Source organism: Oryza glaberrima, chromosome 7, assembly GCF_000147395.1.
Source record: "Oryza glaberrima chromosome 7, OglaRS2, whole genome shotgun sequence".
NCBI classification, from domain to species: Eukaryota; Viridiplantae; Streptophyta; class Magnoliopsida; order Poales; family Poaceae; genus Oryza; species Oryza glaberrima.
The window spans coordinates 11,906,192-11,977,318 of NC_068332.1; the positions used below are offsets into that span (position 1 = coordinate 11,906,192).

The 71,127-nt window shown below is 44.4% G+C and overlaps 4 protein-coding genes and 1 pseudogene across 5 annotated transcripts in view; 3 read left to right on the forward strand and 2 right to left on the reverse strand.

Moving 5' to 3' along the window:
- Positions 1-19,997: 19,997 nt before the first annotated feature.
- On the reverse strand, positions 19,998-21,713 carry LOC127780024 (type III polyketide synthase B-like). The gene is made up of 2 exons (XM_052306983.1): positions 21,503-21,713; positions 19,998-21,374 (listed from the first exon to the last, which is right to left on the reverse strand). The coding sequence occupies exons 1-2, from the start codon at positions 21,696-21,698 to the stop codon at positions 20,353-20,355; spliced, it is 1,218 nt and encodes a 405-aa protein (XP_052162943.1). The 5' UTR covers positions 21,699-21,713; the 3' UTR covers positions 19,998-20,352.
- A 2,301-nt stretch (positions 21,714-24,014) lies between these two features.
- LOC127780182 (putative FBD-associated F-box protein At5g56410) lies at positions 24,015-30,700 on the forward strand (annotated as a pseudogene).
- Positions 30,701-38,889: 8,189 nt separating this feature from the next.
- On the reverse strand, positions 38,890-46,590 carry LOC127779190 (granule-bound starch synthase 1b, chloroplastic/amyloplastic). The gene is made up of 14 exons (XM_052305914.1): positions 46,426-46,590; positions 42,837-43,179; positions 42,439-42,519; positions 42,243-42,341; positions 42,055-42,144; positions 41,565-41,628; positions 41,379-41,479; positions 41,138-41,247; positions 40,802-41,048; positions 40,558-40,734; positions 40,285-40,476; positions 39,950-40,036; positions 39,735-39,863; positions 38,890-39,342 (listed from the first exon to the last, which is right to left on the reverse strand). The coding sequence occupies exons 2-14, from the start codon at positions 43,167-43,169 to the stop codon at positions 39,226-39,228; spliced, it is 1,827 nt and encodes a 608-aa protein (XP_052161874.1). The 5' UTR covers positions 43,170-43,179; positions 46,426-46,590; the 3' UTR covers positions 38,890-39,225.
- Positions 46,591-50,217: 3,627 nt separating this feature from the next.
- LOC127778292 (adenylate kinase isoenzyme 6 homolog) lies at positions 50,218-55,078 on the forward strand. 2 transcript variants are annotated; one of them, XM_052304872.1, is made up of 3 exons: positions 50,218-50,598; positions 54,339-54,484; positions 54,623-55,078. In XM_052304872.1, exons 1-3 carry the CDS (start codon positions 50,218-50,220, stop codon positions 54,663-54,665), a joined length of 570 nt encoding a protein of 189 aa, XP_052160832.1. In that variant the 3' UTR covers positions 54,666-55,078. The 2 variants fall into 2 exon arrangements, with proteins under 2 accessions (XP_052160832.1, XP_052160833.1); XM_052304873.1 differs by having other exon boundaries at positions 50,327-50,598; positions 54,571-55,078.
- Positions 55,079-66,031: 10,953 nt separating this feature from the next.
- Positions 66,032-71,127, forward strand: part of LOC127779090 (poly [ADP-ribose] polymerase 1) — a 10,625-nt gene continuing 5,529 nt past the window's right edge. The window contains exons 1-7 of the mRNA XM_052305782.1: positions 66,032-66,285; positions 67,679-67,728; positions 67,854-68,040; positions 69,042-69,207; positions 69,286-69,589; positions 70,315-70,510; positions 70,626-70,784. Coding sequence (XP_052161742.1) covers positions 66,142-66,285; positions 67,679-67,728; positions 67,854-68,040; positions 69,042-69,207; positions 69,286-69,589; positions 70,315-70,510; positions 70,626-70,784 — 1,206 coding nt within the window. The 5' untranslated portion in view covers positions 66,032-66,141. The remainder of the gene's footprint in view (positions 66,286-67,678; positions 67,729-67,853; positions 68,041-69,041; positions 69,208-69,285; positions 69,590-70,314; positions 70,511-70,625; positions 70,785-71,127) is intronic.

Here is a 71,127-nt window from a genome sequence, read left to right on the forward strand (position 1 = left end):
AGATGGAGGCTCTTCGGCAGGAGGTTCGCAAGGCCGAAGCAAGCGCTGCAGAGGAGTCGCGGCGGTTTTCGCGGGAGATGGTGAAAACCACCGAGTCCGCGCGGACAGCGTGCCAAATGCTTCGTCTCGCCCTTACTTACATGGGCGCGAAAGTGCGGGGTGTCCCCTCCGAAGATGCATCAGCCTTCGACTTCTCCGAATGGACCCAACAGGCTGGTGGTTCGGTTTCCGACTGCGCCACCGCATACGACGACTGTTGTGCGCGCGTGTCAGCAGCCTTTACCATGGGCCTCCTGTAGCAGTTCGGCTGCGAGCACACCGCCGAGTTCCCCAAGTACGCGAAGGGGGATTGGGAAATCAGTGCACAAGACATTTCGCCTGCACTTCGTGCGTGGCGAAAACAATTCTGGCAGAAGGACGGCCGCTCCGCCGCTAAGGCGCGCCTTTTGGAGCAGCTAGCGAAAGCAGAGGTGGCAGACCTTTGTGAAGATGAAGGCGCGGTGGCTGGAGGGGGTGGAGGCGATGCCCGGGACCACCCAAAGGTGTGAGGCCCTCCGCCCTTCTCTTAGGTTTTCATAGTTTTCTTTTGGTGTTCGCTAGATGTGTTGAACCGTTGTATATTGGGCAAGCTGCCGCTAAACCTTAGAAGAGGCCCTTTTGCGTACTTGGACTGTACGACGCAAGTTTAACCACTTTTTAATGATCAAAGCCTTTGGCATATTATTATTTCGCTCATTTCACATTATGTCATATCTTCCCCTTCTTCGGCCTATTCTTACCATGTAAGTTGTGTTTTGCGTTTCTGCACTGTCTACCAGGGGGTTCGCTGAAAATCATGCATTCGGCCCCTTTCTGGGAGCTGGCGAAGTCAGAACGAGAAATTTGTGGCATTGAAGGGTCTGCCGAAGGTGCAATGTCCATTTCGGCCTGTTTATCGCGAAATGGAGATAAATGGTTGCAACTATAAGGTTTTCAAGGTTGCCAACTGGCTGCGGGCGCACCCCGGGCGAACCTTAGAAGATTACGATCTTGTCATTCGAGACGTTTGGAGGATATGGCCCGCTTTTGGCGAAACCATCAGAAGACTAAACGCTAGGAAACGATCTTTCAGCGTCGTTACAGTTTAGTCTGTGTTTCGCCCCCTACTCCTCTTAGGGTTGTGTATGACATTAGTAGTGATGACGAACCTAGTTCGTCTGAACATTCCTTAGGGAGAGATAGTGATTACGGGGGCGAAGATGTAATTTACTTGTGAGGTGAATTGTATCGGGTTGTGAACCTTGTATTCTTCGATTATTTTTTCGAAGTTAATAAAGAACGTGCTTTACTTCCTTTTCGCTATTTTTCGCATCGTCACATTTTGTGCTTTTGTTAGGTCGGAATATTAGCGAAATAGGTGTACTGACTTTTCATCTTTTCGTCATTCGTTTTCGACCTGTAGCATTCTGTGTCGAAAGAGACACTTTTGCTTTTATGTTGATCGAATTGTAACGTCGTTCGGCTAGTTATTTTCCGAGACAAGCTGTTGCGGTTTCAACGGTCGGCGAGCAATGCTTCGACCGATTCGTTTCGCCCCCCTGGCCATTTTCGCTGATCAGGCGTTTGCCTTGGGGTTTTTCCACAAATTATCAATCACACGAAAAATAAAAAGAAGGTGGAGGACACAGAGATTTTATACTGGTTCGGGCCTCCAGGGTGGATAATAGCCCTACATCCAGTTTTTTTTTCTTTTTTCTCTCTTTCTTCTTCTTCTTTTTTTTTTGGCGAAAGGCTTTCATAGTGCCGAAAGGCTTACATAGTGCCGAAGGGCTTACATGACTGTATGTACATTTTTAAAAGTTGGCGATTTGGGTGCCACCCATTCTAGACATAGAAGCGCTTGAGAGAGGCGGCGTTCCAGGAATGATCGAACTCCTCGCCTTCGAGTGTCGCTAGGCGAAAAGATCCCGTCCTGGACTTGTGTTTGATGAGGTATGGTCCTTCCCACTTTGATTCAAGCTTGCCAACCGCTACTAGGTTCGCCTTCTTCCTTAGGACGAGATGACCAGGCATGAGCTCCGTGGGTCGAACTTTTTTGTTGTAAGTTGCCGAAGTGCTTGTGGCGTACTTGTGCATGTGCTCGAGCGCTTCGACTCTTACTCCTTCCAAGAGTTCGAGCGATACTTCGCGTCCTTCTTCGCCCCCGGAAAACATCACCCTTGGTGAGTTAGCCCCTAGCTCTGCTGGGGTCATTGCCTCATCGCCATAAAGAAGCATAAACGGGCTAAACTTGGTTGGTCTTGTGGGTGTCGTCCGAAGGGCCCAGAGAACCGATAGCAATTCCTCTGGCCATTTGCCTTTCGCTGCCCCCTCAAGTCTGTTTTTTAGTGCTTCTAGGATCTTGCCATTTGTATGTTCGGCCGCCCCATTTGACTGCGGGTGTGCGACCGACGCGAACCTGATTTCCAGGTTAAGCCCTTCGCACATTTCTCTGAACTTATCAGAGTCAAACTGCTTGCTGTTGTCAGTAATGAACTCTTTTGGCACCCCGAAACAGCAAACAATGTTTTTCCATACAAACTTCTGTACTGCTGCCGAAGTGATTGCCCCAAGGGGTTCGGCTTCGATCCATCGAGAGAAATATTCCACAGCTACAATTGCGAATTTATACCCGTTTCGCGCCACCGGGAATGGCCCAATGATGTCCAGTCCCCATCTGGCGAAGGGCCATATTGGTGCAATGGGCTGCAGATCATACTGGAGCGCGGCTTGGCTTCGGCCATGACGCTGGCAACTTTCGCACTTCTTGATTTGGTCAATACAGACTTTCAACACAGTGGGCCAATAAACTCCTTGTCTAAATACTTTGGAGGCCACTGTTCTTGCAGCCTGGTGTGCGCCACATAGCCCCTAGTGTATTTCCTTTGTTATTTCTTCGCCTTCGGCGAAAGAGATGCAACGAAGTAAGGGTTGAAGTACCCCGGAGTGGTAAAGCTGACCCGAGACCATCTTATACTTCGTGGCTCTGAGCTGCAAACGCTTTGCTTCTGCTTCGTCTACCGGAAGCCAGCCAGTTTGAAGGTGTTTCACGAATGGGGTTCGCTAGTCACATGGGTCTTCGCCCAGTTTCTCCTGGTCGATTGCCATGACTTCCGAACTGTCCATGGGCACACTTGGAGCATGTAGGACTTTGAAAAAGATGCCAGGCGAATGCGGGCCACCACAAGCAGCGGATTTCGCCAAGGTGTCTGCCTCCCCGTTCTGGTCTCTAGGCAAGTGTTCGACCGTTATGCCGGTGAAGCATTTTTCCATGGACCGAACAGCCTCCAGATACTTCTTCATTCCCTCTTCTTTCGCCTCGAAGGACTTGTCAACATGGCCTGCTACCAACTTGGAGTCAGTTCGAATTAGCAGGCGCTGGACTCCCAGTGCTTTCACCTTTCTTAGGCCCAGGAGAACGGCTTCGTATTCTGCTGCATTGTTGGTTGTGTCGAACTGCAGTCTTGCTGCGTACCGAATCGGCACACCATTCGGCGAAAAGAGAACTGCTGCAACGCCTGCCCCCTGTGCGACCACGACCCGTCAAAGCACATCACCCAGAATTGTTCGGCGGGCTCGGGGTTGGGGACAAGTACTGGCATCCATTCAACTACGAAGTCAGCTAGCACTTGAGACTTGATAGCGGAGCGTGCGACAAAATGCAAGTCAAACGGGGATAGCTCTGTCGCACACTTGCTGAGCCGGCCAGTGACTTCCTTGCCTCGGAGTATTTCGCCTAAGGGGTACTGTGATGGCACTATGACTTTGTGGGCCTGGAAGTAGTGCTTAAGCTTGCGCGAAGCCATCACTAGAGCGTAAGCGAGCTTTTCCATTTCCATGTACCTTGTCTTCGCTCCTTGCAGTGCTTCAGAGACGAAGTAGACCGGTTTCTGTCCGGACTCTATTTCTTGGACGAGTGCAGCACTGACTGCCACCGGCGAAGCTGCTAAGTATAATAGCAGTTCGCTTCCTGGGGGTGGGCTTATCAGAGCTGGCGGGCTTTGCAAGTATTGCTTTAGCTCGACGAATGCTGCTTGGCACTCTGGTGTCCAATTAAACTTTCCCGCGCTCTGGAGGGTCTTGAAGAAGGGCAAACCTCTTTCGGCTGCCTTTGAGAGGAATCGACTAAGTGCCGCAATTCGGCCTGCGAGCTTTTGTACTTCATGTACGCTTGACGGAGGCTTCATTTGCTGGATGGCATCGATTTTCTCGGGATTCGCCTCGATGCCTCTTTCGGAAACAAGGAAACCCAACAACTTGCCTGCGCGGACGCTGAAAACGCACTTCTCCGGATTCAGCTTTATGCCTGCCGCGCGCAAGCTGTCGAACGTCTCCTGCAGGTCGATTGCATGGTCGAAAGCCTTGCGGCTTTTTACGACGATGTCGTCGACGTAAGCTTCCAAATTCCGCCCCAACTGCTTGCCAAGGACCTAGTACACCAGCCAGCCTGGCGAAAGTTGCTCCTGCGTTCCTTAAGCCGAAAGGCATCCTGAGGTGACAAAATGTGCCGAATGGAGTGATGAAGGATGTTTTGGGGGTGTCGGGCGGGTTCATGTGGATCTTGTGGTAACTGGAATATGCATTTAGGAAACTCATGAGCTCGCATCCAGCTATTCGATTCGCGGCAAGGGGAAATCGTCTTTCGGACACGCTTTGTTTAGGTCTGTGAAATCGACACACATGCGTCATTTGCCGTTTGACTTCTGCACCAGCACTGGATTCGCCAGCCACTCCGGATGGTCAATCTCTTGGATAACCCCCGCCCGGAGTAATTTTTGTACTTCGGCCTTCGCCGCTTCTTGGCGATCGGCAGACATCTTGCGCAACTTCTGTTTTCTTGGCTTAATATCTGGCTTGACCGCCAGGTGATGCATGATGAGATCTGCCGGAACACCCCCCACCTCGTCAGGGCTCCAGGCGAAGATGTCGATGTTCTTCTTGAGCACCTGTAGGATACTGTCAACTTCTTCTTCGCCCATGTCGCTGCCCAGTGATACGAGCTTTGTGGGGTCGGCATCATCAATCTGCATTTTTGTTATCTTGCCGTGAGGGGTGGGCTTTGGCGTGTGCTTCGGCCGTTCATGCAGTTCGGTCTCAACACTGTGCACTGCTCTGTTAATTATGGCTAGATCGCCTTTCGGAGCGGCCGAAGGCTGAAGCCCCTTGAGTACAATCACCCCTGTCGGGCCGAGCATCTTGAGCTTGAGATAATTATGGTGGGAAATGGCTTCGAACTTGTTCAGGGTTGCGCGGCCGAAAATGGCGTTATAGTTGTACGGGATGTCAACTACGTCGAACAGTATTTGCTCTTCGCGTCTGTTGTCCCCCGAGCCAAAGGCTATCAGCAAGAGTGCTTGGCCAAGAACTTGAACTGGTTCCCCGCCGAAACCGCGGAGCGATGCTGGTGCTGAGGTAAGTGCTTGGGTTGGCAACCCCATCTTAGCATATGCTTCGGCAAAGATAATGTCGGCCGAACTCCCTCCATCGACCAAGATTCGCCGTACTTCAAAACCGGCTATCTCAGCTGAGATTACCAGTGGATCTTGATGCGGGAACAGGACTCCTTCGGCGTCTTCTGTCCCGAAAGAGATCAGCTGGTTCACGTACTGTGGCGCCCCTTCGCCCGCCGAAGTGATGCTGTGGACCATACGGATCTGCATCTTCTTCTGCTGTTTGGACAACTGGCTTGGCGGGTCGGCCCTTGTAATCACTTGGATTATCCTTCGCTGCGCATCTTGGCATTGTTCGGTTGGGGGTGTTTGCTCCTGAACTGCTTCGCGGGGTGCTTCGACAGTTGCTCCTTGCTGCGGCCTTGGGTCTTGCACGTTGACACGTTGCCTAATGTTTCGGCATTGCTCCGTGGTGTGTGAAGAGCGTCCCTGAAAGGCGCAGTAGAGGTCTTTTCGGACTTTCTTGCGAGCTGGCTGCTGATGGTTGCTTGCTTGCTGGGCGTCGAACTCCTTGTGGAGGGCTTGCACTTCTTCGACAGCCATCACAGCCTTGCCCGCCCGATCTGTCCTGAACTTTCTCCAAGTCATGGGGGCTTGGCCTTGCCTTGGCGGCTGTCCTTGGATGCCGGCTGAGACTGGCGAACAGAGAGGGGAGGTGGTTCGGCAACTTGAACTTGTGCTTGAGCTTGAGCAGCGGCGACGGAGGCTTTGTCGTACTCAGCTTGTATAGCTTGTCGTTGCTTGGAATCCTCCTCACCCCTTGCAAACCCGTCAATGATGCGAAGTAGGTGCTCGAGCGTCTGTGGCTCCTTGTTGGCGATTTTTCTTGTGAGTTCGCCCTCGAGCAGTCCGGCCGAAGCGGCGTTTATAACCGACGCCTCGGTTATGTCTTGAACTTGGCACCGGGCTTGCGAGAAGCGACGCATGTACTCCCTTATCGACTCCCCCGGCCTTTGGCGAATGCCGAGAAGGTGTTGCTACGTCTTCGGCTCCTCATAGGTGCCTCGAAAGTTAAGGACAAAAACATCGCGCAATTGCACCCATGAGTAAATGCTATTGGCTGGTAAATTGAAATAGCAAGAACGGGCGATGCCGTCTAGAGCGAGGTGTATTACCTTCGCCTTGGTATTTTCGTCACCATGAGCCGCTTCGATCGCTGACTCGTAGATGGAGAGGAACTCCTTCGGGTCGGTTTCACCCGAATAGCGTGGGACGGGTGGGAACTTGAACTGAGGTGGGATTGGACGAGTCTTGATTCCCCCACTCAGCAGTAGACCCTTTTCGCCTCCCGCCCTGTTTACCGCACCTTGCTGCGGTACGGTGTGGCGAAGGGCGAAATCGCAGCTTGTGCGTGATGTTGGGCCATGGCGTTCGGCTGCCCGGCTCCAACTGGTGGTACTTGCTGAGCCGCCATGGACGGGTCAAAAATTGGCTGTGAGCACGTCATGGCAACTGGAATTGGTGCTTGGTTTGCTCCGAAGCCTGGAGTCGGAGCCTGCTTCCGAACGGTTGGCGCCTGAGCGGCGTTGACAAAGTCGAACTGCGGTCCTTGATTCCACGGCGAAACTTCCAGGCCCGGCTGAATCGGTGGCAACCAATTAAGCGTACCTTGACTTGTATTCCCCTCCGGACGGGCCGATGGGGTTATACTTGAAATGCAGTGGGGTTGGTTGAGTTGCTGGAGGAAAGCTTGGAGTTGCGCCTGCAGAGCCAAAGCCCCTTCTGCCACTGATTGTGGCGCTTGGCCAGGTGGTTGATGCTGCCCGGTGAAATACACCGGCGCTTGTGCGGCTTGTGGCGGAAAGGGCTGGGCCGTTACTTGCGGATGGACTTGAGGTGGGACATAGCCTGCCGAATACTGAAGGATTGGAGCTGACGTGGCCTTGGTCCACCTTGCCGCCTCGTATGCTTGTTGTTGTTCTTGCATTTGGCGAAGCATGTGTTGGAGCCGTGTCATGTTCCGCCGCATGGCTTCCATGTCGGCTTCGGCTTGTGCTTCGGGGTCAAGGCTGATTTGGGCCTGTTCAATGGCGAGCGCAGTTGGGGCCGCTGCCGACTGCGATGGAGCGGCTTGGAGCACCACCAGTTGACTTGTCTGGAGTGCCCTTGCCGCCGCAGCCGCCTTCGCCACGTCGGTCGCGTTCGGCACTTGCACAGAGGTTGCAGGGGCCGAAGGCGGTTGTGATGGCGCTTGTGCTCCTCCATCTTCGACCACGGGCGCCGAAGGCTCTGCTCCTTCCTCGGCAGCCATGTCCGGTGCGGCATCGCTCTCCCTTCGCCTGGCAACCTTCTCCTTCACGACCCTCTTCGGTGGCATTCGCTCTCAGTGGTTTCGCTCGGAGGTCCCCACGGTCGGCACCAGCTGTTGTCGAAACGACAACCGCATAAGTCGAAAGACGTGGTTACTCAACAGTGGTTGGGAAAACGAAGTGTATTAAATTTTGAATTTCACTCTTTATCCCCCCGTTACCTGGCCTTAGGGGGCTATTTATAGCCCTATTACAGGCTCTTACTACTAGGGTTTAGGTTATACAGGGGAATTTACATGATTACCCTTACGAAAGGGACATTTACAGGGGTACATGATGATATAGGGGCTCACGGGCCCCTGATGGGCCGTCTGGCGATCGCCGGCCCTATTGCCCCTAGGCTTGATGGGCCGGAAAGGCTTCCTCGGCCCTCGCGGGGACGAACTTGTCAAGGCGAAGTCGTCCTCCTTCGGCAGATAGTCTTCGCCTTGCACCCTTCGCCTGAGACGCCTCTGGCCTGGCGCTAGTACGACTCTTCGCCTTGCGCCGTCCTTGCTCCATTGCCTTCGCCATGGGTTTCGGCAGGTTTGGTCGAAGGGCCCGTAGGGCCTCATGCCATCCGCCAACATCCTCGTATCTTTATTTTTATTTCTTCTTCTTTTATTCCTTTCTTTGATGGAGCAACCCACAATTCAAAATCTCTCTGCTCCTCGAGCTGATCTATGTGAGCCATCGTGTTATTCAAAACCAATCCTTTCGGATGGCTACAAAATCAGTCCTGGCTTTATAGCCATGATTCGAGAGCAAACCTTCTCTGGTGGTATTAGTGAAAACCCATACCTCCATCTTCGGGACTTTGAGCTAGTGTGTTCATGCCTATCAACTCTAAAGTGGAAGTTGTTTCCTTTTTCTCTTAGAGATGAAGCGAAGCAATGGTACACTATGTCTGTCAAGAAATTCCACGGTGAATGGGAGGAGCTTAAGAGCAATTTATGTCTTACTTTCTTTCCATTAACCCGTGTAATCAATCTTCGATTAGACATTCTTTCTTTCCGATAGAACGAGAAGGAATCTCTCAGTGCAGCTTTGTCACGACCGGAAATAACCCAACGGGCGTTCCTTACGTGCGTGTGTTATTCCTTGTCCCAGGAGGCAAGGTACACCAAAAGTTGATACAATTCAGAGTTTAACAAGCGGAAGCGTAAATAGTTAATTGTTACATGGGCAGCGACGGCCCAGCACACTCAAAGACAACGAAAAACAGCGGAAGACTAAGGCGACGACCACAGGCGCTTGACGGCAGGCACGAGCTAGACACCAAAGCCTTCATCATCTAGGGGCTCCTCTTCTGGGTTTGGGAAAAATTGAGCAAGACTGAGTACAACCACCGTACTCAACAAGACACACCCACAAGTGCAGCATAAATGCAAAGGAGTACAATGGAGTTATAATATAGGGGTTAGGTTTTGCAATAAACAGCATTTAAAAGACCCTTAGTTGCTCAAAGCTATTTTGTAAACACGATTCTAGAGCTGTACAATATTATTAACCAAGGCCGTGAACCCACACGAACCTGCCTTAACCCAAGGCCTACGATGATTCAGACCGAACTGGCAACCCGACCCTGGGTCCCAGCTCGTCCCAAGCCAACCCAGGCCAACCATTCCACATTTTAGTTGTTAAGCAGGTTTTAAGAATTAAAACACTAACTTGGGTACATTGCTCGGCTTGCCCATAACCGAGGGCGCGGCTATTCGAATAGATTATACTCTGATCAGAGGTGTACATCTTTACCCACAAGACACATCTTCCTCACGCGTAACCACGTGCCACATACCACCACGGTATACGGACGGAAGACGTGACATAGTTTCCAACCCATCCTAGCCATAGACAAGAGTACCGACCCAACCCCACCTACGGCCGGAACCCCCGGGACAGGTAGGCAGGACTGAGCCCCTAGCAGCAGGACACCGGTCCTGCGCCATGACATCTCGACTACCGGGCCGCAGCTCGTGTAGCCTTCATTTGCCCTAGAGATGTCCATCGACCCCCGACTTCGTCCATCTCCATCCGTGTACTTTTGTTTATAGCCAGACTGAGCCACAAACTAAGCCTTACCCATTAGACATGTGGAAGTACGGTAGTGCTTTGCAACAGAGGCCCGAAGACCGGTCCTTGTATGGCCGAGGTGCTACCATCAAAACCATGCACCCCGAGCCCAGCCTAAAACCATTTTGAGGGTTTTGAATAGAGGGAGAGGTGTGAATCCAATTCCACAATAATCCAACCATTCCATGGTGTCCAAGTGATATGAATATTCCCAAAGTCTAGAGTTATAAAACCACCTAATGTTGCCTAATTAATCAGCGAAGCATCTACCTAAATTCATACTAGTGGAGCCATGAATAGAGTGCCCACTAGCTGGGGTTTTGTTTATTCTAGGGTGAACAAGGTAATAATAACAATAACCACAATAATAAGGTCATAACAAAGGTAAATAGGCATGGCTAAATAAAACGGTGATAACGCGGGAATTTAAATAAAGCGATAATGCAATAATTTAAATCAAAATAATTTTATAAACTAGGATCCAATATGTTCAAAGAATGATGTGACTTGCCTTGCTCGCTTTCCCAAACGTCGGCTTCAACCTCCACGAAGAGCGGATCTTCCGAAGCTGCAGCGTCTACACGACCAACGGAAAATAAAAGGGCTTTTACTCTAATAAACTCCATATAACAAGCAGGAACAAAGCACAAAAATGGGTTCTTGACTTCTTAAGGAAAAATTAGAGACTTGAACGGTCCAATTCCGAGTTCAAATGGCCAAGTTATGGCCATTTGAAGTTTATATGCTCTTTAAATGAATATTTACGAATTTCTTCGTTTAAATTTTAATTTAAAAATATATTTATTGCGTCAGCCGGGGGAGAGGGCGCGCGGACCGGGTCCACGGGAGTGGGACCCACGCGGCAGCCTCACGGTCCTCGGTGGACCGGGTGCACCCGGCTCACACCGGCCGGCGCCGTGGGCCCCACGCGTCAGCCGCACCCGAGGGCGCGGGCGGCTGACGGCCGGGCCCCACGCGGCAGCCGCTAGGCGCGCCCGGAGGCGGCCACGTCGGCGCGGCCGGCGGGAGGCAGCGCCCGCGCCCCGATGGTCGCCGCCGGCGACCACCGGCACGGCGGAGCAGCGGCCGAGAGAGGGGAGGGAAGGGGGAAAGGAGGCGGCGGTCCACGGCTCACCCCGGGTCGACGGCGACGACGGAAACGGCAACCGGAGCGGAGGAAGGCGGCGGCGCGGCTCGGGTCGACGGGGTCGGCGGCGCTCCGGCGGTCGGCGACCGAAACGGAGAGGTGGACGAGGTCGGCGAGGTTGCGGCGAAGCCGAAGGAGGCGGCCCCGAGGTGGGAGGTGGTCCGGGGCGACGACGGCGGCGGACCGGAGCTCGGCGGCGACGGCGGAGAGAGAGAGCGACGGCGCGAGCTCGATTCCGGCGAGGAGAGAGGACGGTGAGTGGCGGAAACGGTGGTGGGGAGCTCGGGGAGGGTTTATATAGGGTTGGGAGTGAGAGAGGGCGGCCGGAGGGGAAGGAAACCGGCGCGGGAGGTCCGGCCGCCATCAACGGCGCCGGCGAGATTTGCGGGGGCAAATCCGCCCGTTTGAACGCGAGAGAGAGAGGGAAAAATGGGGGGAAAGGGAGAGGGGATCACGGGGAGTGATTCCCCCCACTTTATTGCTTGCGGGGACGGCGGGAGGCGGCGGGATTCGCGGCGGCGGCGGCGCTAGGGCGCGGGGAGGCGGCGGGAGCGGCGGGAGGAAGGGGATGACGGGTGGGCCCCACCCGTCAGCGAGGGTGGCGGGCGGGCCCGCCCGTCAGCGGCGCGCGCGCAGGGAGGCGGCGAGTGGGCCGCGCGGAGGAGGAGAGAGGGGGAGGGAGATGGGCCGAATCCGGCCCATTAGAGAGAAGGAGGGATTTTAGGGTTTTTCTTTTTATAAAATCATTTTAACTTTGTTTATTTCTTAATAATTATTATTTGTGCTCTGAAAATTCCACTAAAATTTATTTACACATTTTAGGCTTTTAGGAAATATACAAAAATCCTCCAAGCCCTATTTGACTTTTAACTTTGCACATTTTAATTTTTGAAGGCTTTCACAAGCATTTTAATTATTCTAGGCATAATTTAGAGGATGTATTTTAGGGTCGATTTGGGACGCGACAAGCTTGGGCTAGGTTCTCATAGTTAACTTAGTCTGGTACAGACTTGTCTTTACCCGACCATGTGTTGTTACAACATTTTCGGTATGGATTAGACAAGGAGTCTGCCGCAAATCTCGATATTTCCGCCGGAGGATCATTCGCACACAAGACAACTGCCGAAGGAAGAGAACTCTTAGATTTGATCTTAGAGAATGATTCCTTCGGCCGAAGCGAAGTTATCCCGGATGTCGAGATTATCCATGAGGAACCTTTGCATGTGGAGTCGAAACCCGACTCAACTGCCGAATCCTCATTCCAGTCGCTGGAGCCGGAGGAAGAAGAAATTCATCCTCCGGAAATTCCATTCCAATTCAGGGATGATCTTTATGAAGATTATGAGAACACCCTGAATTATTCCAGCAAAATCAAGGCTCATCCCAAGCATGAGCCGTTCGAGGAGGTGATGTTTGTATCTTCGTTCATTTCTTCTAAACCTATTGACCATCTTCATGAAACTGAACGACCCTCATCACCCTCGATCAAGCCTAAGCCTTGTCCCTCTGGCCCTCATAACGTTGTTCTCGTTTATCATCATGAAACAACCCGATTCTTACATGATGTATCTCTTGAGAAGGAAAGCCTTCAGGCCACGCACAAGCTTGAGACATCGACTCTGGAGGACGAGAGAAAACATTCCACATTTGAGCATGAATGTTTTTCTTTCAAAATCCCCCAGGATTCATGCTCACATAAGGAATCCCCAGAGTCCTGTTCGATTAGTACCACTTCCTTGTGCGAGGACCACAACCACCTTCCGATTCTCATTTCTAACTTGTTTAGAAGGATGGTTGTAGATGCGTATATTTATCATAAATACTGCAAATCTCGTACTTGTTTGTGGCACTAATCTTGCAGAGCGATGTCCTCAAGGTCGAGCTTGTGACCATAAACAAAGCACTGCCAGGAGATACCCCAGATTATCATGGTAAGTTTTCTTTCCAACAAAAGCAAGAACCAGTTTTTAGGATAGTATGCACCTTTGGGTATTTGTGGTCGCTAACCATTTCAGGTTGAGATCAAGAACGCTGGTCACGCAATGCCTAAGAACACGGTAGCTACATCAACTGTACACTTTGGTGATCCTTGGTATTGGAACACACTCTATAAGAGCATCCGACATCACACACTTGGTTTTTAATGTCTTGCGACACAAAAGTCCAAGTGTGGGGGGAAGGTCGATGAGTTTTTCATGACGAGTTCCATCAACCAAGGCCATCTTGGTTTGAAGTTGGTGTTAGTCCTAGCTTGCTAAAAAAAGGAAACAAAAGAAGATAAAAAAAGAGGAGAAAAGAGAGACAGAAGAAAAGAAGAAAAAAAAGGGAGAAGAAGAAAAGAGCAAGAGAGCTTACGAGCTACATTTGGATCAAAGACCGCATTATGTGCGTGTCTTTGAAATATGGCTATACACCTCGCTAGTAGCAATCATGCTGCCTGGCTACACCTAGTCCCTCTCTCGAGCTCATGCGCTGCCTTGGCTTAGCCTTGATCCACTCCTAGCTGTGCACAACTTCTCGCTCCCGCAGCACCTACGCGCATATAAGCAAGAGGAGTTGCCCTCTTCTTTTCTAGGCATTTGCTACTCCACTCCAGTTAGCACTTGCACATTTGCCCAAAAAGAGATGTATCCTACGTCTCTATAGTATTGTGCCAACGGATCACGCCTTCAAGGCACATGGTTCTTGCACCCAAGGTGTGTGCATGACCAAACTTCTTGCCTGAGTTGGCATGGTCAAAGCACCTTCCTCCGATACAATCTGCATGGAGATGGAGGAGAAATCAACAATCATATGTGACCACGCCACTGCCCCAGAGATTTCAAAATATACATTATGCTGGAGGTAAGTACACTCAGGTATGCGAAAGATAAAACAAGGTTCACCATTCCTTTTACTCATACTTATCTCATTTGAATGAGACTTAATCCTACATGGTTATGTTTCTTGTGTCTATTTGCATATGCTCTGTTTTGGGTGTTCGCGCAAGACATCTATAGGCTTTTTAAATTAAGCATGGTGCTTAGGTTAAAATAGTCCACTTTAATCAAATTGGACATGGAGTTTAGTTTGACTAATGAATTTTAGAGTTAATATGTTAACAGACATTGGATATATATCTTCTGTGGACTAACCCCTGCAGGAAAATTTTCAAATTGACGGGTGAGTCCTTAAGTTCAATTCACAATGGAGGTAGGTCAGTGCCGGGAACAAATCAATTGCTAACATGCAAAGGAGACACATATCACCTATCAAGGTACACGGTGAGTATATTACTAATTGCTCCTTTAGCATGTTCATGCAAATTTACCTTAACCCTGTATGAGTTGTGCTTAAACGAAAACTTGGTGAATAATAAAAAATTGAAAATAAAAATGTTTTTAGAATAAAAGGACTGTCTCTCAAAAAATAAAATAAAATGTTGGCAAACTTGTGGGGATCCACGCTTCTTATGTTTTGAATCTAATTCCTTTTTAGCGTGGATGTGAAGAATTAATCTTGAGGCTACGATAAAATCTTTCAAATATTTATAGTCCCTCGGGTATTTGTTGTCCACTAACCTTTTGCAGGGAATAAAATGACAATCAAGGAGCAGTGTACAAAAAAAAACGTAAAACACTTATACTACGCTCCTTGGTCCATGGGAAAGAGATGCACAAGGAACCAAGCAGAACAAATGCAACACTTGTTGCATTCTTAGATTCGGTTCAAATCTTGGTAAGACCTATCTAGTAAGAATCTCGTACACCATGTGCATCCTCATCTCGTGTCTCCATCCTGCCAGGATACCCACCATATCCATTGTTGCCATAAAATAAAAAGAAAAAAAGATAGAATAAAAATAAATAAAGTTGGCTTCTTGGTCTTCCAACCAAGTGAGACCTTTTTGCTTCACTTGTGTCTTTGTTTTTCTTTTTGTGTCCAATAAAGAGTCCCAGGTACAAAAACAAGTGTGGGGGTGATCTTGCACACCAACGCCGTAACCAAAGCAAGATCACCCCAGAAGTGATGAGCCATGATAAACCACACAAGGGGAATTGATGCAGTCAGACCCAATGAGGGGTCCATCGAACCTCCAGTTCGGCTGAACCACCTCTGCCATGAATCGTCCTCTGTTTTATACAGAGCGCTGGTTTGCACAATTTTTTTCCTTTGGACATCCATTCTATCTTGAGTTTAATTTGATTATCAATTCTAAAATATCAAATATAATTAAAATTCAAGCTAGGGATGGTACAATTAGAGTTCATGGTCTCCCTGAAAATAACATGCATGCCTATTATTCTTTGCTCATTACTTGTTGCTTGTGGTGACATATCCAAAAGGGACCCCATGCTATATACGTAATTGATGAATGAGATATAGTCTGATGATAGAAATCCTACTCTTCATGTTGCACACTTGGGAATTTTATAAAAAGAAAAAAAATATAACGATGCTAAACTCCTCATTAATATTTTTATTCCCACTAGAGCCATAGGTTGATCATTCATGATTAGCTTGCTACATACGGTGCTTATCATTATATTGAGCGTTGTCAAGTTTTGTGACCCTAGTGAAATGATTTTCATACTTTCATGGTCAAGATCACATACACTCCACATACACCCACCAATGCTTGACTTCTACACTGGAAGTTAGCATTCATCATTTGTCATTCATTTTGTCCATCTTCCACAAAAATAAATACTCCATGTCATTTATGCCTCTTCCTCCAAAGTTCTTTAAAAAAAACAGAGAGAGAAGCATGGCTATAAAAAAGAAAGAAAAAAGTGCTCATACAAGTACAGAGCATGATGATGAGAAAAAAAAGAGGAAAATAAAAAAAATAGATAGCCATGCACTCTCCCAAATTTCAAAAGAGAATAAATGGAGGAGGTATACAAAAGGAGTTACTTTTATTTTCTATTTTCCACCCACAAATTCACCATACACATACACATGCACATTCTTGACCAGAAAGTATGTCTTGTATTTTCGTGGATCTATTATTTGACTTTACGATATATGTGATGCAAGTAATGCTCTACTCTTTTCCATACCCTGAGCTCCACATAAGCCTTACTAGATGGTAGGAAAAGAAAAGGCACAATCATATGCCTTTGTGAGGAATCATACACCTTGAGTGATCGAGAGAATCAATGGTGGAGTAAAGCAAAGTTATAATTTTGTGTTACATGAAAAACCCCAAGTTGTTCTTCATGAAAAGTTAGGGTGACTTGAGTCAAGATTGTTCCATTTCTCAATTGCTCAGGATTGCATGGTAGACACTACAAATATCCACAAGTACAGGTATGGCTTTGAATAATTTGTTTGCATGATTATTAGTAAGGAAGTCATAACTCTATTGTAGAGTCCATAGCCTTCACTCGGGACGAGCAAAGGTTTAGTGTGGGGGTGTTGTTGACGGTCCTTAAATCATAATATCTGACCGTCAATACTTGCATATAATGAAATAAAACATGGTATCCAACTTAGTTGTAGGTATTATTACTAATCATTTCCACTAGTGTTGGTGAAATATGTGTATGCACGTAATTTGAGGAGAAAACACATCCGTCATGCGACAAAATGCACCTCCGCGCATTCAGGACATGTTTACACGGATTGGAGGCCCCATAAGTCAAGTAAACACCTCGAAATGGGCCCATCTACCATGCCAATGGGCTGAGGGCCTCAAAATTAGTATCCACGACAAAAAACGGGCCGAACGAAGTCCTCCCGGGATCGGCCGAACCATTTCTGAGGCCGTTGATCTCGAGATTCGACGTGGACGGCCCTGATTACTTCCTGATGGCGGTTGCGGGGTAGTTGGGTCATTTCCCATAGCAGCAACCATCATTTGGAGCCTATATAAGGAGTAGTTCACTCTCATTTCCAACACACAACTTTGAGCTGAATTACAAGAGGCTCTATTGTATCTTTTGTACATTAGAATAAGGAAGAGAGTGAGGGAAGCTCTGAAGGAGTGCCCGGAAGTTTGGCGCTCATCCGACTTCTACCTCGATGAGTGTAGCTTCCTAAGAGGAATTCGGGAGGAGTACCTGGTTTCTTGGCCAACGGTGGCGATGGTCGGTCGCCTTGTCTTCTTTGTTGGTTTCTTGCCGAACAGAGGCGACGGTCGCCTCGTCGTCTTCCTCGGGTTTCTTGGCTAATGGCTGCGAGGGAGATCGTTGTTTGCTCTTGTCAATGGTTGGATGCAGGCGGGCAGGGAGGAGATCATGGAGGCGGCGGTGGGGCAGGTGAAGCCGTGAAGGTGCTGGAGGACATGGTGGCCGTGCTGGAGGCGTAGTGGCGTACCTGGAGGTGCAGCCATGCAGGTTGGTGGCACCGCCGCCGCGGCCGCTGAGGTGTCCGTGTCGTACCGGGAGACGAGGAGAGAGGAGGAAGAGAGGAGGGGTGAGAATGACATGCAGTACCCACGTGGGTCCCACCATCTTTAGTTTCTTTTAACTAACACATGGACTCCTAGTTTTTATTATTTTTCCGGATCGAATTGACACGTAAGCGCCATGTCAGATGAAGACCGAGTCAAATTAGTCACGTAGACACCACGTCAGCCAAAACCGCTATTAAAACCGTCGAGGGACCTCGTTTGCCCGGTTTTCGTATGTTGGGGGATGGGTAGTACCCAGTTTTGCTGTTCAGGGACTAAATAGAGAGACCTAAAGTGAACTTATTCCATCTAGTGCCAGCCGCCGACTAAATACAGGCCCAACAACACCCATCTACTGACCTAAGGACTACAGACGGCCGACGCGGCGATGCCACCTGCAGCATAGCAGTGCAGCGCCGCGCCGCGCCGCACCGCCGACGGTGGCTCGGCCTTGAGGCCCCTGCGTCCGGGACACCCGACGAGCGTACTCCTGCGGTCTGCGTCTCTTCCCTGCCTCGGGCCTCCGCTTCCACCTGGCGGATCGTACTCGCAGCGCATCCACGGCGCCGTCGGCGGCAAGCAGGTGAAGGTGACTCGGCTGGCTCGGCCTAGCGTTCTCTGACCTCGTCATCGACGAGCGCGGCCCTTGTTCACGGCGCCAACTGCCCAGCCCTCTCCACGGCGTCCGGTAAGCATTCCGAGATGAATCCCCTTGTCAATAGGAAAAATCCAGTGCCCATTTTCGTTTGACTTGAAACTGATGTCACTGTCTCAATTTTAGACCTTGAAATTTCAAATCTGGAGAAGAATAAAATGTAGACAGTAGATTTGAAGTCTTTCTGGGAATGATAAGGGATGTCACCGAAGGTAGCTTCCACCTTAAAAAAAAAAGAAGGAAAAACACCCAATCGAGAGTAAAACTCTAATTTTCTTCAATCTTTTTTTGCAATTCAATGAAACTACTTGAGATAGTATATCAGGATGAAATAATTGTACCTTATTTTCGGTACTATTTGTACTTTAAATCTTGTTACTGTCAATTTTTGCTTTTCATACGAAATTTATTTATTTTTAACTCTCTATATCTGGCTGCAAAATCCTGCGTCTGACATATTCATGTTCACATGCTCATGATTATTTAAATACTCAGATACACTTTGATTGAAACAATATGTCATTAGTTAGCACACTAGCACGAGATGTCAATCAGTCTCACAAGTTTTCACCATGTAAACATTAGCTGTACTGGTAAATTTCTGAATTGTGACAATAGTATGCATGGCATCTATAAAGACTATGATTAGGCACTCTGAATCTTGATATGGAGCTAGGAAGACAACATATCTCCAGAGGAGTTGCATGAGTATAAAGACCTTGTTTCACGAACGGCATCTGTTGTTGTGTTCTTGTGTACCAGGTACCAAGATGAAGGTCAAGATTCTTCAGTGGCATGGGGTGGCTTCTTGGACATGGAACGCCCAGGATGAAACATGCGGCATATGCAGGATGGCATTTGACGGCTGCTGCCCTGATTGTAAGTTCCCTGGCGACGATTGTCCGCTCATCTGGGGTTCCTGCAACCACGCCTTCCATCTTCACTGCATACTCAAGTGGGTCAATTCTCAGACATCTACGCCACTTTGCCCAATGTGCCGTAGGGAGTGGCAATTCAAGGGCTAATGGCGTCTGAAATTATATCACCACCAGCTGGTTTCCATGTCTCCCCTTGTAGAGAACTAGATCTCAAAACTTTTCAAGATCTTGGTAGTTGTCTTCAAGTACTCTGTAATATTTCTCTATTACCATAAAATCGGAGTTGTCCTCCTTTCATACCCTCCTACCACTGTGTGCAACGTGTTCGTGGCTGAACGTAACCACCAAATCCGATGCTTTATCCTCAATCACTCTCCTAGCCTATTTTCTCTACTATCTTAAAAGCATCCTACCACCACGCTCCTCCTACCTGCATGCAGCGCTTCCGTAGCCATGTAACCACCGAATCCAATACTTTATCCTCAATCACTCCTAACATGTTTCTCCTTATATAGGCTTGACCCGTTATTATTGAATCTAATATTTTATCCTCAATCACACACCTATCCTATTACTTATTATATTGGTATGACCTGTTACAACGTATTGGTGTGTTACTAGTTCTATAGCAAATCATGGTTTCAAACTCTTAAGTGAAAATTGTAAACCATAGGCCCACAGCCTTTAATTTGTGTTGTTTCTATTAAATTGATATATTTGAAAGGGCTTAACAGCGTGAGTTTATCACAAATTTTGCTCTCGTGGTTTAATTACCTTCAGAATGACTATTGACGTAATCGTGCAAAACCTATCAGGTTGTACTATATATTCCCTCCATTTCATATTATCAGTCGTTTAATATTTTTCTTAGTTAAAATTCTTTAGGTATGATTAAATTTATAGAAAAAATTAGCAACAGCTATAACACCAGATTAGTTTCATTAAATTTTATAGAAATATATTTTGATACTACCTCAGTCCTAGAATACTTGTCGCTTTGAGTTTTTGTTTGTAACTTTTGATCTTTCTTCTTATTTAAAAAATTATGAAATTATTATTTATTTTGTTTGTGATTTGATTTATTATCAAAAGTACTTTAAGTATGACTTCTCCATTTTTATATTTGCATTAATTTTTCAAATAAGACGAACGGTTAAACGTTACATGAAAAAAGTCAAAGCGACTACTAATTTGGGACAGAGATAGTAATATGTTTGTTTTGTATTGAAACTTATAGATGTTGAACTTTGTTTGTGGAGTGATATATTTTATATTAATCTATCTTTTTAATTTTTTTAATTTTTTTAAACTATTTAGATAACATTGCACGCAACGAGAGGATATCTTTTCTAGGGAAGAAAACACTTTCGCCTTTTATTAGTCTGGACAGCGAAAATGTTTCTTGCATTGCGCTGAGGCCCGATACATCGTGATCAATCAGAGTCCGATCCCTGTCTCCCTCCCTCCTCAGTCGCGCGCGCGCGCGCGCGCCTGCAGATTTCTGGCCAGGATCCCCTCGAACGTGATCCCCGGCCCGAACGCCAGTATGAGCCCCCACTCGCAATCCTCCTCTTCCGCCGCCTCCTCCCTCCTCTGCCGGGTCTCCTCCACCATGTTCTCCAGCACGTACACGATGGTGTTGCTGCTCGCGTTCCCGAAGTCCCGGAGCGCGCTCCGGCTGGCGCGGAGCTTCCCGCCGTCCAGCCCCAGCCTGCCCTCCATCTTGGTCAGGATCGCCGGCCCGCCGGGGTGCACCGCCCAGAACATGTCGCCGTAGGTGAGCTTGTCCGCCGCCTGAGGGTGCTCCTGCATCAGCTTCTGGCAGAAGGCCTCCACGTTGGCCTCGATGATGTGGGGGAGTTCGCGGCCGAGCTGGAACTTGATGCCCTCCTCCGTCAGCCGCCCGTCGATGGTCTTGTCGGTGTCGGGGAGGAACCGCTGCAGCGCCGAGTGGAGCTCGAACAGCGGGCGCTCCACCGGTGTCGGGTCGGCGCCGACCACGGCCGCGCCGGCGCCGTCGCCGAAGAGGGCGACGCCGACGAGGTCGTAGGGGCGGTCGGGGCTGGGCGGGCGGAACCCGACGATGGTGGTCTCGGAGGTGGCGAGGAGGACGCGCGCACCCGGGCAGCTCTCGGCGAGGCCCTTGGCGACGCGGAGGCCCGCGACGCCGCCCGAGCAGCCGGTGAACGCCAGCATGACGCGGCGGACGTCCGGGCTGAGGCCCAGCGCGCGCGCCAGGTGGAGGTCTCCGCCGGGGAACCGCGCCTCGCTGGAGGAGACGTAGACAAGGTGGGTGATCTCCGAGAGCGCGCCGCCCCAGGAGCGGACGCAGGCGAGCGACGCCTCCGTCGCCATCTGCGTCACCGCCTTGTTGGAGATGTCCAGCCGCTGCTTCATCGTCGGCTGGCCCTCCTGCGCCAGCTCCGGGTAGCTCTTGAGGATCTCCTCCGACATCACCACGTACCTCGTCTTCACCGTCGTCGTCTTGCCTTTCGTCAGCAACGACATGCAAATTAATTGCAAATACGCATGCAGGTGAGCTCACACGCAAGTTCGATAATAGTGGAGTATATATATTTGTAACTGCAAATGATCAGATTTGGATCAGGTACGGTACAGAGTCTGGTGAGCTTCTCCTTGAGCTCCGGGTCGTCGCAGTTGGTGTTCCTCATGAAGCCGTCGACGACGTAGTCCTGCATGACCAGCTGCTGCGGGAAGGCGTGGCCGAGGGCGAGGATCGTGGCCTTGCCCGGGTTGGGGGCCATGGACGACGCCTGCTTGCTCGCAGTACCGCCGGCATTGGTGCTCACCATCGTTGTTTGTGAGGAAGATTGATTTGTTTGCAAAGGAAAACACAATTAATGCAGTGGTAGTAACAGGACCAGGAGGTTTTGAGGCTATATAAATACACTGTTTCATAGCTTTCTCTCTCCTTTACGATGACTGAATTAGCGGGTGCAGTTGAGAGGCAACGAATGCATGGAAAGAATGGTTGGTGGAGAGCAGGTAAATTGTATTTTTTTATTATAAGGTTGTGTTTAGTTCTTTGGGTGTAAAGTTTTTGAAATATACGGACACACATTTGAAATATTAAACGTAGACTAATAACAAAACAAATTATAGATTCTGCCTGTAAACTGCAAGACGAATTTATTAAGTCTAATTAATCTACCATTAGCAAATATTTACTGTAGCATCACATTGTCAAATCATGGCGTAATTAGGCTCAAAAGATTTGTCTCGCAGTTTATATGCAAACTATGTAATTGGTTTTTTTTCCTACATTTAATGCTCTGTGTATGTGTCAAACATTGATGTGATGTTTTTGGCTAAAATTTTTTGAGATCTAAACAAGTCCTAAAAGAAATTGAAGTAAATTTCATAATACTGTAATTATTTTGTCAAAGTTATCGCTTTGCTATAATTTAAATTAGGTGCTTCAGTAACTTCACCCGTGTCACATTGTAACACGTTTCGGTTTTTGTAGTAAGTTAAACTTCTTCAAATAGAAAAGAAAAATATAGCAACATTCACAACAGTAGATTAGTTTCAATTAACCAATAAACTTCCTCTGTTTGGAAATTTTTGTTTGGAACTCACTGCTATTAAAAATGAAGATTAACGGAATAAATTCCTTTTTTTTTGTGGAAATTTTTGTTTGGACACCGATGTTGGAAATAAACTCATTAGAGAAATGGATGTCATGTGTTCATAAGTGTAATTACCAGGTTCAACAAAGGAATAAAACTTCCTTAAATTATGTTTGGAAATATTTTTCTTGAATTCTCCGTGACTTAAAATACTTTTAAGAATCTCTTCAAATTTTTGGAGGTAAAAAATCTATATCTATACTAATATAAAAAGCACCAGTTTCATCTTCAATCCTATAATCCTTGCTCCGTGTGGAACCCACCCCTCACTCTACACCCAAAAAACGCGCACAAAAAGGAAAACAAAAACGAAAAACCATCCGCTCCCGCATCTTTGCGTCGTTGCTAACCTCCGCCCAGCACCGCACGCCTGCGCCGCCGATTCCCTCTGCCCGCACTTCCACCCAACCCACCGAAGCTTTATCTATACTAATATAAAAAGCACCATTTTCATCTTCAATCCTGTAATCCCTCACTCTACACCCGAAAAACGTGCACAAAAAGGAAAAAAACAAGAAACATCTGCTCCCGCACCTTTGTGTCGTCGCTAACCTCCGCCCGGTCCTGCACGCCTGTGCCGCCGATTCCCTCCGCCCGCACTTCCACCCAACCCACCTTAAGCTTTAGGAATATGTGGGGAACAACCTAGAGGAGGCCCAGATGATCAGGGAAATGTTTGGTTCAGTCAGTGTGTGAAAGAAAGTGCCTGCCAGGTTGTTTTAATTCACAGCCGAGTAACTGGTACCGCAATTTCCGAGCATAAAGTCAGAGAACTACTAGTGTAGTAGTAGAAAACTCTGTGAAATAGTAGTACCAAATTGCAATGGCACAACACAAAAGCAAACATAAGAAAGAAATTACGGACGGTAAGCAGACGGATATTGAACTATATGCCTAACCGTAAGCAGAAGCAGGAATCTGACAAACTCAGTAACTTGAAGCAAAACATCAGTCGAAAGAAAGAAAAAAGCTAGCACAATTGAGAGGCAACCGTAACTACTGCAAACAGTATATACTAGTATAATAGTACTACTACTCTACTAATGTTCTGGCGTGAGACGTCAACATGACTCCTCTTTGGTTCTGGTTGGCCGGTTGGCCCCTCTCGCCCACACCTCTTTGGTTCTGTCTCGCCCTTCCCTCGGGCAGGGAGGAAGATCCTCTGACGTAGATGATTATGCGTCAGAAGGACTTTGGACACAGGATTACCGTCCCTTCCTCATCGGACGATAGCGATAGTTACAACCTAGTTTGGCTCCTAGCCTGCTTGGTTTGGCCTAGTTGGAGGTCGAGCTACCAGAGGGAAAAAAGAGGCAGCACTGAGAGAACAAAGTTGATGCTCGTTGGCCGGCCACCGGCCGCTCGTTGCCGCTCCTCGCCTCTCCCGACGCAGACGCAGGTGGAGTAGGTGCCCAAGAAAGTCCCCTCTGCCGCCGCCCTCTTCCCCATCCCTCGCCCCGACGTCCTCAATAATCCCCCATGGTAGCTCTCCTGCTGCCGGCCGCCGGCATGGAGGTTGAGGTATGTGCATTTACGACATACGTTTCGATAGTTCCTGATTTGAGGCCATCGCCTCGGTCGCATTTGTGTGTCAACCATGGTTCAATTTCATGCTCCAAGACCCAGAAGCTTCACATCTCCGTTGAAGCATCGGCGGGGGCTCCAAGACCCATGGAAGGTAAGCGGTGGCATCTCCATTGAACACTGGGAGTATTTGCGAAGATCGTATTTGCTCTCATGGCATCCTTCTCGCGGCGCGCCGTTGGCTTGAGCCACGATACGCGCATGTTCTGGTTGTTCGGGTTGACGGTCCTGCCAACATGTACGCACATCGCTGGTCCATCGGTGGTGGTGGCGGCATGAGCACATGGGGAGGCAAGGAGCGGCTACTTCGCTGTGCCATGGCCGACGAGCAGGTACTTCACTCTCCCACTTTTCTGCTTGATCTCCCACTGAGCCAAATGCTAGAGCTTGCTCCTGGGCCGAGTGACAGAGAACAAAGGCTGGAACTGCTGCTGTCATCGGATGACGAAGGGGGCGGTGATCCTGCGTGCAACGTCCCTCTGACGTAGAATTATTTAGGGTTAATTGGATCCATGCCATTGTAAATTTACTCATTTTAAAAAATACCATTACTATTCGTCAAATCTGTTAGATGCCACTCTACTTTTCTAAAATTAGAACCATACCACTCCAACATTCTTTTTGTCAACCCTTCCGTCAACGAGAAATTGGATATTGTGCCACTTCCAAAAGAGGGTTTCTCTATAATGCCATTCCGCCGATTGAATTCGTTAAAATGCCACCTCCAAGCGATGCCAAGCATTTGTTTTGCCATATTCGCCATTTCACTCCATTTTCACCAATTTTTGTACCCGGGCTGACCAAAATACCCCTTTGGGCTGCTTCTTCTAGCTCAACCCTTCTCTCTCCTTGGCCACTTGTTGAGTTGAGGAAGCGGCCATGAGAGGCGGATGCGACAGCGGAACTCGATCCGGCGGCGGTGGTGCTGGCCACGGCCTCCGTCTCCGGGCTCTCGAAGAGGCGGCAAAGGCGGGCGAGAGGCAGCGGAGGTCGAAGCACCACCGGATGCGGCAGCAGCGGTGGCGGCGCTGGAGCTAGACCCCCATGGCCAACCGACGGACGCCATAGTTGGGGGCGGGTGGTGTGGGGCCGGGGCTGAGGCGGGCACAGCGGCTGCGAGACGATGTCGCCGCCCTCGGCTACAGCTGTGGAGGGGGAGGTGGTGACCCCACCGAGGCTGGAGCTCGCCGCGACGACGAAAGGACGCGCTGCCTCCCCTTTCCTCAGCTCGATGAGTGGCCAAAAAGAGAAGAGCTGAGCTAGAAGAAGGGGTATTTTAGTCAGCCCGGGTGCAAAAATTGGTGAAAATAGAGTGAAATGGCGAATATGGTAAAACAAATGTATAGCATCGTTTGGGATAACATTTTAACCAATCCAATTGGTGTAATGGCATTATATCGAAACCCTCTCTTGGGAGAGGCAGAATGTCCAATTTCTCTCCGTCAGCACCCCTTCTTCCTTCTCTGAGTCGTCCTCGTCCACCCCCCCCCCCCCCCCCCTCTCTCTCTCTCTCTCTCCAGTCTCCTGTTCATCTTCTCCATCTTCTCCTCGTCGGCAAACTGCGCCTGCATTCTTGCTTTTTAGCAAGTGAGGGATGGAGTTGTTGTTGCTCTTGCAGTTGAGGAACCAGTTGCAGTGCGGGATGGAGACATGGCCACCGGCAGCTGCGGCAACGCCAGCGAGGGTGTCCGCGGCGGAGCGAGCGGCTGGGTGGATCTGTGGACGAAAAATGAGAGGGAGAGGGAGGAGGCCGCCGGAGATTTTGATTTCTCTGCTGTTTTTTCCGGCTGATGGATTCTTTGCTTCTCGGATCTGGTTTCTGCAAATGCTTCTCCAAATTGATGCGCCTTTTGCGTCCTGTCACTTAATGGTTCTGTGGTATTTTGTTATTTTTGTCTTCACCGATTAATGCATGAGTGGCCATTGCTCGTGCATGCCATTGTCGGTAGTCATCCTAGCCTCAAATATCGATTGGTATACCTCCCTTCTCTTCCCATGTTAGAGCAGATTAACATATGACAAGAAGTCAAGAATCAATGCCATGTATCTGCAGCATGCCTGATCCAAATCAGGAGTGTGATAGCATGATAGCTCTGTCCTTCTAGTCGGTCGGGAGGCCGAGGCCAGGCGTAAGTGGCATGAGGGAGCAGAAGGAGAAGGAAAGGCTAGCTGCGGAGGCGGCCATGAGGCCATCGCCGATGAGAAGTACATGAGAGTAGGACAGAGAGAGAGGAGAGGATGGAGTGAAGGAAGAAGGGGGTGTTGACGGAAAGGTTGACAGAAACTGTGACGGAGTGGCACGGTTTTAATTTTTAAAAGAGTAGAGTGGCATCTAGCCAATTTGATAAATATTAATGTTATTTTTTAAAATAAATAGGTAAATTTGTGATGGTATGGATCCAATTAACCCAATTATTTACGTTAGAGGATCTTCTTCTGGCTCGAAGTCGGGATCCGCTTCTGAAGCCGATCAAATTTGGATCCGGCAAGGAGGGGAGGCCCCAGCCTGATCCTTTTTATTTACATATATAGATTGATTCAGACGACGGACGCCCCCATCGACCATCTTCTCCTCGCCACAGGTACCTCGCCCTCTTTTCTTCCCCAATCCTTCATTCATTAGCTATGATAGTTAGTTTGGTATGCTTGATTGGGTTTCAAGTCGGCGACCTAGTTCAATCTGTCAAAAACTTTTAATTATTACTATCAATTTTTTTCATCTTCCAACTCGTACCTGCTCTGCACAACCAGATTTTTGTGCCTCCTCCCCTTCCTGTGTATGATTCCACATTACCAACCTCTGGGTCAATACTAGGTTGGTGCCGGGTGGGGGTGTGGGAGTGCGCAGGGCCGCGCGCGGTGGTCTTCCAAACTATCCCCTCCCTCCTCCTCTTCTCTTCATTATGGAATATATACAGTATTATGATACTATTATGACTGACAAGAAACAAGAGGTTGAGGAAAATGGTTTTATATATGGGTTAATTTGATCTATGCCATTGTAAATGTGGCTATTCAGAAAAATACCATTACAATTCGTCTATTCGTAACTGTGCCACTCCAATTTTACAAAATTAGAATCATGCCACTGCCGTCACCTTTTCCATCCATCCTCTTCCTTTCCGTCTTCTTCCTTCCATCCATCCTCTTCCTCTCCGGCGAAAGCACCGCCTCCCAGAGACAAGTTCGCGCCGCCGCAACTGAAGCCACCGCGCCGTCTCCTCCCTCCTCGCGTCAGCACCAACGCCCCGCGCAAGCTGGCGACACCGCCGCTGTCCCCTCTCTCCGAGTTGCCGCCCCATCCTTCCTCTGAGCGCTGGAGCCGGTGCCGCCGCCCAATCCCCCAGCGCCACGGCTCCTTCCGCACGCCGAGTCAGCACCGCCGCCTGGCTCCCTCGGCGCCCTTGCTCCTTCCACGCGCCGTCCCCTCCCTCCTTGCGTCGGCACCGACGCCGCCCCCTCCCTTCGCGCGTCGGCGTTGTCACCGCCATCCTCTCCCTCCGCATGTCGGCTAGCGCTGTCGCTGCCTCCCTCCCTCTGCTCGCCTGCACCGCCACCCCCTCCTTCCTCTGAGTGCCGAAGTCGGCGCCGCCGCCCCCATCCCTCCGTGACGCCGCGAAGAAGATGGAAACAGAAAGGAAGAGGATGGATGGAAAAGGTGACGGCAGTGGCATAGTTCTAATTTCGTAAAATTGGAGTGGTACGATTACGAATAGACGAATTGTAATATCATTTTTCTGAATAGCCACATTTGCAATGGCATTGATCAAATTAACCCTTTATATATTCTTCTTGTTTGGGCACAAGACAATAGCTTTTCGCTTACAATCAAATCCAATCTTCTACTAGTAGTTGGGATCAGTCTAGCTAGAAAACTATTATATCCCTTTTCTATTCATTTTCCTCTGATTAGAATGAAATACTTATTTTTTACTCTCTCTCTCTCTCTCTCTCTCTCATTTTGTATTCTGGTTTGGTTACAATCAACAAACATACAAGTGTTTTTTCGCACATTTCATCTTGTTTGATACCCGTGTGTTGCTCTAGTGCACCGTTGCAATGATTTTAATACCTCTTCAACTGTGTCTTTACATAAGAACTACACTGAAAACGTTGCTCAACCATTTGCTTCCTGCTTGTAGGCTTCACAGGTACTACCATTTCAGCCAGAAGAGCACACATGGATGGGATCTGTCTAGTAAACAAAAAAAGGAGACTGACGCTCAGGCCATGTGTTGGTGAAGTAGATCATAGCAGCAAGCGGGTAAGATCGCGATGTGTTAAGTTTGAGTCTCTCCCAGAAGTATGTAAAATTTTAGAATGAACTGTTCTCTACTGAATGTGCCAAGGGACTGGATGCTGATGCTTTTGTTCAAACTCACTACCAGGACATAGTGTCAAGGATAATATCACAACTAACATTGAAGGAAGCTGTTGTAATGAGCTCGACATCGACCAAGTTGAGAAGAGCTTGGATTTACCATCCTAATCTTTACTTTGACACTTCAATAGTGTTTGCCAGTTCTGATCGCCATAAGCGAGTGCCGAGCACTGAGTCGTTTATTGACACAGTCAATTTTATCTTGAGGACGCACAGTGGTTTAGGAGTGAACAAACTTGCTGTTATGTTTGAGTTGAGGAAGGAGCATGCACATGACATTGATGGATATCAAAGAGGAGTTGCAGTTTGGAGAGCTGCGGGTGTTTTTCAGTTTTGTGAGGAGTAGCCCTAGAAATCCCGGCCTTTTCTTTTTTTTTTACTTCCCCCTCCGTTTCCTGCTCTCCGGGGGTGTTAGTCCCTGGCTCGATAGTTTAATGTCGTGTAAAATCTGAAACTCTCCCCCTTTCAATCTTAATAAAATTTGGTCGGCCCCTTCGCCAACCCAGCAAAAAAGACATTGATGGATGGGTTTCCTTTGCTGTTACATCCAAGGCAAGGGTTGTCACCCTCAACTTTTCTCCATATCATGGATCGCATGATCGCAGTTACAACTTCCCATGTCATCTTTTCAACGGCAAAAGTGGATCCCACCTTCAAGTTCTTCAACTTGATACCGTTACTTTGGGTCCAAGTCCTCCTGGCTTTTGTGGATTTGCTAACCTTACAGTGCTTACTTTGGAGAATGTGCTTGTATTGGGCGATTTGCAGTTATTACTGAAATGCCCTGCCCTTGAATGGTTGACTATCCGAATGTGCTCCCAGTTACATAATTTGTATGCTCCTGAACCATTGCCGCGGTTGGCATTTTTGTGTGTACAAGATTGTGCAATTGACAAGATTGATGTCCATGCCCCTAATCTCACCACATTTAAGTATAGAGGTCGTTTTAAAGTTATTATAGCCCTTCGGGAATGCTTGAAGCTTAAGACTGCAAGCATTGCGTCCCCCATTGAGGACAACCTTCACTATATTTTCACTGAGCTTCCAAATGGGTTACCTCATGTTGAGAGACTCCATGTGAACGTTTTTGTGAAGACTCAGGTTTGTTAATCCCAATGCATGCCCTTAAAATCTTCAATCGAGTGTATCTTCTATTTTTGTTTCAGAATTTTGTTTTCTAACTTTCCTTGTCGTCTTTCAGATACCTGGATTTACTCAGGCCCCTCACAAATTTATCAATTTAAGGCATCTGACATGAGGATAACCTATGAAATTGCTAAACGCTTTGGTAGAAATGCAGTTCTGCAACTAGCATATTTTTTGGAAGCTGCTCCGTTTTTGGTAGACCTTCATTTGGATGTGAGTTGTTATGCCATCTGCACTTTCATCCTGTTTGTAGTTATAAATACTATGTAATCTCTTTTTTTTTTGCCCTTTACTCCTGTCTAATGTTTCCAGACTTGCTTTATATTGTCTGCTTACTTTTAAGTATTGCCTTGAGTCAAAATTTTGAAACGGGGGACAGTCCAGCCTGTTATATTAAATGATCACTTAAATTTGGCCATGAGTGGGATGCAGCCACATAGTTCTAGCTATTCTGCAACTATTGGCAAAATACTATCTTGGTTTCTCCATTGAAGGTTTCTGTAACATATTGACTTGGTCAAGAACAGTCCATAGTTTTACCTAGCTTGTTGAGTATCTTGATTGTGAAAAGACTTGGGAGCAATCTTGCTATGTAACCTACAAAGGTGGATTGAGAAAGCGATTTTATTACTTATGATGACTGAAAGCAGCACTTGCTTTAGCTTATGGGGCTATTGCATATATTTTCCTGATTAAGATTTTGTGCGCATAGGTTGTCATGCTATTGATTTGTCCGTAATGACAGAAGGTGACAAACAATTTTGTGTGCAGATGCTGTATATAGATTTTTGCGAGTCCCGTCCTGCAAGAGACGTGATTATGAATCGCCCTCACTAGAGTCTCAAGAGAGCTTGCATAACCGGATTCAATGGCAATGGAGGACAAGTTGCACTAGTAAAAATTTATCCTCAGGAATGCAGTAAAATTGGAGGAAATGGTTATAGATCCAAAAGGTAGAATAACAAACCAAATGATGGGAGAGCACAAAGGCCGTAGAATGATTAAGGAAAAACTTGTTCCAAAAGACAAGAATGGTCTACTTGTAATTCTATAACTTCTCAAGTTATGTATTCTGTTTTTCTCAATGAATTTAAGTTATGTCTGGGCAGTGATTGATTTACATGCCCTTTAACCTTTTTCTTTTCTAAAACAACGATAATAAATATTTTATGCGATGGATCATTTGCTAAGTTAGAGTACTACTAGTAGAGTAGTGCAAATGTACTAGTATTGTGATTGTGTTTTTCTTTTTTGCAATACTGAAGGGAAGGGTCATCTTGGTCTGAAATGAATTTGCATTTCGCAAGCTCCTCCAAGACGAGAAAGGCAAAAATGAAGGAAGGCAGCAGTTGCAAGCACATCTGTTGGTGTTGGATGTTGGTGTTGGATGCTGCTAACCTGTTACTCTCTTTGTTTCATATTATAATTCGTTTTTCTCTTCGTTTCATATTATAATTCGTTTTGGCTTTCTTATCAGTCAATATATTTGACTAATTTTATAGAAAAATATAATAACAATTTCAACACAAAACAAACATATTATCAAAATATATTAAATGCTAGTCTAATAAAACTAATTTGGTGTTGTAAATGTTGCTGAATTTTTCTATAAACTTGGGTCAAACCTAAAGTTTGATTAAGAAAAAATCAAATCAATTTATAATATGAAACAGAGGGAGTAATTTGGAAGTTTGTTATATGCATTTAGCACTAATTGTGGACAGTTAATTTTTCTATTTATGGCTGGAACATTGTGCAGCTCCAAACCTGTGTTTCCATGGAACAAAATAGTCTGGATGCCATCAATGTGTGCGCGTGTGTTTTATAGTCAGAACAACCTAATATGCTAACCATTCTGGTTTCTGACTGGCTATATTGAGAACCTTGGTCACCATACATGTAAGCCACTCCAGTAGTAAGTGCTAGTGTGATGCCAAATTATTTGAGTAAATTACACTAGCGGTCCTTAAACTTGTAACAAAAGTTTCACTTAGATCCACGAACTTGCAAAACGCACATTGAGATCCTTAAACTTAGTTTAATGTATTATCCCAGTCCAAAGCCTGATTTGACCGTGGTCTTGCCTATGTGTTATGCCACGTGGACGATTCATCGGCAGTAGGCTCATTGGTGGTAAGTTCATCGGCAATTGGTTCATCAGCAGGGTCATTAGTTCGATCATCAAGAGGAGAAAGAGCTTTGGTAGGAGAAGCTTAAGGACTCAGGCTCGGCATTTTACTATGTTTATCGGCTATTACAGAGGCTGCTTTGGGCTGAAATAATAAGTTCGTCAAGAAGAGGAGGAAAATTGAAGAATTTAAAGATATAAGTAAAATACCTTGACTTTGCGACTTGCGAGCTACAAGCCGATATCGAACACCTGCATCAGCTGACGGAGTTGGAACTGTAAGTACTGCATCGGCTGCTTTCTTTGTCTGATGTCTCATTATCAACTCTTGTTTTGTGCTTCTTTGTAGTCAGGATCTTTGTTTTGCTATGTTTTCTTCGTGGTTTGTTTTGGCTTGGGGGCAGCTGGTGCAATTTCTACCACAGTCTAGTCTTGGAGCAGGGATTCAGCCGATGGAGCATTTTGGCAGATAATTGATGGGGCTAGAGTTAATTCATTTTCCACAAGAGTTGTAGCATCGGCATATGCAATGGACTGACCACTTTTGCTTATGTTTGATGGAGGCTGACCATCATCCTGAAGGGCGAAAACAAGTTAAGATTATATAGCCAATCATCAAAATTGGCAATTGAATGGAAGAAAAAGAATATGAGTTTTAAGTTTACCTGGACTGATGGAGGGATTGATGAAAAATGGTTGATCCTAGGGGTGGACCTTCAAGATTTAAGATCTTGTCCATAAGTTGTGCTGATGATACTATACCCCTGATTTGGATCTTTCTGGAGAAATAGAGGTCTAGAGGAAGTTGCCCCAATCCAAATTGACTTGCTACTACCATTGGGTGATAGAACTCATATGAGTTCTGAGTAAATCGGCATTGTGATACACCAGTGGGAAGGATGAAGGGTGAGATGGCAGATATGAAATTCTTTTTATGCTCTGGGTAGAACTCATTGTTCAAGTCATCTATCCTCAGATCTTCTGGCCATTCAAAATCTTCATAAGCGTACCATATTGTTGTGTCACTTGTGAAGCCATCATAAAAATGCTTAAACCAAAGATCAAATGATTCAGCTGATATGTTGGAGCCAGCAAAGCTATAAGCAGCTTCGCCATAAGACCTGCAAGGTCTGTCATCTTCATTTTCTTTGATAGAAGGAAATTTGAGGTCATGAAAAGATTGATGTTTGATAGAATTAATGATATAAAGATTCAGCCATAGTTGGATAAACCACCAAGGACCTCCATGTTTTACTAAGAACCCATCAGCAATCGAGCTGATGCTTGACTCAAAGTGTGATAAACCGCCCCAAGAAGGAATTTGCCTAGAGGGATTGGTTTTTATTCATGAATAGCATGAGCTATATGCATAAAGTTGGTTGTTGGACCACAGGTTGTGCCACAAAAGATGCATCTTTCCAGCAAGAGGTTGAGGAAGGCAATATGTTCTTCATCTGTCACTAGCCCAGTACTCATACAACGGCTTACATGTCCTAACCAGTCACCACCAGCCCTGGTCTTGATTATGTGTTCACTTTTTGTCTTCAAGCTGATGGGGTTGTCCGATGAGGTGATATCCAAGCTTGTGAGCATCTTGATGTCCAAAAGGGTTGGTGTCATCAACCCATGTCCAAAGATGAAGGCATTAATGGTGTTAAACCAGAAACATGTTGCGGCCGATAACATAGATTCGTTCTTTGGCATATCGGCTAAAGACAGTTGAAGGCACTGTTCTATTTTTGTCTTCCTCCATGACGATTGCTTGGTAGTCGATACCCTTTTAAACTAATCTTTCCACTCATGAAGTTTTGGGGGCATCTGAAGACATTTGGCCAATGACTGAGTTCTGGTTTGATTCTCTAAAAGGGATCCTATTCGTCTCAGCATTAATGAACATCGTGGGATCCAGATCGCTCATGGGGCCAAGAAAATGTTGGGTTTTAGCATGAAGGACGAGAATCAAGACTTGGCCTTTAAGGTGTTGAAAAAGTCAGAAAAAAAGCGGGAAAACTTAAGAACTGGGAAAGGGTTTTTACAAGGGAAAGTTGATGGTAAAAACAGACTTACTTCGTGAACATCGGAAGTGGTTGGCATCGCTCTGGGTACACCACAAATCTAAGCAGAACCGGTTGAGAACAAGGGGAGATTGCCATCGGAAGATTGAATCACCGGAGAGATCACCAGAGACGAAGGGGTTTTTACAGCAAGGGGATTTGTGAAGGGCTTGGCTGGAAAAAGAGGATTTTGGAAGCAGTGAGCCTTTGCTTATAAGCTTAACAGTCAAAGCAGAAACCCTAAATTTTCACAAGATTGCCGAGAGCAAATTCTGCTACATTATATAATACAGCGGAATTAGGGGGGGCATGTGTTAACTGCAGAATTTTGCATCAGATTCGGAGAAGGAAGAAGAAGATAGAAGCGGGTTTGGTGTGAAATCAAGTTTAATTTGGAGTCGGACTACGTATCGGTTGGACATCGTATCGGCTGGAAATAAGATATGAGTTGATGAAGCCGATGGCCGATCCAGCCCATATGGTATGATTTGGGCTCGACATAGGTCTAGATTGAGATAACAGTCATTGCCAATTAGAGATAGAGCTAAAATAAGGCAATTGTATCTATTAATTAGGTTAGTTATGTCGGTTTGTTAGAGATTTTGGTAAGAGACCGTGGTATATGGTCTTGTTTGTATTTTATATTTAGAAAGGTTTAAGTCGTGTCCATAATGGACCAAGTTTGTACTCGGGGTATAAATATGAACCCCTTAGCATTGTAATAGGGGAGACAAATACAACTTCGGCGCATCGCCACCCTTTTCATTTTTACTTTTCGACGAGTTCGCTTTGCAAGAGGTAACACGTATCGGTGGCTTGTGCTATCAGGGCTATTATGTCGCTTTAGATGTTTTAGTCCTTTTATCATTGTCATTTGTTATCATATGTCTTAGCTAATCTACTCTTAGTGTCGATTTCAAAGATCGGCAATAAAATTTATAGGGTGCGCTAGATGCAAGAAAGAAATGGTGACCTAGCGATTTATACTGGTTCAGGCGCTCAGGATGAGGTAATACCCTAGTCCAGTTGTTTGGTGGATTCTCTCTGTATTGGGTGTTGAGTGAAGAGAGTGTCCCACCTCCAAAGGGTGCTGCTGATCTCCTTTATACAGCAGCAGGGTGATCGGCGGCAAGGTAGATGTGGTATCCCTCACAATCTGGGTACCTGCCATCCATCAAAATATGGTGGGATAGGTTTCCATTCTCCTATTCCCCATCATTTATAGTAACAGATTACATGGACCTAGGCCCATATCACGCTAAAGATCTAGCCTCCGAGTACCGTTGTGGGCTTCCCCGGTACGATAACTCCCACACTTAGTATCTAGATTTACCTTTATCAGCTGGTTCTCGCTTTAGGGTTCTTGCCGGTATCGACTAAATCTTCCTACTAGATTAGACTAGTTAAGGCATCTACCATCCTGAAAAGTGGTTCTTTACTTGATTGTTTAGACTCTAGGTTTCTTTATCTACTTTGTGGTGCATCATCCCTAGTCTTTTATTGAACCCTAAAAACTAACATGGAAACAATTATAATGAAAGATAGTATCGGAATTTCAGCCGATCTTACCTAATATACATATTTCTTTACTAAGTTTTATTTATATTTGCCACTTATATAGACAGATCACTCCATATAGCTATATCAAGCTAAATCGGTATCGGCTAGGTTATCTAAACTACTAACCGATCACAGTTTGATATATTTATATAGATTGATTTGCCTATATAAGTCCGTACTAGGGCATTAGGTGGTACATTATCCTATTATGCTCTAAATATTGTTCCATCGGCTATTTTCATAATATTGTCTTAAGCTTCTTTATCGAACTTGATAGGCAGTATTATAGCCGATGAGGCATGTTTAGGATCTATTATCCACTAATCTATCCAGTCCATAGCCGATCTTGTCTAACTACATCGGCTGAGACCACCAACGATACGCTATCAGCCAATCGGCTATCGGTTGACTAACTTTGCTTTTGTCTTTCTTACTAATTGCAGGATCAAATCAGCTAGCACGCCCTTGATACACTCGAGACTAGTCTTGGACCTGCACTGGAGTTAAGCAGATCTCCCATGCTGCCGTGTTTTTACATCAACAGGTTGTAAGAAATATCAACAGTTGGACCCAGCTTAAGGGTTAATCAATTGTTGAATTTACTGCCATGCACGGGGGCCTGCCCACCCTTGTTTAAGGTGAAGGTGAAACCTCAGCGTGGTGCGCTTAGTTATGGGGAGTTATGCCAAGGATCCTATCACAGTTTCTTTATGGTATGTCGTGATGGCATGTCGGCGCACGGAAACATGTCATGGGGTTGTGTCTTGTGGGTATAGTTGTACACCTCTGGTGATGGTAAAACTATTTGAATAGTCGTGCCTACGGTTATGGGTGATCAACTAGCTTCACCGTGATTAGTCTCATCATTAATAATTTAACTTAACAGAACTGGTGTAGTTTAGGTGTGGGCCTATCGCAACGTGGTTTAGCATTGGACAATGATGATTAATATTGCTTAATTTATTACAATAGTTTTTACCGCTTTCAACCGCTTTATGCAAAAGAACTCCTAGCCTCCTTCGAAATCCTTACATCATACATCCTCTTGGTATGACTTGTTGAGTACAATTAATGGGTAGTACTCAGTCTTGCTCTATCTTCCCCACCTCAGAGCTGGACTACTGCTCGGAGGAGTAAGTTTCGTCGCTACCATCTGTGGAGTGGAGTCGTTGCGCTACTAGCATCAGTTGTCCCAAGTTTAGCTAGTTTTTACCTTTCCGCTGCATTTGTAAGACTTTTTATTGTGTTCTATAAGACGCAGATCTATATATCAACTTTGTCGTTTGTGTACCCTGGTCGGTCCTGGACAGGGTTTTAATGCATATTCTGCTTGAAATTTTGGTTCATGAATTTCTGGGCATGACACGGTGGGAGTTGGCTCTTGATGCTCATCTTGGAGCAGGCGGACAATGCAGGCCCGCAACATTAGAGGAGGTGGTAACGGATGGCTGCAAGAAGTCGCAAGTGAGGATAACATTTGGTTAGCGAGCCCTCCCCTTCGCCACCGGCATCAAGCCCTGAATCTTTCCACCAAACCTCGGCCCGCCGACTGTTGTAGTAGTCGTCAAATAGGGAAAAGAGGATAGGGGGGAGGACAGGGGAGAAGGATTACATGTTTCATTGACATGTGGATCTCTCCTGCTGATTCAATGAGTCAACCACGGTCAATTTTTCATATTAGCATAAACCTTTTTCCAAACCACCAAAAGAGTCAATTTATACCGGTTTTCGAAGTTAGGGGAGGTGTTATAGTTGGTTTTGCAGTTGAGGAAATCCGGAGTACCAGCTAAGGGAGGCAAAATAGACTTATTTCGTGCATACTTCAGTTAAATCCACATCATGGCCACAATTAGATACTGGCAAACTTGCGAAAACCCTACTCCATCGGTCTCGGTTTAGATTCCAATTAAATCTGATACTCATATTTTTGAACGGAGGAAGCAATTGATAAAATAAAATTTTTGTGGAGCTGTGCTATACCCTGCGCCTAAATAAAAAAGCGAAAGTGTTCTAATGCGCCAATGTACGCTCGTTCATCCACCGCGCAAACTCCACAAATTTGTGAAAGCGATGCTACATTAGTCCTCGGAATGGTGCTAATCGGGTGAAATCAACCCCTAGGCAAGCTCCAATCTCCCGAATCAATTCAATTTCAGAATGTGCAACTCAAAATCATGAATACTTTATTCTTGAACCTCAAAACGCCAATGCATTGCTTCTTTGTTTCAGCTCAACATCACACGACTAGCAGCAACACGGTGGTTTCCTACTGTTTGCTTCCCTTTGGATCAGGCCCCTGCTGGTCTTGTTTGATTTGCTGGTCTGGGATTCTAGACCTCGACAAATTTGCAAGAGCACTAAGGCTTCGATGGCTCTGGTTTCGGTGGGAATGCCTAAACAAACCTTGGGTTGGGACTCCGCCGCCATGTGATTCTAATTGAAATGGTCAGAAAGCAGACTTTTGGGATTCTAATTGGATTGGCATCAACCGCTCAACTACCTCACACCAGCACTCTACAATCACTCCAAGGGGAAGTACAGATCAGTCCATTGGAAGTACAGATCAGTCCATGATGCACTGCTTGGGGAGCAATGGATTCAGGACATCAGACATGACCTCAGCATGGCACTGCTACATGACTTCCTCATTGTTTTCCGTCTGTTATGGGAAAATGCAACGGTTCTGTCAGAGGAAACTGAAGACACAATTATTTGGAGATGGACGAGCAGCGGCAAATATTCAGCGAAATCTGCTTATTTGGCGCAATTCAGCGGTAGAATTGAATCGAGGGCTGCCTGCTTGATTTGGAAAACATGGGCGCCATCCAAATGCAAGAACTTCACGTGGTTGCTACTACAAAATAGAATCTGGACAGCCAACCGCCTACAGCTCCAACAATGGCCAAACAATTACTTTTGTCAATTGTGCTACAGAAACTTGAAAACGACACAACATCTTTTCAAGGATTGCACTGTCACATGGGACATTTGGGACAAGGTATCCACAAGGCTGGACTGTGATCACATCTCCATGGAACACAACCCAGATGAAACACTTCTTGACTGGTGGGAGAGAAGAACAGAGCAAAATGACAAGAACAAGACAAAAGGAATGCGCTCCATCCACATGCTTCTCAGTTAGGAAATCTGGTGTGAGAGGAACAGAACAAGGAGCTTGCAATTCCACAGTTGATGACCAAAATTCTTGATGAAATCAATGTATGGATAGCATGTGGGGCAAAAAAAAACCTAGCGAGAATAGCGCCATGAGCAGCCCATAGTCCTTCTCTGCCTGCTCCCTGTACTCTGTTTTCATTTTCCATTCCCTTCTTTTCTCCTGCAGCCTTCCTAATGTTGTTCTCTTCTTCCTGCTGCTTTCTCGGTGCTTTTGTACAGTTTCTCCCCTTCTTAATATAAAACCAGCAAAACTGGCATAGGTTAAAAAAAAAACATACTATGTCAAGATACACTATTCTATATCCTATGATGGATCTCATCCCATGCTAAGTTACTTTATTCTGGGACGGAGGGAGTAGTTCCTTACAAGAAATGCAGTACGAGGACAGCGACTGACAGGGTCCAGAACTTCACAGCCAAATATACTAATACACATGCAGAAGGAGCGAGAGAGAAACAGGCAAATGCATGCCATCTGGCCCATCATCTCTAAGTAACATCTGCGATTATATTACACGTGAAGTAGACGAGAGAAATGGCAGAAGCCTGCAGGGATACAAATAGTGGCTTTGCCGGTGGCGAGCTCAGAAGTCCATGGGATCCTATCAGGCTGCCTGTCACCTAAACAAGCCAGCAAGCTAGGCACCGTCATGGAGAATTTCAGGGAGTGGCCACGTTTTCCTTGGCAAGTGGCGCCAGCTCCTCACCCTCGATGCCTGGCTGGCTCCCCTCAACGCCCAACCCAAGAAGAACCTCCTCCCACTTCTTTGCAGGTCCCTGCATCAATAAGAGAGGCTTTAATTCATCCCTTCAGGTAGCTAGCTTTCCTTTTAGATGATCGGCAGATGAAAGGTGATAGCTGATCAACTTGATCATAGAGATAGATTAAATAGTATATATTACAAATTGAACAAATAACTTAAAATTATATATTATAAATTGAACAAATAACTTAAAATAAGTGATCTAACAAATGTAGTTGAAGAAAATTTTATGAGAGAACGTATTTGTAGAAGCATGACGCAGATAATTCGCAGCAATAATCAGGTAGAATGATTGCGTTCATCTTAAGCCTAAGCGAGATAAAATTTTGCAGCATTTGGTGTACTAGTGTCCAGAAGTGTAAAAACGTATTGTCATTAATATTCTTTTAAAAAAAAATTACTCACCTTCCAAGATAGGTCTTGAGCCATGCAGTTCTGAACCATTTCTTGGAATGCCGGTGTGTTGTACTGCTTCAGAGCCCGTTTGACAGTTGAAGCAACCGCTGTGACGTCCACTGGATCAACAGTTTCGCACTACAGGATGACATGACAAGGCTAGCATGACGAACTCTTTCCTGATCTTGAGGGCAATCAAAAAGTGGAAACACACTGCTCCTTACCTCGACATTGAACGAACCCATGTGGAATCCGGTCACGCCCTCCTTAACCGTGTCGACAAGTCCTCCAGTAGATGAGCAGATGGGAACCTGTAGTTTGCAACATTGTGAATTTGATTTTCTTTTTGGTGGTATTACCCACAGTGTAGTTTTACTTTGAACTTTTCACCACATTATGATGAATATAAAAATTCAATTATGTTGTATTGCTGTGATTCATAATAACTTCATAGTTCATACTGCAAGCAAGGATATAAAAATTGACTAGTAATATAGTATCAAGGACTGTCTCATTAATTTCACAATTGTGTAATCAGACCTAAAGTGAGAATACTTACCACTCCATATCTCATCCCTTGCAATTGGATGAGACCACATGGCTCAAACCTACTAGGAACAATTATAAAATCAGCCCCAGCAAACATCATATGCGCTAAAGGAACATTAAATTTTGCTATCCCTCTAGCGTTGTTTGGATATTTAACTTCGAGCAGTATCAGTTCCTCCTCCATTTTCTTCTTCCCTGTACCCTGAAGAGCAAGATTAATTCTTACTTACAATTAGCTCATATTATGTAATATTGAATGACTTTTGTCCAAAATATAACATACAAGAACAATTATCTGGACATTCCCCTCCACGAACTCTGGAATGGCTGCAATTAGTATGTCTGACCCTTTCTGCTCTTCAAGACGACCAACAAAAACTATTAAAGGAATGCTCGAGTCCACAGGCAACCCAACTTCAGCTTGTAGCATTTCCTTATTGAGTGCCCTTGCTTCAGTTACCTGATAAATTACATTTATAAGTACTGAAATCTCCATATATGCTTAAAATGAGAAATCTCAGTCTTACCATTGTTGCATCGTATTTCACGCTGATGTACTTATCTGTTGCTGGATTCCATTCATAAACATCCATGCCATTGACAATTCCAGTTTCAAGGGGCTTTGTGCGAAGGACACCATCCAATTCAACACCTTTATCTGGGCCAGAAGCTAGTTCTTTGACATAATGTGGACTAACCGTCATAACCAGATCACATTCAGTGATCCCTGCCTTCATCCAGTTAATCTTTCTACCTACTACAGGTTTAAAATGCCTGCACACATCACAATACATTCCAATGTTAAAGAAACTAGAAGGACATACTTAATCTTTATAGAAATAATTGAAACTTAGGGCCAATACCCATCAATAAAATCAAATGAAGGCAGGAAACTGTCCGGTAGATTAAGAAGTTCAAAGTCTTCTCTGGCAAATCTACCCTGGTAGGCAATATTGTGAATGCAGAAAGCAACCTAGCAGACCACAATAAACCAATTAAAACATGGTACAGAAAATATTTTTGCCTACATACCACCAATTTGGATCACGTGGAGATTATTAGTCTAAAAGTGCATAAGGTGCAAGAGATAGCGAAATGATGTACCTTAGCATTCACATACATTCCTTTTGCCTGATAGATGCTCTTGAGATAGCATGGCAGGACTCCAGTGTGCCAGTCATTTGCAACGAAGACAACATTTTCACCTGATTAACAAATATGAATGTCAGTCAGATAGAATGAGGGAGAAAGACAATTATCTGTGATAGTTTATACTATACAGAAACCAACCATATGGTCCCGAGAAATATTCAGAATTGTTGAGATTGAGAACCCTTGGAGCCTCCAAAGCAGCCTAAAAGGACAATCAGATTAGAAGAAATTGCACAAAAATAATACAAATTAGAAGAAAAAAAAACTAATTCCATGCAATTTCTGACAGTCAATGGTAGACTTGCCCAAACCTACAACTGTGATTAGCTGAGCCCACATGCAAATTAAAAAAAAAAAGATAAATAGATAGAAAAAGGGACCACTTTAAAAGCTCGTATCAAATTACTGAAACCTGACGTTTATATGGCATTTTTTTTTTTGACTGGGGACGTTTATATGACATTATCAGATGGAATTTACAGAGTTAGTGTATAAATACATATCTCAACTAATAAATGTCTCTGTATAGAACAAAACAATACAATTTGTAGAACTACTTAGTGTAGCCACTTCATGGCTTTGTACATCAAGGCTGAGGCTGTTGTGACACATCTATGCATTTACTTACGAGGCATAAAAGGCAGAACCGCAACTGGTTGTCCCGGTAGTCATCTCCAGTGGTAGGACCGTATAATTTTGGTCCAGTCTTGCCCCATACCTGAAAGTTTTATGATTCAAAGGGTGTACTGAGATACCAAAACTTTTAGAACTTTGCATCACTCAATTAGAACGCAGGTAATTAATGGTTTATCAGACCTTCTCAAGAAACATAGGATGATCAACAAAAACACGGTCAACTCCCCTTTTATAGCAGTGGAAGAAGCGCACTGTTTCTGTCCTGTCACCAATATTGACCTACAGAAGTAAAAAGGAAAAATTAGCATCTACAGCATCAGAAAACTGGTATAAGTTAAATCCAGCTAAATACGTACAGCATGGTTAAAAACTTTACCTCGACAAGGACATTTGTATCCCATGCATCTTTGTATTGATCATAACGAGGAACTATTGTCATGACACGATGTCCCATTGCCTATGATAAAATGAGTTTCTTCACACAAGATGAACTGTACATAAAGGGCAAGTGCAATGCAATGTAGGAAAAAACATATGAATGATAAATCCTGAATTAAATATTAGCATGATGTACAAAACTTGTATCTTGTTAACTCAACTTCAACCAGTTATCTCAATGAAACCTAGTTGCATAAGAATGTGCAATCGAACAGGAGCATAAATTGTTTGCAGAATCAGATCAAACCCCTGTGTTTGTGAATATATTTTTTTGCTAGAAACACTGAGGTTTGATCTGACTGTTGGATTTAACAATACGTGACAAAGAATACTTACAGCAAGAGCAGGGGGCAGTCCCCCTAGAACATCACCGAGGCCTCCAGTTTTGCACCATGGGTGACATTCAGTTGCAATAAAAATTATTGTCATTCCAGCAGAGCATACTATAGGCATGTGAGACCTCCTAGGCTTAGTGCAAATTCCAGTGCTTGTTGCTATTCTTTTGGCCATATGTTTGTTAATCCGCACAGAAAGGGTATCCCTCTTTAGGAACCTAACTCCATAGTTGTACGATTGTTGGAATTGCATATGAGGTGATTGCTTTAAAGCGCCAACACCATTTGTTTGGTAAGAGCAGTAGGTAGGTGTTGAACCCATTGTTCTAGCCATTCAGTGACACCTACAAAAATGCCAAATGGTGGTTAGAAGTTCTGCTCTAGAAATAATTCTCGTTTGGAAAAACTTAATAATGTAATGATCTAATCCACAGTGTGCTCATCTAATCCACGATGTGCTGAATGAAAGGCAACATTATTATACTACCAAAACTTTGAAAATTTAGGACAAAACAAAAATGGTTCCTAGATATTTACTATACTACCAAAATGTTGCACATTGCTATGGAATTAAAAAATCGAATCAGCACATTGCAAAGAGGAAATATATTTTATTTTTAGAGCTTACAAATGGTTTCTAGATATTTACTATACTACCAAAATGTTGCACATTGTTATGGAATTAAAAAATCGAATCAGCACATTGCAAAGAGGAAATATATTTTGATTTTTGGAGCTTACTTTTAGAATTAATTGGAGGTTCACTCCCGTAAAAAAGGATCTAGTTATTATTGGTGTGCAAGGATGAACATGGTTGAGAGCTCCAAGGTCTAACCGTGAGTCCGTGACTTCTACTGTTGTACCAGAAAGCGGATAGATGGTGATCCCACATGGTCACATATCAGAATTTTGGGAGTTGGTGATGGCAAATTCATCACTCATCCTATGCGATGGACTTTTACCAACTTTATGAGGGTTTACATCAGAACTTTGACTCCATTAGAGGCAGATACTATTGGGCAGGGAATAAGCAAGGAAGGAAATACCACATGGTTAAGTGGTCTGACCTTGCTTTTCCTAAAGAGTTTGGGGGTCTGGGCCTTACTGAGACTAGGACTTTGAATGCTGCTCTACTAGCCAAATGGATTTTTAAGATTGAATCCTCTGATGAGAGTTTATGTGTGGAATTACTGAGGAGAAAATACTTGATCTTTGGTGGTGTCTTTCAGTGCTCCTCAAAGAGAGTTTCTCAATTTTGGTCAGGAATTCTCAATACAAGAAAGTGGTTTAACTTGGGCTCAGAATGGCAGGTGGGGAATGGCACTCACATCTTCTTTTGGCTGGATATTTGGCAGGGCGACTGCCCTCTGAAGATCATTTTTACTGAGCTATTTATGATCTGCAATCAACAAGAGATTTTGATTGCAGACCTGAAACACTTGGATCTATGGGTCCCATAGAATTGGAACAATGGCGTCAAATTAAGCTGATCATTGAGAACCTGGTCTTGTCCTCTTCCCCTGATACCTTGAGATGGTGTCTAAATTCTAATAAGAAGTATACCACAAAATCCTTGTACAGAGCTATTTTGTTCAGAGGTGCTTTAGATGAGAGATTACAGTTTGTCTGGCGTTGTCCTTGCCCTATGAAGTTGAAACATTTCATTTGGCTAGCCCTGAGAGACAAAATCCAATCTTGTGAGCAATTGAAACTTAAAGGGTGGGTTGGGTCTGAAAATTGTCTGCTCTGTGGCAACAAGGAAACTACTGACCATATCATTTTTGACTGCCCTATGGCCACTTTCGTTTGGTGCATCTGTAGAGGGACGCACTGGGTTGGGATGCTTGTCCTGGAGGTTTTGATGACTTTTTTAGGTTTGTTGGCCAGATTTCAAAAGCGAGGCTCAGAGTTATGACGGCTCTACTCGCCTCCATTTGCTGGGTTCTTTGGAACACTAGGAATAATATGATTTTCAGGTCAAAGATTGTTTACTCACCTCTGCATCTCTCCTTTCAAATTGTTTCTTATCTTATGCAGTGGAAGGCTTTAGGACGCGCTGATGAGCTAGCAAGTCTGGAGGTGCTAATAGAAAAGCTAAGGCCCTCTTTGTTTAGGCTTAGGCTTATTGGCTTAGACTTTTAAGTCAGCTTATTGGCTTATATGATTTATAAGCCGGTGGATTTAATGTCCTAAGTTTAATGGTGGAGTCATACATCTACCTCACATAAGCCAAAAAAGCTTCTCCAACCTAGCTTTTGGCTTAATAGTGTTAGAGTGGCTTATGGCTTCAAAAAAGCCAAACGAAAAAGCCGCTTGTTTGTTTAGTCTTAGACTTTTCGGCTTATAAGTTGGCTTATAAGCCTAAACAAAGAGGGCCTAAGAATGGTGAACACAAGAATTGGGAATAGAAGAACTGGAATTGGCTGATGTCTCCGTTTTGTGGCTGCTTCTGTTTCTCGTTAGTGTCTGTTTATATACTAAACCTGAAGCTGTCAAGTTGAGTTCTGCTTTAGTAGTCCAGTCAGTCCTTCCTTTACTTTTGTTGAGGCAAAGTCCTCTCTGTGCTGCAAACGCTTATCTGGGATCTCCCAGACACCCCCCCCCCCCCCCCCCCCCGGGCTTTTAATAGAAGCCGGGCCTTTGGCCTTTCTCTAAAAAAAAAAAAAAAATCATCACTCACTACCACCACTACTCCGTTTTAAAGGAGTATAGATTTTTTTTTTAAGGTTCTAATTTCTTATACCGAGGATGATGACTGGTGTGCAATCAATTTTGGTGCAAAATGAGCAGGGGTGGAAGCCAATTATTCACTTGTCAGAACTCACAACTCGGTCACTTAGTAGCAGCCCACTTTCAACGTCAGTCTCAAGGTTTTGTGGACCTCCTAATAAGGCCCTGTTTAGAATGCAAGAATTTTCCCCGTGATTTATACGAAGTCGTTCAGTTCACATGGAACTGATTAAAAAAAACCAGATTCTAAAAGGGCCTAATACCTTCTTCTTCTATTTCTAGTAATGTCTCCCAAAAACTAACATAAAATTATCGGCAACAGGTCATAGCAAAGTGCTCATAATTTTGAAGTTAATAAATGTACCCAATGAACAGAAAGACATCCTTAGTCCTTCCATTAGAAAAATAAAAATATAAGTCGGGACATGCAAGTGAAAACTATCCACTTACATGAGTGATAACAAGCAACATACAGTACTAGTACTACATAAGTAAAGTACTGGTGGAGAATGCAACGAGGATATGGGGAACTTCACTTCCTACGTTGTAAGGCCAGTTACAAGAAAACAAAGGGTGAAGTAGCAAATCCTATTAACAATATATATAGCATGGAAAGAAGTAACAAAATTCCACTTAACAGAACATACTCTGAGAGTGCAAATCTGCAAGAAAACATTAAATTCTTGAATCGTTAAACTCCTTCCCCTACTAATCCCCTTTTTTTCACCGAACAAACCCCACATTTCCGTCCTCCCCATCACACTGAAAATCTTGTACAAGATCGGACTGGGTGCAGCCGCGCAGGGTACATCTCATTCTGAAGCAAAGGGAAAAGATGAAGAAAACGGCAGTCGCCTTACCTTGTACTAGGTAGGCGGCGGCGGCGGTATATGCGAAAGCCGAACGAGTTCTGCGGCAAGCTACCCACCCGCTGCGGAAGTGGAGGACGGCGAGTCGCGCAGCAGCAATGCTGGAGTAGAAATAGGCGGCGAAGAATAGAGAGGCGCACACCACGGGGGAGAGAGAGAGGAGGAGGAGATCAAAGAGCAGGGAAAAAATCGGGCGCCCGACAGGTGGCGCGCAGGTAGTGGCCGGCTCACAGGCGCCACAGCCCACATGATGGCTGCGTGCCACGGCCACGGCTCACTGCGCCCGCCGCGAGGCGAAGGACGGCGAATATGCCGAGGCGGGATCGCGGGGGAGGGAGGGGTCTCCCGTCCCGACGGCCGACGGGTGGGGCGAGGCGGCACCAGGTCCGTCGGTTGATGGCCCTTATGGGCCCCGCGGCAAAAGTGCGGGGTACTCGTGGATCGGAGGGAGCAGCGTGAGCCGTCCGTTCATCGCTCCGTCCGTTAGCGGGCTGGAAGCGAATGATGGGTGCAGCACGTTTTGGAGCGACGTGAGGAAACGACGCCGGACTTGTGTTGTGCTGGGGCCCAAGGTGGGGAGGTCTCTCTCGTACGAGATTTTCTCTACTTCTTCTCCTTGACGCCCCTCGTATTGTAATAAGTCCAGACCCCTAATTCATATAATGAACCGCAATATACCCTCGAACTATTAAAAAGTATAATTTGACTTTCTCAATAGTTTTAGATAGTGGTTTCACGTGACTAACGTGACACCTACATAATAGTGGTGATCTAATCTTCGTCTCACTTAGTGCTTATGTGGCATTAAATTAAAATATACTGATTGGCACCCCGTATTTTTGCCGCAGGTTTTGTAGTTTTATCTTCAAACAAAATTATAGTTTTAAATGGTTAGATGCAACTCTATGTATATATAAAATATATGATAATGTGGATTTATATATGCCTTATGTTATTATGATACAATTTATGTTTTCTTTTTCCAAGCACCATTGTGTATTGTTATAATATATGAATATTATTTTCATGCGTAATATGGGTATCCTTATAGTTAGACAATTTGCATCTCTCTACTTCACTTAAGTTTTTTCTGAAAATAGATTCAGGTAACGATATCTAATAATTATATGCTATCTTATCATGCATTATAAAATAAAACGCACATATTAAACAATAATTTAAGTTGTATTCGGAAAATATGGTGTTATGCACAAAATATGTAACAGTACTATATGTGACTGTGAGGTGGAGCAAAGGGAGGTGAATGGATAATATTAAATAATTGAATTGGATGAATAAGTAGTTTCTTGATACAACGATTATTATCTTTGTACTAATATGATCTAATTGTTTAAAATTGTTGATGATGTGGCTTTTTACATGTCTTGCTTTATAGAAGTAAATGCCCCTTAGGGCACTCACAGTGCGTCACCAATTTTTGAGGAGCCAAAACTGCCACATAGACTAGGAACTTCATAAGCTACAACCTCCATAGTGTATGTGGTCTACTTTTTCCTTTACAGTGGGTCCCACCCGTTCTCTCTCCTCACTTTTTATCTCTCTCATCTCTCTCTCCCTTTCCCCACTCGCTCCCCCTCTACTGTGCCGCCGGCGCTCCCCTCTCTCTCCCACCCACCGTTGGCGCCCCTCTTCGCCCCCGGATCTGGCGGCTGGCCGGCGGCGACGCGGCGCCGAGACGGTCTCGGCGGTGTGCCCGCGACGGACGACGCGGCGGAGATCGGCGGCGGCGCGGGAGCTCGGTCGGTGGCGCAGTCGTCCTCGCGGAGCTTGGTGGTGGCGCGGGAGGAGTGGCGAGGTGTGACGACGACTGCGCCTGGAGGAGCGGCGAGGTCGGCGGCGGCGGGCACTGAGCGGGGCTTCCTCCTCTCGCCATCACCATGGTCGCTGGGCGGGGCTTCCTCCGCGCCGCCCGCTCCTCGCCAACTTCGTCGCTCTCCCTCCCCATCTTGCTGGCGTTCTTGGGCCCTCAGACGGCGATGACTGGTGGCATGGGTTCGAAGGAGGCGGTGGCGGTCGCCGTGGCCCAGTCCGGTGGGACGACCACCTTGGCGCGTGCTGATGGCGAGGCTGCAGCCATGGCTTCTCTCTTGCGAAGCCGGCGACGGTGGCGGCGAGAGCGACGGCGACCTCGCCCGTGATGGGGGACCATGGCTTCCCTTCCTTCATCTCCATTCTCTCCCTTCTTCTCTCTTCCCAGGCATCACGCGGGGCGGCAGGGCGGCCAGATCTGGCCTCGGGGCGGTGACGGTGATGACTCGCCGGATCTCCCCTCTCTCCTGAGTTCGCCGACGCCAAATCGACCTCCATCACGGCTCAAGTTTCCATATCAAGCCGGCGAGCTTCTTCGGCGGCGTGGAGGATGAGGACGACGACGCATCCCTCTCCTCTTCTGTCTCTGCGCTAGTGTGGGGCCACTCCTGCAAAAAATGAGAAGGAATGGGGAGCAAACTTTGGCTACTCGGTCTTGGCAAAGCCCAACTGGTAGAGGAGGTGGCACCGAATATTCAGTTCCCTCTGCCCAGGCTAAATGCCACATAGGAGCATTGTAAATGGCCTTAGTGGGTACCAACTGTATAGGAAGATAGGATATATATATAGGACTCATTTGTCATTCGCACAATAATAAATTGTGGGGTCCACTCACATGTGGGGACCATATGTCATCATTTCTCCTTTCCTTCTTTCTCCTCCCTCGCTCCCTTCACTTTCTCTCTCTTTTAGTCTCTCTCCTATTCGTCGGTCTGCATGGGCCGGGAGGTGGACCAGTGGCAGCGGAGCTCGAGGGAGTGGTCGGTGGCGGGCCGGAGTGGTGACAGTAGTCAGGAGGGCGGCGATGGAGCAGATGGTGGCAGCCAACGAGACGAGCAAGCGGTGGCCACCACCGTCATCACCACCATGACGCACGTTGCAGAGCAGCAGCAGTGGCAACAACAATGGACCGGATCTCTACCGCGCCATCGCCGTCTCCGCGCGCCGGAATCATGCTCCGCGGCCGCACCTCGTCGCCGCACCACTTGGAGAAGGAAGGAGAGGGAGAGAGAAGGGGTCACCGCCGCCGCCTTTCCAGCGCCCGCCCACCACCACCTATGCCAACAAACCGTCGTGTTCTTGTCAACAAAAAAAAAACAAAACCGTCGTGGCTGAGTTGTGCGCGTCATTCTTCACCAACCTGCATGTTCCCGAAATAGTTCGACAGAAGGGGTGGCCTCCCCTTCATCTTCAACAAGGTCTGCATCAGCGACTACAGCGCCGCCGCGCCCCCGCCAAGGCCTTCGTCGACATCTTCGCGGGCGAGTGGTGCCGCATGGTGCCATGGTGGAGACAACTGCCACCGCTAATTTCATCGCTGTGACCTGAGGCCACCGCCCGGCCGCTGCACATGGCCGAATCGGCCTCCGCGCATGCACAGCGCAGCGGTAGCGGCTACTCGAGAAAGAAATAGAAGAGGGGAAGAAGAGATGGAGAAGTGGGCTGACAAATAGGCCTCACCCTTTTTATTATTTTTTACCTTTGTCACTTACATGTAGGACCCATTTCTATTTTTAGTTCCTTCGATGATTGGGCTACCACATCAGCACACTTGTACCAAGTCGACCTGCTATGTCAGTAAAAACCGCTTTCCAAACCACCAAAGAAGTCAATTTGTACCGGTTTTTAAGGTTAGGGGAGGTGTTATACCCGGTTTTATGATTGAGGGATGTAATTCGACCAGAGAGGAGACAAGAGAGGTAAAATAGACTTATTCCTATATACCAGGGACACATGGCTGACGGCCCAAATCATCAGACTCAACCATGGCCCGGCCCAAGCAGCCGACAACCACTAGACCTACACAGTACCACCAGGAGTCCAGGAGAGCAGCAGTGTGACTTCGCCGGCCCATTCTCTCCGGGAAAAAGAGGACGAAAAAACCCTAACCAGCCGCCGATTCTTGCGATGGCGTCGCGGGGCGGCGGCGCGCGGCGCACGCGGCCGAACGTGCTGGTGACGGGGACGCCGGGCACGGGGAAGACGACGACGTGCTCACTCCTCGCCGATGCGGTGGACCTCCGCCACATCAACATCGGGGACCTCGTCCGCGAGAAGAGCCTCCATGACGGCTGGGACGAGGAGCTCGAGTGCCACATCATCAACGAGGACCTGGTATTAGCCCGCCCTACCGCGCATCTCTCCCAATCCAATCCAAATCTCTGTTCGATTCTGCATTCCGAACAATCTACATTCATCATTAGCCTTAGATTTTGGATTGTAGTAGATTGAAGTTGTGACCCAGGGTTGGATATGAAGCTGTGAATTTGTTTGCTTTATAATGGTTGAAAATTATAGCGCGAGCAAACTAATTTTATTTGCTAGTGATGAAGGAAAGCATTGGATTACCACAACCAAGTAATCCAGTATGCACAGTTCCTCAGGTACCAAAAAAAGAAAGGGCCTGTGTTTTCTTGTCCTGAAACTATCCTACAAATCAACTGTTCATTACTTGATCAAGAATGCATAAAAGTCGTTCTCATTCTTTCATAAATGTGAATCCAGAGTTGTTCCTCGAGTTTATTTTTGGGTTAAAGAGCCTCAGGAAAATATTCTCAGACACTTAAATATATTTCGAAAACGGGAAGGGCTTGTTTTGTATACATGGTCCCACTCTCACACTTCTATTAAGTGAGCACTATCTTGTGCTTTTTGAAATAGTGATCATGCCATTCTGGTATTACACTCAAACATAATGAAGGTAAAATAGACTGCATTTCTAGTGAAAGGCCTAGTTGTGCAACTTTGATGGAACAGGAGGTCCAAATCCATTAGTTGAGTTGTCTATTCTGTTAATTGATAAAAACTAAGGACTTAGGGATGCCTGCCTTTTTGTCCTATTTTATTTTACTAAAGAAGCATCACTTGCAGTAGTTACTTGAGATGCAGCAGACATACTTGCATGTAAATATGCTGAAGAATCAGCGCATTACAGTATACTCCCTCAGTCCCAAAAAAAGGCAAACCCTGGGTTTCCGTGTCCAACTTTGACTGTCCGTCTTATATGAAATTTTTTTATAATTCATATTTTTATTGTTGTTAGATGATAAAACATGATTAATATTTTATGCGTGACTTGTTTTTTTAATTTTTTTCATAATTTTTTCAAATAAGACGGACGGTCAAACGTTGGGCACGGAAACCAGGGTTTGTCTTTTTTTGGGACGGAGGGAGTACAGAAGAAAACATATACATGCAAGAAGAATGAGTATAGGTAGAGCATAAAGAAGTAGCAGCGTGTAATCTGTAAAGCTAGCAATATTACAGGCTGGTATGGTGGTATCTGCCTATCATAATGTTATAAACTGAAGAAGTTGTAGCACTTGGAGCAAAGTTCTCTTGTCTTTCATGATGGTTGTAGACCTAGGATTTCCTTCTATGACTCTACCAATGCTGGTGCTTAGTAGGAAAACACTGTAATCTGGGGGAGAACACTTTCCATATAAGTGTCCCCATTCTCCTTTAGCTTGATGTAGTGTCCATGGCTCAAGCCATGGAAAGTTGTTCATTCTCATTGTGTGTGATGTTCCACTGACCTATCCTCCTTGACAGCGGTCAGTCTGGACCTGCACCCTGAATTTACAAAAACCATAACCTAATAATGGAGTTTATTGTATGATTCCATCTGCTGGCAATTCTAATCGATGGCCAGTAATTTTTATTTTGCACTATTGTTTGAACGCTAGCTCTATATGTTAGGGTAGGATTTATGCATCTTGAATTGTAGTGATGTGTATACTCAGTGTTAGCATTCTTGTATTATGTATTACCATGAACTTTTGGTTAGCGACATATTAGATGGCCTGATTATGGGCATTTTTTGCATTTTTATTGGAGTAAACTTTGCAAACTACACATTTGTCCACTGATGTTAAACGTGACAGAATCTAGACTGTGGGGCCTACTTATAAGTGGCCAAAAATATAGTTATGTGAAATGTGTAGTTTTGTGATAATTTTCTAATGTATTTGTAGTTTTATGATGCGCATTTGCATTTTAGGTGCTTCCTACTACTGCTCTTCAAACAATGTTTTCTAGGTTGTCAGTCCTGTGTAGAAATTATGATTTATAGGGCTTATTCGGTTCACAGGATTTCCAAATCACAGGAATAGGAAAAACGTAGGAATAATGTAGGAATGCACGTGCAAAACAAAGGATTGGAACACAGGAATTTTTCCTCCACCGAGCTAAACAAAAGAGGATAGAGTAGATGTTTTCATTCCTATGGAATTAGTACATTTTGGAGGATTTTTAGAGGATTGGAATAGTGTTCCTATGGAAAATTTTCCTTTGAATCCTACAAACCGAATGCATGAATAGTGCTTATTCCAAAGGAATTGAGATTTCCTTTAGGAATCCTTCAAAACGAATAAGGCCTTATATCATTATAAAAGTGTAATTGTAAATGAAAATTATGTTGGCAGTGATTTACCTTTGTTTTTTTTTTCTGAACACATTAGATTTGAAGTTGAATTTCTAGATGGAGGTATGCTAAATAAAGAGCTACTTTTCAGCTTTAAAATTTGTTGCGTTGATTGATGCCCAAAAAGGCTAATAATTATAAATCCACAAAGTTGCTAATTTGGGCTATTTATGTCCCTATGTTTGATCAGGGTGTTCTTTTAATATAAGTGTATGATTTATTGATTTAGTTGTTTATGTAAGTTAATCATACTTTATTAAAACAATAAATAACAAATGTTTTTGCAAAACTACTCATGTTTTTCACGGATAGGTGGTCCCTAAGCATCTATGTCCTTTTAGAAAAAGCCAATGGTGGTGATGGCAGTGAATTTGCCACTCCCGCCAACCCTGCACCATTTTTTTACTAAGAATCTTTGAAGTTCTTCAATATTACACATTAGTACTAGCACATATTGTTACTTTTTTCAATTTAGTCTCCAGAATAATACTTAAAATGAAAGGCCTAAGATAGCATATATATATATGTAGTGTAAAGCTAAGTTTTACAATTAAAATTATGTATGTTAAGTGCTCCATGTAACAAAAATATGGAGGCTGTACAATAAAAGAAATATGCATCATTTGTCTTTAGCAATGCAATATGAACAATTTATTTTAATCTTTAGTGAAGCCAGTACAAAATGTTGGACTAGGGAATCAAATCAGTCTGGTGGCTGGTTTGCTAGTTCATGGTTTGACCATCAGTTTTTCTTTATCAATAAAATGATTTTCCCTTCTTATTTATATGAAAGCATGTAGGAATTGATTCAGGCTGCTCAATCTGTCTTATGAATTGATTATGTCTGCACTGGCAGAAAGTTGTTTCGAACAAAAACTAGTATGAAGATATCAATATTTTGGATGTTCTGCATCATGCATTTTTGTTTTTTTTTTGTTTTGATACTCATTTATATATTAAATATTAATTATTGGCCGTACAATATGCTGCATAGCCCCCAAAAAATAATTCAGCGCTGACCACCTAATGTCCTGATTTTCTGGACTAATTACACGACCAGTTGTACATATGGATGCTTGTAAATGTCCTGAGAGAGCTTTATTATTGCTTTTTTCTGAGATGTATACAATTAAAATGCCATTGCATTCTCACAATGAACATACGAAAAAAAATCATTAGCATAATGAATTACATGCCCACTGATGTTAACTGAGAAAATCTGACTTCCAGGGTAATTTTTGGTGATTGGTTATCATCCTATCTGGACCAGTTTGGTCTGCTCCCTTCTGCACTTTTGCTATCCTCACAGATGTGAACTGTGAAGTAAAGGAAGTACATGATTGGTTGTTCCAACTTTGCAAATTGCTTAAGTTGGCTGTATATCATTTCTTTTGTTGGTTAGAATTGCACTGAATGGTTCCTTTTTTGACAGGTTTGTGATGAGCTTGAGGACATGATGGAAGAAGGTGGTATACTAGTAGATTACCATGGATGTGATTTCTTTCCAGAACGTTGGTTTGACCTTGTAGTTGTGCTCCAGACAGATAACTCAATTCTGCATGATCGCTTGATTAGCAGGTAATTCATGCAGAACTGCACAATCACCCACCTGTTGGAATAGCCATTATGAAATGCTTATTTCTGACTACGAGTTCTAATCACAGAGGTTATATGGGTGCCAAGCTCACAAACAACATAGAATGTGAAATTTTCCAGATGCTCCTGGAGGAGGCAAGGGAGAGCTACAAAGAGGAGATAGTGATGCCCTTGCGAAGTGACAATGTGGAGGATATCAGTAGGAATGTGGGCACACTGACAGAATGGATAAACAACTGGAGACCATCCCGGAGCTGAGCTGTTTCCTCTCTTCCTCTCTGGTAATGCTTATGCCTGGTGAAAAAATGTTTTCTTTTTCTATGCTGAATTTTGAATATTGAGTTAGATCGTGCAGACATTGTAAGCCTTTTTACGTATGCATGCCCAACCTTGGATCTCAGCACGCAATACGTTGTGCTAAACGGGTTATGTGATGGGGGCATGCTGAATGTAAATTAGTAGTTTCATAGGGAATGTCTGGGTCCAGTTTGTTTCTCTATTTCAAACTGAAATGTTATGTGACATCATTACTTGTTTGCACCTGCTAATGGGATGTACTTAAAGTGATTGGCGAAAGTGCTGATTTATTTTGCTGCTTGTAGGGGTATACAAGTCATCCGCATTCAGAAAAAAAACGTGTAACAGTCAAATAGTTTACATTTTATATTTTTGTTGCTTATAATAGGCGAAAGGTTAAAATGAGTATGATTGTATTCAGGGCTTTCTCTTCCGCTTCACAATACAAATACGGTCGGAAATTATCAGTGGCTAGTACCGCCGTGTAAATGATAACTCTTGAATCTGAGGGAATCAATGGTTACTCGGTTACCCCCTCTATTTCTTCTTACTTAGCATTCAAGACATGGTGCATGACCTGCAATAGATATTACTCTATTTTTCTTTCGCATTTACATGATATAAATGCTAAGTTAAATCAATTAACTGCAAGAGTATATGATAACGGTCGAAATGCATGACAAGAGACTGCGGACGTACGTGTTATCAGCTGAAAACTAGAGGCGTTTATGCAAAAATTGATGACATGGCAAGCTGATCTTCAGCTGTTCCCTACGGTGTTTGGGGAAATTAATATTAGTGTAACCCGTTGTGTGTATTATACAACCCCTGTGTTATATGCGTAGTCTTGCTACATGCGTAGTTTAGAGGTGTTGAGACAAAAGATATATGGACGGCCAGCTTTTCATTCATTCTTTCATCCTTTTAAGTGTGCAATCCATCATTTCTTCCTCTCTATTTATAGGTATAGCCTCATCCACCTTTCATATTTAGTGATCCGCTCTTCATGGGTCGCCAGTTCCCTAACACTCCCTCCGTGCTCTCATTGTGTGATGCTTATGCTTCATCAAAACTCTACAAAAGAATTCACGCGGTGTCACACGAATTGTCTCATTAAAAATATTGATAAGAAACTCCGGTAAAAAAAACTTATCAATGGAAAAAGAGTACAATTCTTTGTTCAATCTTTCTAAATGAGTCAGCGAAATTCTTCCCCTAAATTTTACATTCTTACAAGTCTCATTGTTCTGGTTCCTTGGACACATCTATTCAACAGAAGATGTCAACAATGACCAATGATCAAATCTGCAAGATTTTCACATAACTTAGCATGCAATATTTCGTTGTTTATATGCAATTCATGTGCATAGAAGAACTTGGGGTTTATATGCTTTGAGTGAGTTTGTACAGGTAAACTCATTTGCATTATGTGTCATACGCTACATTATTTTCAAATAAAATAATGGAAGAACTTGAACGAACAATCTAATCGGTCGATGATAATATGATGAAGTAGATGTCTAATGAACCAATCGGTCGATATTGATACAAAATATTAAATGCAGGCTCCATGGTTAAGCATACATTGGCTGGAAATCCGATGTAAAGATAACTTATCGACTAGCACACCAATAAAACAATATACATGAGTTACATGGCTAGATCGGACCAAACCGTTAAGTTTATAGCAAGGCATAAACCCAATAAAGTTGATAAATCATGTATAAAGTGATGGATATAACAAATTTATCTAAACAACATTGTGATTGTAGAGATATATTGACTAAGATAAAAGATCGGACCTAATCGAGATAGTCCCAACTATATTGATACAAAATATTAAATGTAGGCTCCATGGTTAAGCATACATTGGCTGGAAATCCGATGTAAAGATAACTTATCGACTAGCACACCGATAAAACAATATACATGAGTTACATGGCTAGATCGGACCAAACCGTTAAGTTTACAGCAACGCATAAACCCAATAAAGTTGATAAATCATGTATAAAGTGATGGATATAACAAATCTATCTAAACAGCATTGTGATTGTAGAGATATATTGACTAAGATAAAAGATCGGACCTAATCGAGATAGTCCCAACTAAATCGATGCCTCTCTAGACACAATGCAACTAAAGATAGAATTGAAATGTTGGATAGACAAGTATATCAACCAAACCAGAGCAATCCAAAAGAACAAAGCGATGTAGCCTTAAACAACGCCAATATAGTCGATCAATTGCTAGGGCCAGTGGAACTTAGGGCTTACCTCTTTGATGGAGATCGAAGCGATGTAGCCCTGCGCCAGGTGCCAAGTTACGCTGGAGATAAAAACCTTGGAAAAGAGGGTAGCGATGCGCCGAGAGTAGTTGTATTGATTCGTGAGATAAATTATAATGACCCCGGGTGGACATATATATACCCACGGGTAGATACTAGTTCCATATCGGGCATGACACAAGTTTCCTAAAGATAGAAGGAACAATACAAGTCCTAATCGGACACTAGACAAAACTTCCTAAAGATAAAGGAAAATTACTAAATCAAGTCTAATTAATAGATAGAATTAAACTGTCATGCCATAGTCTTCATGATTCCTTCTTGAACTTGGTCTTTTCTGGATAGGCTTCCATCGACTGATCGATTTCTTTCCTTAACCAAATCCACTAAAGAATCTTACTAAATTTTGGTGTTAAGCTCTATGATGTATCCAAACATGGAAGGATACAAAAGACGGACATGGCTGTCACCACCCGTTGCCTACCTCACTTTCCGTGGAGCACACAACAAACGAAGGTAACAAGCTAACCTAGACACCACGTCTAAGTCATTGATCACTACTCTAGCGTCACGCATAAACTTCTTTCTTTATCTAGAGTCCTAGTACTAGAGCACTTGATTATAAACTAAGTGACAAACCCGCACCGATGAGAATGTATCTCACTTAATAACTAATTAAATAACATAAAAAATCTCAAATACTTACTTTATAAAAGAAACACCCACCGAGGTATAAGCAAGAAGAAGGCCGACAACTCCGACGATCCTCCGGAATTCCGGTGGAAGAATGCCAACAAATCCGGCACTCTTCCAAAAATTCTCAGAGAGAAATCCGATAATTTGGAGCACTCCTTCTAGAGCTTTCCCTCACTCTCTCACTATCCAACATACTAAAGTAAAGTCTAAAGTGAGTTGTTCTCTACTTGTGCTATATTGTTTGTTCCAAGTGAATGAGTTCCTCCTTTTATAGCTGCTAATGACAGTTGCCAATGTCGGTTAACCACTCACAACCATCATTGGGGACTCATCAGGGTCATCCACGTGTAAGGTGGAGGTGAGATGTGTTAGGGGTGGTTCGGTCGACACCTGGGTCCCACCAATCTTTACCGCCTTTCTCTAGAGGCTTACAGGTGGGCCCTTATGGTGGTTGAGGATGGTTTGGCCCACTTTAGGTTGGTTTTGACCGTCAGGTGGGCCTTCCAATCCTTGTACACATGTATGATTAGCCGGAGGTTCATTTTATCGTATGTCGGGTGCATTTTCATCCGTACATGGCCTGCATATATATATTTACCAAAGAGTAAAGTGCATTGGAGGTCCTTAAACTTGTAGGTATGTGTCATATAGGTTACTAAACTCTCAAAATGCATATCCAAGTCCCAGAACTTGTCAAAGTGTATCATCTAGGTCCCAAATTGACACATCCCAAATAGGATCCTACGTGGCGCTGATGTGACAATGCCACATGGACGTGACGTGTCCTTTTCTCTTTTTTTTCTTCTTTTCTTTTTCTTTTTTGTTTTCTTCTCATTCTTTTTTTTCCTTTCTTCTACAGGGTCACAGAGAAAGAGAAGAAAGGGAAAAAAGAGAAGAAAAATGAATAATGAAAAAAAATTAAATGGGTCCATTTGTCAACCAAAATAATGCCACGTTATATCCGTGTGGCATGCCACATCAACACCACGTAGGATCCTGAAGGGGTTGTAGTGATTTGGGACCTAAATGACACACTATGACAAGTTCTAGGACTTGGATATGCATTTTGAGATTTTAGGAACCTAGATGACACATCCCTACAAGTTTAAGGACCATTCTTACACTTTACTCTTTACCAAAACTAGTAGAACGGGCAGTGATGTCGGCGCATAATGGGTGTAGTTGCCAACATGAATTTGGCACGTTGGACGACAGACTCGACGCATGCATTGCGAACAGCAGGGGTGTAGCCACGACTACAAGCCATAGCTCCTTTCCTTTCTTCTTCCTTCTTTCTTCCTTCTTCCTTCTTTCTTTTATTCTCTCCCTCCATGGCTGATGCCAAAAAGTGGCTCGGTCGGCCGATGACGGCGTGACGACCGATGGCTCATGGTGCTCCATGCACGAAGGTGCACTCGACCATGATGGGATGAGCTCGCGCGGGCTTAGTGTCTCGCCAACGACAAGGCCACAAGACGGGCGTGGAGGTCGACTGCTAGTGCGTGATGGCTTGCTCTTTTGCCTGTCCCTATCTGGAACGATACGACACATTGTTAACAACCAAATTTGGTAACATCGGCATCGGGAAAGAAGATTACATCGAAGCAAAGTCGGAGGCGGAGATCGAGTTCGGAAACAGAGCAGGAATCGGCTGGAGTCCAGATCGGCTACGATTAGGATCGGCTGGGTCTGAGTCGGACTAGGTAAGCCGATGCAGCCGATTCCGGCAATGCAACTTGATGTATGATATCGGGTTGAATTGAAGCACTTCATGGTGATTTCCGCACATGGATAGAGTCCTGAGAAGGCAATTATATCTATTAATTAGGATGTTTTATGTAATTTCTTTAGAGATACGCTTGGGCAAAAGTCTGCCGCAAAGACTTATGGTATCTTAGAGTTTGTTAGAGATAGTAGTCGTGTCCATTATGGACATATCTTGTAATTCTCGGGTATAAATAGACCCGAGTCCTATGTAACTTTTAACACACACGTTCAATACAATTTCGGCGCATCACCACCCTTTTGCTTTAGTTTTATTTCGACGAGTTCTTGCTTTCGGTTTGAGCTGCATCGATTTTGATCTTCAACAAGAGGTAAAACTTGTTATGACGGCTTGTGTTCTCGGGATAGTGCTTCCATCTTTACGATACTCTGATCTCGTTTATGTAATTCGTCGAGTTATCATATATCTTACATAATCTCCGGCAATATTGCTATCTAATCTACAATCGGCTAACATCTGTCGGTAGAGGGCAGCCGATTAGGTTAGATATTGATGTTGACTTAGATTATATAAGATATCTACCACTCTATGAAACTTCCAGTGGCTTGATTGTCTAGATATTGTTCTTCTTTTCATACTTAATGCTGCATCAGTTGAGTTTGATCTATTAAGTCGTGCTTAGAATATCAATCTCTAGCCTGCCTTCTGGTTGCCGATTAGGGTAGCATCGGAGTTTCAGCCGATCTTATCTGATTTAACTATATTTGCTCTATATGCTTCATTGACATGTTAAATCTGCCCTTTATGTCAAGATATTGTTGCATCTAAGTATATTAAGCTTTTGTTTGATATATTATACCTATTTTAATATCCTGATATAGAGTAGTATCGGAGTATTAGCCGATACATGCTAGATCTATCTGATCGGCTATGCTATAAACATATATAGTCTTGTTATTAATATATATTTCGATCTAAGTGATTTATACTGTCTCGGCATGGCGACCGATCTATCCCAATCACTTGATTTAAGTATATATCGATATAAGAACTATATATTGGAAATATCTACAGCCGATCGAATAGATTTAGTTCTTTATTGTCTATTTACAACTGCCGATCGATTTACATATGACATTGGCTCATAGATAAATGATATGTCATTGGCACCTAGCCGATCGGCTATCATTTATAGATTTAACCGCGGTTTCTTTGCTTCTATTTCTTGTTGATTACAGGATCAAATCAACTGGCACGCTCATACATTCGAAGGTGAGCTTTGGACCTGCACTGGAGTTAAGCAGATCTCCCAGGCCTCGTGTTTTCTGTCAACACACATCTAGTGCGGAGATACCCTAATCGGCTTGCGCTAGCGACTCCAAGTCGACAGTTGCGGTGTTCACTAGGAACGGCAAAAACGAAACGGGATGGAGAGAGGATTACATTTTCATGATTAGATCAGCGAATGCAAAAACGGATCTATGAGTTGTTACCCTTCTTTGTGAAATAGAAAATGTAATGGCGATGTCATAGATCCAATTTTACAAAATTTCAGTGGCACTTAGCCGATATCGCGAATAGTAGTGGCATTTTGCTAATATAGCAAATTTATGATCCAATCTATACTTTGAAGTTATAATCCACTAAGTTAAAGCTTAACATGCTACTATGCCACATCATTACCCACTAACAAAATTTACATATTCAACCTCATGCAAGCGTACAATATCATCTACAATTTATTTAATTATACAAATCAACATGCAAGCATATCCAGTTATCACCTCTCACAAATCTATCTATCATTTTTATAATACTAGAAAAATTGCATGTGCTTTGCAACATGTGAAGACTATTTTAATCTTATTATTGCTATACGTTTAATTAAGGTGAAATTTACTGTGAGAATTCGCTTGGATATATTTTTCTATAAAATCATGAGATGCAATTAGGAGTCCGATCATCTCAAGTTAGCATGCGAGTTTTTTTAAAGAGATTTTTTATACGACTCCTGTATTCCAAAAGCTAACGAACTTAAAATCCGACTCAAAAACGAATTTGTATTTCCAAAAGCAATAACACTTATAAACCGATTCATACACGGATGACGTACCAAAGGAGTAGGTATACTTAAAAACATAAGAGTATAAAAAACATGCTCTAGATAAACATAATAAGCCCCCCTAGGAGGCTACTATCACAGTGGCGCGCCAGGTAGGGGAATTTTGGTGCTTCAAGGTTTCGACGAGATGGGTTCAAGAGATGGATTCTCCAACAACAAGTTACTCGACAACTTTGGCTATGGGGAGATCTAACCTGACCGGAGTATGTCGTCCAACAAGATCGGAACCATCGACGTCAACTATTCGATCCGGCGAGATCAACCAAGCTTCAAGATGTCACCGCTGCGGGTTTCGAGGTTGTCAATCGTGATGCTTCACCATGGATCGACTAACCTCGCTGCCGCGAGGGACATCGCCGTAGTGGAGAACATTAATTCAATGTTTTTCTGCCATGACGTCCTCGCCAAACTTTCAGCCGTGTTACCGTCAGCCGAGTCCGATTGCTTTGAGGTCGCCTGACAGATCTCAAGTGCAGCAGTGGGACAGCCAAGTGAGAAGACGGCCGATTACATCACCTGTTGACACATATGTTAGCATGCATGCGGTGGGACCCATGTACAGTAATGCATGGTGTGTACCGAAGGCTATTTTAGCCATAGGTATACTTGCATACGTACATAGGTAAGCCATCTAGATGTGCTAATCGTGGAGGACAATTCAGATTGGCTAAAAGGTATTTAGTAGATTAATTTTTTAAATTGGTCAGTAATTTCATAGATATATCCAGCATATATCTATACAGGTACGCATGTTTTTGTTGTCGCACTCCTTTGGTGGATGTGTTCGTATTTCTCATCTCCTCGTATCCAGATGAAGTCATGGTGCGAGGATCGCTACATTGCTGGTCGAAGATCAATCGTAGTCATACCTCGACCATTTGAAGTCGCGGAGCGAGGATCGCTACGTTGCTAGTCAAAGATCAGTCGTAGCCGTACCTTGACCATCTGAAGTCGTGGTGCGAGGATTGTTACGTTGCTGGTCGAAGATCAGTCATAGTCATACCTCGACCATATGATGTCGTGGTGCGAGGATCGCTACATTGCTGGTCAAAGATCAGTCGTAGTCATATCTTGACCATCTGAAGTCGTGGTGCGAGGATCGCTACGTTGCTGGTCGAAGATCAGTCGTAGTCGTACCTCGACCATCTGAAGTCGTGGTGCGAGGATCGCTACGTTACTGGTCGAAGATCAGCTATCGAAGATCAGTCGTAGTCATACCTCGACCATCTGAAGTCGTGGTGCGAGGATCGCTACGTTGCCGTCGAAGATCAGTCGTAGTCGTACCTCGACCATCTGAAGTCGTGGTGCGAGGATTGCTACGTTGCTGGTCGAAGATCAGTCGTAGTCGTACCTCGACCAGTTGAAGAGACTCCAGAGTAATAGATGGACGACATTCTCGTGACCTACGAGAACTGCTTCCAGATGACGACGAAGACAATGAGGAATTATCGTAGTCGGAGATTTGGCTCCTGGACATACTACCTCGTCCTCGGGCCCTCTAGAAGTCTGGGGATCTCGAGTTTTGTCGTCATCGTGTGATGTCGTGATGTCGTTAACCTTATCCATTGTCGTCCTGATGTTATTAGTCCTGGACATTGTCATCCTGGTGACAACGGCGATCTAGTCGGTCTTGGTTGTCGCTATCATGACAATGTTGATTGTTGTGTTAGATGTCGAGAGATTGCTGCAACCGGTTGATCGAGGACCAGGAGTAGGCGTATCTCGATCACCTGAAGATGAACTTTTAAGTGGTGAGAGATCGCTACGATCTACTGGTCGAGGACCAGGTGTAGGCGTATCTCGATCACCTGAAGTTGAACTTTTAGGTGGTGAGAGATCGCTACGATCTGCCGGTCGAGAACCAGGTGTAGGCGTATCTTGATCACCTGAAGTTGAACTTTTAGGTGGTGAGAGATCGCTACGATCTACCGGTCGAGAACTAGGTGTAGGCGTATCTCGATCACCTAGAGTTGAACTTTTAGGTGGTGAGAGATCGCTACGATCTACTGGTCGAGGACCAGGTGTAGGCGTATCTCGATCACCTGAAGATGAAGTTTTAGGTGCGCTAGAGTTGGTGATTATATGTGTATCTCATGTGGCCAGCATGACTCACATACCCAACTCGTAGCATATCTGGATGCCTGTTCGCAATCATGTCGGCCGACGTCGTTCGCGAGGGATTACCCCGACATATTCTCTAATAGTCCGGACGTGGCCGGTGCTATATGTGAGATAAGTCGTCTGTCTTCGTTGGTAGGTTGGGTGCAACAACTCTGCATTTGTCGAGAACGGTCTTGATAAGACCATAACCTACTCGAGTGCTCAATTGTTCCTGAAAAATATTTTCTAGAAGACAAGATGTATAGCAGAGAATATCGAGTATGTACTCAAAATACTGTAGAAATCTTCTAGTATTATCAGGATATAACGAGCAGATTAAATATTAGACATTATGTAAACCGTAAACAAGCATGATTTATACGAGAGAAAACAGAGCGAGCCCCAGTATTAAACCGTTGTCGACCTATTATAGGGGATGCTCACATAATAGATATTGTATAAAAAAAAACATGCTGTAGGTAAACATAATAAATCATGGATCTGACAATAATGCATTGATATGAAGAATATGTACGATAAATCACATATAGAATATTGCGTACCTTTGTAGATACATGCCGGATGTATCTATGAAATTAGTAGATTAATTTAAAAACCAATCTACCAATTACCTTGTTGCGTACTCGTTTGACATCATATAATCTGACATTTGTACGTACGCCGCGTATCTTGAGGCTTGGATGATCTCGATAGATCAAATTGTTGACGATGGTTCCGATCTTGTCGAGGCACGTACTGTGGTCAGGTCAGATCTCCCAGGTCCAAAGTAGTTAAAGTATTCCTCGTCAAAAAATCTGCAGTGATGTTGCCTTGGCGAAGCTTGAGATGACGAGGATCCCGATCCACCGGATAACACACTTCGGTTGGGTTGGATCCCCTTACAGCCGAAGTCGTCGAGTAGCTTGTTGTTGGAGAATCCATCTCTTCAACCCATCTCGTCGAAAACCTTGAAGCACCAAAATCCCCTACCTGGCGCGCCACTATCGATGTTTGATAGTCACGACTAGGGTATTTGGATGGTATGGGGATCGTTGGAACAAGGGGATGTGCGAGATTGAGGTAAAAGAGATGGAGACAGGGATTTTTATACAGGTTCGGGCCCCTTATCTGATAGGTAATAGCCCTACATCCTGTTGGCCGAAGCCGGTGTTGCTCTTTATTCATCTGGATCACACAAATACAATATCTGGGATAACCTATCTAACTGTCGTCGACTTGGCGGCTAGATAACCAACTCGTAGTCGACGACAAGGTAGTCTTCCTCCTCGAACCCGTACTCGGCGATATCAGAGATAGCGCTAGATCCCTCTTGCCGGTCTCCGTAGACACCGGATGGGATATGGCTAGGCTAATCTCTGATGTCGATATCCGGTGGCGTGTGTTGGCTTGTAGCTTTGTGGCCTCTCCCCTCCCCTCCTAGGGGGCTTGTATTTATACCCATAGATGTCCCCTTGTCTAAGTAAAACTAGGGAGATAAATATGGATACAATCCGAGTAGTCCTTGTCGTTTTCATATAGAACTCTACTCGTCCTTTCTTATCCGGAACTCCTTCTATATACAAGGTATGCTTCCGTATAAGACTTAGTATATGGTGGGCCATGTCGAGCTTAGTCGATTACTATTAGGTATGTGGTATCCATAACCCTGACACAAAGTACCGGCAAAAATATCTTCAATTTTTATAATAGTAGAGAAGATATTTAACATATAGTTATCAATATGTTTCACATTAAAACACGGATAAAACTCTGATGTTTCATTATTACTTTTTACTTCTAGCTTAATTGTTGAAAAAATATATTGAAAAATGCTTAGTAATTCCCGTAGCAAAACGCGAGAAATCACATAGTTAACCCATCCAAACATAGTTAACCCATGCCAAACAGTCCCTAAAGCCAGTAAGAAAAGTGGCATATGAGAATACACATTCGGGGAGATATGGCACAAGGTTTTAAAAGAAAAACCATCAAATTACTCTCTCCGTCTTATAATATAAGGGATTTTGACATTTTGCTTGCACTGTTTGATCACTCGTCTTATTAAAAAAAGTTGTGCAAATATAAAAAACGAAAAGTTATGATTAAAGTACTTTAGATAATAAAGTAAGTAAAAAAAATAATTCTAAAATTTTTTAAATAAGACGAATGATCAAATAATGTAAGCAAAATATCAAATTAGAGCCCGAAGGGAGTAACTCAACTCGCCCCAAATTTCCGATGGGAATTTTTTTCCTTTTTAACGTTTTTACACCTCATCATCATCAGGCCTTTTCTTCCCTTTCCTTTCTCCTTTCTCGTTGTAGGCTTGTATCCTTCTTTCTAGGCCCTAGGACAAGCCAAGAAGCGGCGGAGGGGAAGGGAGGAAGAGGGCGCCAGCCGCACCGGCCGGCGGAATGGCGGCGCCGCCCAAGGCCTGGAAGGCGGAGTACGCTAAGTCCGGGCGGTCCTCGTGCAAGTCGTGCAGGTCCCCCATCGGGAAGGACCAGCTCCGGCTCGGCAAGATGGTCCAGGCCACGCAGTTCGACGGATTCATGCCCGTTCGTATCCTCTCCCTCCACCCGCTCTCCTCGCTGACGATCTTTCTCCGTTCAGTGGATGAATCTTGCTTTGATCTTTAGGGTCTGGGAGGGTAGGGTTTTGGTGTGGCAGGTATCGCGTTCTTGAGGGTTTTTGGTAGGCTCGTTTGGATTCTAGAGGTGCGTGTATTGCGGAGGTGGCGGAGGTGGTTTCGAGGGCATTCGCTATGAGAATCTGCTGGATTGATGGGCGATCGGTTTTCATCCTAATTTGCATTGCAGGTGTGGGTTTTGTGATCATCTGCCACAAGAATCTACTGCTTTGATGGGTGGTCGGTTTTCACCTTGATGTGCATTGCGAATGTGGGTTTTGCGGGCATTTGCCATAAGAATTTTCTGCTTTGATGGGTGGTTGGTTTTAAATCTCGACGGCCGAAAAAAATGTGTTTCTGAGGGTAATTTCGCATGATTTTGTGGGGGTATGATCGAACCTTTCTTAGAATGCGGAGTTCTTGATGCATTTGGTTTGGTGCTCTGTCGATTTGTGGATGATCCGTCAATTCCAGCATTGGGTTTATTGCTGTTTCTAATCCATTATGCAATCTATATGTGTAACGCAAGAATAAATAGAGGGTGCTTTTGTGGGCACCAACTTTGGTATATGCAATGGGACGATATGCAATTTAACTAGTATCGCTCCTAAGTTGTTTGATATATTAGTTATTATGCGGACCTGCCAGTTGGTTGTGCTGTTTTAGCATGGCAATGGGGCATACCAATGACAACGTTAGTAATCTAGTGTGTTCGTTAATCTGTTTTTGTTCTTATTTGATGTGTAGTTTGCTAATTATAATCTAGGTATTCGTTTGCCCGCTTTATTTTATAGTTTGCCTCTTGTAATTGTTTTGTGGGTGCACGTGTAATATAAGTGCTTACATGTATTAGGCAAGATAAAACTTGGAGGGGAGTCCTTATTCTATTTTTCATTTTTTATCTTGCACATTTGGAGGCTGAATCTTTATTTCTTTTGGTTGGATTAACTCAGTAGTCATGTGGTTATGTGGACTGGACACTCAAATTGTTTCACTGGGAAATGTAGGATCGTTTAGGGAAAACTTAGGGGGTACTTTTGGATCTGCATGCCATTTTTCACCTGACCATATTCTTTTTATTTTCTGTGATGGCCTGACCATGTTCTTTAGTATGGAGTGTTTACAACACCGTACCTTTTCTATGTTTTATATAGTAATTGTTTTATTCAAGAACTGTAACTATTTGGAACTTTTTCTTTGGTCATGGTAGATTCTCGAAGGTGCAGAAGAAAAAACTCAAGGGTTATATGATATATCTTTCCATATCAATTTTACGAATTTACCACTTCCAATTAATTTTAGTGCCCTTTTCTCTTTTTCAGATGTGGAACCATGCCAGTTGCATCCTTAGTAAGAAAAACCAGATAAAATCGTATGCAACTTCATCTTTTACTGTTTGCATGAATTTTAAGCATAAGTATTATAGTTTATTCATCTTTATTGCATCTATTGGAAATCTGACCTAACTAAAAGTGTCAATTCTTCGTTTCCAATTAGTGTTGATGATGTTGAAGGAATAGACACACTCAGATGGGATGACCAAGAGAAGATAAGAAATTATGTTGGAAGTGCGCCAGCTACTGCAAGTTCTGCAGCTGCTATTTCAGATAAATGCACCATTGAGGTTGCTAAATCTGCCCGTACTTCCTGTAGACGGTGTGGTGAAAAGATAACAAAGGGAACGGTCTGTATCTTTTGATCAATTAATTTTATACATGTTTTCTAATTCGTCCCTTGATGATAGGAAGTTTTATGCCATGAAAATTTTATGTTTGTACTTGTTGCTTTTCAAATTATAGTCATGAAAATAACCTCCTTGATGATTAACACCTTACAGTCTTATACGAGCATTCAGCTAACAGTCATAGATAAACAGAAGTTTCGCATTCTTTAATGATCCTTGATGCAACATGTAAGAATGATTGATCGTAACATGTTTCCTATTCCTTATAGTTACTCCCTGGGAAAAATACTGTATTCTTCAAAATTCTGCATGTTACTTTGTTGTTCTATACTTTATTTATTTAGAACATGAACTTTAGTGCCCACTAAGGATGAAATGGATACCTGACTTGGTCCTATCACTTGAACACTTGTAGCTGGGGAGGTTAAATAGCTTCCCTACCACTAGTTCATTGGCATGCTCTTTTATTTTCTGAACTTACATCTAGGATATGTATGGTTCAGATACGCAGGGACACCATAGGTTCTTTTCTGTACACCCTGTGGCCTGCATCATGTTGCATATAATACGCAAGCTTTTGCACTGGAATTCCAAGTGACCAGAAAGCCTAAAGGCCACAGTTTCTCATTTATTTTGTAGTTACTCTGCTACGTGCCACTAGCAAACATTAGAACTCTGAATTTTGTGTTAAATTTACTTTATCAAATGAAGTAACCTGCAAAATGTATTAATTGGAAGAATATTTATTATGTTCATTTTTCTTATTCACCCACGCTCCTAGTTGAGTACTCCTAATGAATTACAATAATTACTGTGATGAATTATAGACAGGAAAATGTTTGATGATCCAGAAGCACTATTAGTCATGCACTTAGCTCATAATGTATGTTTTGAAAACATATGAATATTTTGTAACTGTGATATGGCAACTTGTAATGTAAAAACATGGTCTTTGTCTTCACTCCAAATTGTTTCTGTAATAGTATTATTTGTTTGTCTAGGTTCGTGTTTCATCTAAGCTTGAAGGGCAAGGTTGGTATCACGCCAGCTGTTTTTTGGAGATGTCCCCAGCTGCACCTGTTGAGAATTTCTCAGGCTGGGAGATCCTGTCGCATGAGGATAAAGGAGCTGTTCTTGATCTTGTTAAGAAAGATGCCCCCAGCTCAGGTAATGGAACATGGACATCAAATTTTCTTCACGCCACTTCGTAATCTGACTTGATATTTTGTATTGTTGTTTCTCAAGGGCAAACATCTTCTAAGGGTTCCAAGCGCAAGAATAATCAGAATGATATACATGACTGCAAAGCTCCCAAGATAATCAGGAGTATATCAGAAGGCACAGCAGAAGATAAAGGGAAAGCTGTTGCATCACATGATTCCAATGCTAGTTCTACTGATCTTCAAGAAAAGCTTAAAGAGCAGAGTGACACACTTTGGAAATTGAAGGATGAACTTAAGAAGCATGTGTCAACTGCTGAACTAAGGAACATGCTCGAAGCAAATGGGCAGGATACATCTGGACCAGAGCGGCATCTATTAGACCGTTGGTAATGTTGCATGCTATTTGTGAAATGGTTTTTTTAACTTCCTGGCTTCCTGCACTACAATATTTCCATCCAATGAGTAATTGATATTTAAACAAATTGCACTACAAGGATCCCGCATATAAATATATCCTTGTCCGGTGCTACTTGCTAGAGGAGGATATGATTATAACTGATGATGAATGGTACTAGTGTCTGAAATTTGTCAGGATAGTTGTTCCTCAAAGATCCCAATTGGTCATCTATGTAATTTTTGTCGCTAGATTTATTTTCTGCTTGCTTTCTGGATCCCAAATCCCAGTTGTAACATCCTGGTTATAGGGTTTGTGATACTGATTGCTTAGTGAAATTCAGAATTTTCACCGTAACCTAATGATTGCACACTTGCTTTGGTTCTTTTGTAATCTGGTTCATGTATACAATTATTATTTCCTTAAAAGTGGCTATACCTTTTTATTTTTTTTTAAAAAATAATTTTAAAAATTTGATGTGTGCAGAGAAATTTCAAAGTCAGGCAGCACTTAAGATATTTGTTTTTAGGCCAAAATTGTTCAATAGTATTTAGGTTTGAATTTTTTATGTATAATTCAAGGAAGACAAACATTATTGATTGCATAATAAGCTTTATAATATTATTGGTTGCGGTAGACCTGCTTGTGGTATTTCCTTGTTTCATCTCACATAGAAGTCAGAACACCTCGTCTCTAACTTTCTTCCTTGTCTGGCAGTGCTGATGGGATGCTTTTTGGAGAATTGGGTACTTGCCCAGTTTGTTCTAGCTTCCTTTACTATCATGGTGGCCAGTATCATTGCAGTGGCTATGTGTCAGAATGGTCCAAGTGTACATACTCTACGACAGAACCTGTGCGCAGTAAAAAGAAATGGAAAATTCCTGACGAAATGGATAATGGTTATCTTACAAAGGTATGACTATGGCTCCCCCCCCCCCACCCCCCACCCCCACCCAAACCGAAAATAATATCGTTCTTAATGCTTGGTTTCTATAGTTAAGGTAAGCAAATATGTATGTATCTTGCAGTGGTTCAAGTCTCAAAAGGTTAAGAAACCAGAGAGAGTTCTTCCGCCAATGTCACCTGAGAAATCATTGTGCCAATCAACCCAGCAAAACTGGTCTTTCCTTAGTGAAGGATTGGATAAATTGAGAGTTTCTTTAGTAGGACAATCTAAAGATGTGGTTGTAAGTAATCTTCTTTTTACTTTTTGGTACAGTTATCCTCAGGTTCTCTTGTGAGTTGTGTTCGTTAAAGCAGCACCAATTATGCCATGACCTTGCTGCATGTTGTGGCATGCACCAGACACCCTTTTATTTTTCCAATCACAGTCACTTTCCTTACATTGTTACCCAGATTGATTCTTACCATATTATACAGATTATATATATTATGCATATTTATTGTGTGGCTTGTTGACATGATATCGGAAAGTGCTCAACTGTACGTGCTTCATATATTTGTTTGTTTAAGTCAATTCCTTGAAGATAGCTAGTTTAGTTTGGTAATTTATTCCTTGAGTTCCTCGAT

What these genes read in the sequence shown, in the direction of transcription:
- LOC127780024 (XM_052306983.1), bottom strand. Translation starts at nt 21,698, where the DNA reads ATGGTGAGCACCAATGCCGGCGGTACTGCGAGCAAGCAGGCGTCGTCC. An exon ending in GGAGAAGCTCACCAGACTCT is followed by an intron (nt 21,375 to 21,502) that starts GTACCGTACCTG and finishes TGCTGACGAAAG; the next exon opens with GCAAGACGACGACGGTGAAG.
- LOC127779190 (XM_052305914.1), bottom strand. Translation starts at nt 43,169, where the DNA reads ATGGCTAGAACAATGGGTTCAACACCTACCTACTGCTCTTACCAAACA. An exon ending in ATATTTCTCGGGACCATATG is followed by an intron (nt 41,480 to 41,564) that starts GTTGGTTTCTGT and finishes TTTGTTAATCAG; the next exon opens with GTGAAAATGTTGTCTTCGTT. An exon ending in TGAAATACGATGCAACAATG is followed by an intron (nt 40,735 to 40,801) that starts GTAAGACTGAGA and finishes GTAATTTATCAG; the next exon opens with GTAACTGAAGCAAGGGCACT.
- LOC127778292 (XM_052304872.1), top strand. Translation starts at nt 50,218, where the DNA reads ATGGCTGACGGCCCAAATCATCAGACTCAACCATGGCCCGGCCCAAGC. An exon ending in ACATCATCAACGAGGACCTG is followed by an intron (nt 50,599 to 54,338) that starts GTATTAGCCCGC and finishes CTTTTTTGACAG; the next exon opens with GTTTGTGATGAGCTTGAGGA. An exon ending in CATGATCGCTTGATTAGCAG is followed by an intron (nt 54,485 to 54,622) that starts GTAATTCATGCA and finishes GAAATTTTCCAG; the next exon opens with ATGCTCCTGGAGGAGGCAAG.